The sequence below is a fragment of the Sorghum bicolor genome, chromosome 5, assembly GCF_000003195.3.
Source record: "Sorghum bicolor cultivar BTx623 chromosome 5, Sorghum_bicolor_NCBIv3, whole genome shotgun sequence".
Taxonomy (NCBI): domain Eukaryota; kingdom Viridiplantae; phylum Streptophyta; class Magnoliopsida; order Poales; family Poaceae; genus Sorghum; species Sorghum bicolor.
Window position 1 is genome coordinate 3,332,760 of NC_012874.2, and position 54,895 is coordinate 3,387,654.

The 54,895-nt window shown below is 42.3% G+C and overlaps 4 protein-coding genes and 1 pseudogene across 4 annotated transcripts; 2 read left to right on the plus strand and 3 right to left on the minus strand.

Moving 5' to 3' along the window:
• Positions 2,624-8,066, minus strand: LOC8070628 (IQ domain-containing protein IQM3). The gene is made up of 9 exons (XM_002450230.2): positions 7,798-8,066; positions 5,889-6,003; positions 5,695-5,760; positions 5,323-5,411; positions 5,071-5,158; positions 4,204-4,350; positions 3,983-4,075; positions 3,408-3,509; positions 2,624-3,317 (listed from the first exon to the last, which is right to left on the minus strand). The coding sequence occupies exons 1-9, from the start codon at positions 7,995-7,997 to the stop codon at positions 2,853-2,855; spliced, it is 1,365 nt and encodes a 454-aa protein (XP_002450275.1). The 5' UTR covers positions 7,998-8,066; the 3' UTR covers positions 2,624-2,852.
• Positions 17,100-19,918, plus strand: LOC8058536 (annotated as a pseudogene).
• On the minus strand, positions 20,824-25,275 carry LOC8070629 (IQ domain-containing protein IQM3). The gene is made up of 9 exons (XM_002450231.2): positions 24,808-25,275; positions 24,338-24,452; positions 24,136-24,201; positions 23,748-23,836; positions 23,438-23,525; positions 22,749-22,892; positions 22,539-22,631; positions 21,735-21,836; positions 20,824-21,642 (listed from the first exon to the last, which is right to left on the minus strand). Exons 1-9 carry the CDS (start codon positions 24,972-24,974, stop codon positions 21,139-21,141), a joined length of 1,368 nt encoding a protein of 455 aa, XP_002450276.1. The 5' UTR covers positions 24,975-25,275; the 3' UTR covers positions 20,824-21,138.
• Positions 33,201-34,602, plus strand: LOC110435732. The gene is made up of 2 exons (XM_021461698.1): positions 33,201-33,553; positions 33,638-34,602. The coding sequence occupies exons 1-2, from the start codon at positions 33,298-33,300 to the stop codon at positions 34,441-34,443; spliced, it is 1,062 nt and encodes a 353-aa protein (XP_021317373.1). The 5' UTR covers positions 33,201-33,297; the 3' UTR covers positions 34,444-34,602.
• Positions 45,974-47,711, minus strand: LOC8058537 (cytochrome P450 94C1). The gene has a single exon (XM_002450232.2). The coding sequence runs from the start codon at positions 47,640-47,642 to the stop codon at positions 46,113-46,115; it is 1,530 nt and encodes a 509-aa protein (XP_002450277.1). The 5' UTR covers positions 47,643-47,711; the 3' UTR covers positions 45,974-46,112.

Consider the following 54,895-nt stretch of genomic DNA (forward strand, 5'->3'; position numbering starts at 1 on the left):
CGTGATGCCTTACATACTGGACATGCATCCAAATTCTCGTATTCCTCCCCACGGTAGAGGATGCAGTCATTAGGACATGCGTGTATCTTCTGGATTTCTAATCCCAAAGGGCAGACAACCTGTTTTGCTTCATATGTAGTGGTGGGCAATTGGTTGCCTTTCGGAAGCATCTTTTTTATGATCTTCAATAACTGCCCAAATGCCTTGTCAGATGTACCATTCTTTGCCTTCCATTGTAGCAATTCTAGTGTGGTACCCAGCTTTTTTTGCCCCTCTTCAGCGGTGGGATATAGCGATTTCCTGTGGTCCTCTAGCATGCGCTCGAACTTGGCTTTCTCTTTATCACTTTCACATTCTCTTTGTGCATCACGGATGGCATCACCAAAAGCATCATCGCCCCGATCATCTTCTGCCGCCACCTCTTCTTCATTATCTCCCCCATTGCAACATCATTGAAGCCACCGTACTGAGCAATAATATTGGCATGGTCCAATTCTTCTTCTTCTTCTTATTCACCTTCATCCATTATAATCCCGCTTTCTCCATGTTTGGTACAACAAATATAGTTTGGTAAGAAACCAGATTTTAATAAGTGTGAATGAAGAGTTCTTGAGTTAGAATATTCCGTCAAATTCTTGCACACGGCACATGGACAGCACATGAAACCGTCCCTCTTATTTGACTCGGCCACACTTAAGAAATAGTGCACGCCATTAATGAACTCTTCGGAGCGCCGATCGGCATTATACATCCAATTACGTGTTACCATCTGCATTAAAGATAACATATATATTATGAAAACCATGCACACATATAGTTTCTCATCTTATTGCACAACATGTCTAAGATACATAGTTGATTAATTTAGGAAAGCTTGGCTACAACAAATACAATCGCAACTAGCATTAAAAAAACAAAACTAAAATGCACTTAAGCAACATAATTAGTTCGCGTCCGATCCCAACTATAATAGATAGATCATTCGCTTGATCAACATCATTGAACTCCTTTCGTCGGCTCACTGCCTCACCACCTTCAGCCTCAACCACCTGTGCAAAAGATTTCTTAATGTGTTCAATGTATTCTTCCTCCCAGTACCAACCTGTACATCCGCCGGTACCGTCCCACTGAAATTAAAAGAGAGAATCAAAAGTTTAATTAATATCATTTAAAAAAATATGCACATATATAAGCAAATGTCTGGAAATAACTCACATTACGATCTGGACACTTGTAGAATATACGACCCTTGTTTACTCCCTCTTTCGACACTTTGTACTCCATCAAAATCTTCTGCCCACACTTGCCACAAGTAATGAGAGGGAGTTCCGGACGGTATCGCTTTTGAACCCGTTGAGAGACTGAAGACCCGGTCACGGTTGCCATCTACTATCCATACTCAATTTTTAAATAATTATAAATTCCACATTTACTAGTAAACATGTATGATACAATGAATATTATATGTAGTAATAAAAATAAATCAAGTGATATTAACAAACCAATTAATTTGAACTATCCTACTTTATATGATCATAAAAATATACTATAATTCATTCTTGCAAAATACATTAAAACTAGGTCAACCATGAAATATGATATATATATGGATACTAATTCATGTGAATGATTCAAAATAACAAAGTGGATTTGAGCTAAAAATGATGGGAACATCACAAGCCAAAAACAACATGAAAAAGACAAGAAAGGCTGAAGTTAGTCACCTCCAAGCACAAAGAGACGATGACGGAGTCGAAGAAGATCAACGATGAGCGTTGGAGATGAAGAACAAATGAAGAACAAGCAAGAAGAAGCTCCAAGAACAACAATGGTGCTCTCGGTTTCAAATGGACAGAGGGGAGGAGGGAGCCGGCCTATAAACCGGACCTTTAGCACCGGTTCAGGGCAAAAACCGGTGCTAAAGGGTTACCTTTTAGCACCGGTTTGTAACACAAACCGGTGCTAAAGGGTTTGCCTCGGCCCGTGGCTCTGGCCGGTGCTAAAGGGGTCTTTAACCCCGGGCCGCAAAAAGGCTGAGGTTTTTGGCCATTTTGAGCATCGACCAATGCCTCATTCTGTAGTAGTGATGGGGCCGTGTCCCTCCACCCCACTCACACATGGTGATTTTTTAAAATATTTTATAAAATTTTCAATTCCACATCATAATTTTTTCACTCATTATAATGATAATATTGTGTTTTTTTATGAATACTAATACATATGCAAAACACATTAAAAACTATCGAGACATACGTACACTTATGTATGTTTTTATCACATTTACGAGATGCCATCATATTGTCCGCTCCCTTAATCAAAAGTCCTGGTTCCGCCACTAGTGCCGTGACCATTGGCCAGGCCATAAGGACAAGCATGATGAAGACAATGAGATTGGCGAAGGCAACGGTGGCAATGCCCATGAGCATGGACATAGCATGGTCCACAAGACTGTTAAGGATCTGTTTGTATACTTTGATCTAAAGTTTAGACCATTTTAGCTTACTTATGTGGTCTAAATTTTTTTAAGACTAGCTAAACTTTAGACATGACTTTGACGTTATGTTTGGAGCCTCAAGAGTTAAAGTGGTCTAAAATTTAGTAGCTAAACTTTGGCCATAGGATATAAACAGGGTCTAACACTATTTCTATAATGACTTAAATCAATAACTTGTGACATTAGGTGAACTTTTCAATATAGCAAATTCAAAGAAAGAACCAAGAAATCCTTCTAGTACACAACACAATCACAATACAGCTCTAAAGTTACATTTTCCAACATACGAACTGCATAGGTTTCTTATTGTCAGTAATGGTAGTTGATCCATGCAGTGCACATGTGATGAGATCGTCTTCTAGGCTTCTAACCTACTAGCCGGGTCATGACATTCTTGAGCTTGTGCAAGCAACGGCGTATGTGGTACTGTTGATGCCCCTGCTAACAGGTCTACCATTTCAAGTGCTTGTATTCTAAGCTCTGTTGGATAATCCTTCACACATCCAATTCTAGGACCAGCTCCAGTGCTCCATTTCAGGGACAACTTTAGGCCAAGTTGATAAGATTCAGACTCACTCTTGGATTTAATCCTCTCAAGAATTGCCTTCTGAGAGACATTAGTGTCTTTGGCGCTGTGTAGGCCACCTGATAAGTTTCTACAGTATGTCAGCTTTGCTTGTTCTGTTGGAGAATCCTTGCCTTCATCATCTTCCTTTGTGTCTACAGAGAGAACCACTTGCGAAGTATTGGTATCAACAACAACATTTTGTGTTTCATTAGGCATTGAATCGTCATGGTAGTCTCCTTTGGTGAATGGCCGCATCTGAATAACCAAAATCAGCTCCATATATATAATAAAACCATCTAGGCAGACATATATAGGTAAGTTAAAGTTATGGTTGTATTAGTGTACCTCAATTTCTTTGACATTAACTCCATTTTCTTCTAGAAATTTCATGAAATTGTTGAGATCCTCTATGCTTGGTTTGTAGTGACCACTATATGCGCAGATCGACTGATCAAGATAAGATAGTAAGAAAACTAGAATTGGACATGTAAACAAACACAAAATCAAGGAAAATATGAATTATGAAAAAAATATTATCATTTGCTCCTGGCCAAAAAGGAAATAGGGAAACAAAGTCGATGGTCTATTGTCCATTAGCTTGATAAGTAGAAAATCCAAAAGTATAGTAAGAAGTATACGACATACCTTATTGCTATTATAACTCCAGAAATCACATCATATATTATTTTTCAAAAGTCCACTAATCCTAGGTAAATATTGCATATAACCTAGAAAATGTATAAAATAGACATGAAATCAAGAAATAGCTAGGAAACAAATACTAGGATGGGAGAGAGGGGGTGGATAGCACTATGTTACATAAGAATATGGTACCAATAAAGTTTATTTGAACCAATAACTAATTATATCACAATAAAATACAAATTTTCATAGGGCATTATTGCACAAAACAATACTACCTTGATTACTCCGGCTTGTACAGTAAATTTCCCAGCCGCTATGGTGGCACCTCCTGCTAAAAAGCTAGAGTGCTGAAATACACCTTTCTCCTTCTGGATGAATAAATCAAGTTATAGAGATTAGTGGTGATCCAAATCATATGCTAAACCAAGTATGATTAATTAAAGACGGTTTCTTAGCAATGCGTGCATGGAAATCCTTGTGAAAGTAGACAAGCTACCTTGCCAGCATAAAGTCTTCTTGTTGTGCTCATGACAAAAATCCAATAAGCCCCTTTAGGACCATGGCTTGTATCAAGTGGTACTCCAGACTGCTTATGGGTAATCTTTCCCTCATTGATAATGTATTCATAGAGCTCACGTTCTTTCTACAAAACATTTACAAAATATATGAACTTACAACCACTTGCTAATAGGTTTACTATAAATAAAATGAAGACTCGGAATTCACTTTTCTAGTTCTTGGTGTTGTGTTGTTTTCCAACTCGAATGTTTTTATATATGTCATGATACGAAGTAGGCCAAGATATGCCCAGTGTTGTAGTGTAACAACAATCGAGACTTGATGCCTTCTAAATTGCAGTTTGTATTACAAGGTAACATAAAAGTAATAAAAATATTACAAGAAAACCCAACAAAAGTTTGTTGAGCATGAGTTTTTTTTAAAAAGGATCATTTATGTTTATACTAAAAGGACAATGGTATTTAACTACAAAATCTTATCTGAACTAAGGTCAAGGCTTGTGGGTGAACTTCATCAAGCCCTTATATAATACACCATCCGCCCCAAATTATAAAGCATTCCAAGAATCCTAGAGAGTCAAAGCATCTCAAGTTTGATCAAAATTATAGAAAGAATTACAAAGAGTTATGACATCAAATAGATATACTATGAAAATATAATTAACAAAAAATCTAATGATACTTAGTTAGTACTATAAATATTATTATTTTATCATATAAATTTAGTTAAACTTGTGATGCTTTGACTCTCTAAGATTCTTGGAACGACTTATAATTTGAGATGGAGGGAGTAATATATATCATGATTTTACATAGATATCCATCTATAGTAGAACATTTCTTACTGGACCAAGATATCTTATGCATTGCTTCTTCAGCAAAGTTCTTGGACACTCGGGAAGATCCACATCTTTTCCATCCCCGACATCAAGCCTACAAATAATTGCAACCTCGCTGAAACTTCCATGCAATAACATTAGCAATTGATATCTCCAAACATTTTTTTTCTGATGTATCTCGATTGTCATATATATGTTATATGAAAAGTGCATCAATTTGTTCCAAAAATGCAACATGCACATATTACAAGTTCTCACCAATAGAAGAAGGGCTGACCAGCTTGGCTTTGGCACCATAAATTATAGTAGAAGTGTAGGTTGTGCCCAGAGCGATGTCGCGAGTCAATCTACACAATAACAAATGTTATAGTGATATAATGCCACCATTAATTATAAAATATTACAAACAAAAAAAATTACAGATAGATAGAAAGAAATTTGTCTAAGAGCAATATGTGGGACTTCTAATGATTAGTGTTCACACTAAGTAAACTTTTCAAATCAAGTGATATTGGAAAGTGGCCTCTTTTTCACCCCACATGTAAGCACATTAGAAAATCTTAAGAATACTATTGAAGTAAAATGGATTTTGTGAATAAATACTACTGGGTTTGTACTAATTGTACTCACAGCCTCGATCCAGTGCTCAAAAGCCAACTTGAGAGCCTTGGCATCCCTAGAGAGACCGTGACCCACCTGTGTCAGCACATAAGTATGGTCAAAAGTCATTAATATAATAGCAATGTAGGAGAACTCCGGAACTAAAGCAGATATCCTAAAATGTATAATTAATCAAGATTTTCTGAGTTAGCAACAGAGACAACCTTCAATGCATTTTGGCTAATACGATTCCAATGTGAGGCAGCAGTCTTAGGCTTGGGTTCGTCGAAGAAGGAGATAGTGTTGTAGTTAAGTCGGGCAAAGTCCAGTGCTTTCCACCTTCATTAACCATCCAATCCATAAACCCCTCAATATCAAATTAAAAGTTATTTAAACACAAATAAAAATCAATTCAGTTTTCTTGGAACACCAGAATATTTCAGAAATGAGAATTTTTTTTCATGGAACAAATCATACATATGAGCACGAACCGGTCTACTTAAACGACTATACCGTGTTCTGTACTTATATGTATCTGATAGAAAAATTGTAGATTTATTTATATGTTAAAATATAAACATGATGATTTTTTATCTAACATGTTTTTTTCCATTCTGGCTTTACACCAAATTAACTTCATAACTAGATGCAAACTATTTATTTGATCACCTCTTATATAGGAGTCCAGACAATTTGCACAAGTGCTACACAGCCTTTTGGGAAGTGCAAGTTGATATCTAGAATCCGCATTATATTTTCTAAACAACATCTCGAGCAAAATATATGTAAAAAAGGTTAATATAATACACCTGGGCTTGCTGACGTCACCCTCCTAGACTCCTCTTCCCTCTCAATTCTGTTCTCACTCATCTCTTTATCTCTCGCAGGCTCACCCTGCTTCTCACAAATTTAGTCAATATTTCCACACTTTTGTTTTCCAAAAAAATGTTCTATGATAACCCCTCTGATGTCTGCTAGATCCTTTTGAAACATAAATTTTATAAAAAGAGGAAGAAATGTAAAGTCCTTTTTATATTTGTTTCGTACATTTTTTAATTTCTTATCAGTTTGATTTTTTTTTCATGACTGTGATATACTTGTCAAGATCTTAAATCTCCAGCTATATAATTGTCACTATATACGAATGTAACTATTTAAAGAAGGTCTACCTATATGTTCATATGTAAAATTGAGCCACTAGAAAATGGTGGGTCATAAGTGAGTCTAATATATGAGTGGGCTGTAAATATACGCATAGCCAGTAGAGAGTTGTGTATTGTTAGCTTTGCTCTAAGTATACAAGTATAGTAAGGGACTGTTAGTAGGTTAAATATTAAGGTGGAGAAGAGAGATGACGATAGAAAAGACATGTGTGTTGAAAATTTATATAGCCAGCTCATGCACAGGAATTAATAAACTTCAGTCACATATGACCTAACTACTATGTATATGAATAGGCTGATAAGCGATGCAATATAATCAACAAAAAGCTGTATTTATGTTGTCCCTGCTCCCTATGAGAAACTACGTACTACGTACATACGCAAATTATTTTTGAAAAGAAAGAAACTACGAATTATCAAATTTGCAAATGCTTCGGGTTCCTCTTCTCACTTTGTGTCCTCTTTTTAATCTTCATCTGGTATCTTCGATTCAATATTCGAAAAAGAAAAAAGAAAAATTTGAAAGAAAAATTAAGAGAAAATATAAAACATGCATGTGCTCTTAATTTATTTTTTAAGCAGATGCTATTATTAACATGATTAATGGTGATTGGTTAATAAATAAAAAGTATTTAATGTAAAACTAGTTTTTGTATTTTAAATACATTATTTGAGGACGAATTTGAAATGCTAGAGTACATTATATGACGGAGGGAGTATGACCTATTGCCCTACTAATTTTCCCGCAAATTTGCCACAGTTTTTTTTTTTTGTCTTCTCTCACAAAGACATCGCTCCAACGAGGACGACGTGCCTGTCCTGGTGGCATCGTACGTTGGAGTTTTGTAGCTAGTGACAGTACACAAAAGAACTCAAAGAAGGATTCAAAACCGTGCCAAAAATTTGCAATCGCGCCGAAACTCTCAGATAATGGGTGTTTGACTTGTTTCGTTGTTTGTTGTTACCATACCAGAGCTCCTCGACGACGACGGCGGAGTCGGCGAGCCTCCGCCTGGTCCGGTAGCTGCGGTACACCTTCTGCAGCTTGGTCGCCGCGCCGCCACTCATCGCGCCGCTCCCCGCCGCCGCCGGGGCCGGCGGGCACCTCGGAGGATCCGCAGCATCGTCCGAGCCGGCCGGACGACGCAGAGCCGCCGGCGCCGCCTCCATTTCCCGACGACTTCGTTCGTTCTCTGAAGAACGAAGGAACGAGCAGCGCAAGAAGTTTTGGTTTGGTTGCCGAGGTCCGAGACAGACGATATTATATATGATGGTAGTGGAGCATCACATTCTTCCCACTCGTTTTGGTGCTTTTGTGCTAGCTAGCAGCTCAGGTCAGGTCAGGTCCACGCTGGGAGCATAGCATAGGTGCTGGTGCCGGCCGGTCGCTCTCCATGCCGGATCGGAGCTCCGGTGGACAGCGTCGTTTGGCCTGCGAATCACTCAAACGCAGAGGCACGCGTGAGAGCTTAGCATCGTGTTTCTATGTGTTAGCGACCCACTGAGATCGCAACCATAAGTTTCCCTTCGCCAAGGACCAACGAGGCCGGCGTTCTAGGGTTTAGTCTGTTACAAAATGGATGATGATCATTTCTTTTCCACTTCCTCTCCTTATCTACTCACTAACCAGCACACAGCGATTACAAGCCCATTCTGGGCTGAGGGCACGTACGTTCCTTACGCGGGCCCTTGTGCTCTTCCTCTGTAGATGGGCTTCCTTGGGCTGGCTGAGGTGAGGGTCCGTGACATCCCCTCCCCCTTGGGAACCGGCTTGACCCCAAGCCGGAGCCTCCGGGAACTGCTGGCGAAGAGCTTCGGCATCTTCCCATGTCGCGAGTGAAGCATCCAGGCCGGACCACTTGATGAGGACTTGAGGTACCGCCCCGTCGTTCCGCGGGTGTAGGCGGCGTTGGAGCACTGCTTCGGGAACTTGAAGGTTGTCGTCGACGTCCGGCAGGGCCGCAGATACCGGAGTGGAGGACGGCGGAGCAGGCTTGAGCAGCGACACATGGAACACGGGGTGGATGCTCGCCGATGGAGGGAGTTCGAGCTTGTAGGTGACGGAGCCGATCTTGTCGACGATCTTGTACGGCCCGAAGTAGCGGAAGGAGAGCTTCTGGTGAGCTCGAGGCGCCAAGGACGTCTGGACGTACGGCTGCAGCTTGAGGAAGACGTAGTCGCCAACGTTGAATGAACGCTCCGAGCGGCGCTTGTCCGCCTGACGCTTCATCCTTTGCTGGGCGCGGTTGAGGTGTTGGCGCACCGCGTCCAGCATGGTGGCCCTTTCGGCCATCATGGCATCCACATCGACATAAGCCGAAACAGAGGAAGCGGAGATACCGAAGTGGCGAGGAGGGTGTCCGTAGAGTACCTCGAACGGTGAACGCTGCAGGGCGGAGTGGAAGCTGGTGTTGTACCAAAACTCGGCAAGCGGCACCCACTTCACCCATTGACGTGGGCAAGAGTGGACGAAGCAGCGCAGGTACGTCTCCAAGCATTGGTTGACGCGCTCCGTTTGACCGTCCGACTGAGGGTGGTACGCAGAGCTCATGGACAGAGTGGTCTGCGCCAAACGGAACAGCTCACGCCAAAACAGGCTTGTAAACACACGATCGCGGTCGCTCACGATGTGTGTCGGCAGACCATGAAGACGGTAGACGTTGTCGAGGAAAGCCTGAGCAACCTGCGGAGCGGTAAAAGGGTGTAACAGAGGTATGAAGTGAGCAAATTTTGAAAAACGATCCACCACGACGAGGAGGCAATTGGCTGCGCCGGAGCGAGGAAGACCCTCAATGAAATCCATGGACACCATTTCCCAAGATTCAGTCGGTACAGGGAGCGGAGCGAGCAGGCTAGGGTAGCGAGCACGGTCGGGCTTCGCCTGAGCACAGACTGAACAACTGGAGACAAACTGTTTGACATCACGCTTCATGCCTCGCCAAGCAAATAGCCTCTTCATCTTGCTGAATGTGACTGGAAAACCAGAATGACCGCCGACGGCGCTAGCGTGAAGAGCAGACATGAGCCGCTGCTGCAGAGGTTGGTTAGAGCCAATCCAGATCCTGTCCCGCAGTCTGAGAAACCCATCACGAAGAGTATATGGTGGACGGGCCTCTGGGTTGATTGCAAGGTCACTGAGCAGCTGAAGCGAGAACGGATCAGACGAGTAGCCGGACATGACATCGGACAGCCAAGTTGGGGAGGACGACGAAATTGCCTGAAGGTGCAGGGGGGCGTAGGGTGCCTGGACAAGGCATCGGCTGCCAAGTTGGAAGTACCAGGTTTGTAGACAATCTTGTATTGCAGACAGGCCAGTTTTGTGTAAAGTTTGAGCTGCCAAGGTGTGTGCAGACGTTGCTCAGTAAGGTGAACCAGGCTGCGATGATCCGTGTATATCACAAATTCGCCATGCTGCAAATAGGAGCGCCACTGCTCAATTGCGACTAACACAGCCAAGTATTCCTTGTCATATGTGGAAAGGCCACGGGTACGAGGACCGAGAGCTTTACTGACAAAGGCCAAAGGATGTCCATCTTGTAGCAATACTGCGCCCACACCCAAGTCGCTTGCATCAGTTTGCAACTGGAAGGGCTTGGAGAAATCGGGTAAGGCCAGAACCGGCGCAGACACCAGAGCATTCTGTAAGGTCTTGAAGGAGGTTGTGTGGTCTGCTGTCCACACAAACAGAGTTCCCTTCTTGAGAAGGTCAGTGAGCGGCCGCGCGATGATGGCAAAGTGACGGACGAACTTCCGATAATATCCCGCCAAGCCGAGGAAGCTGCGGAGTTGTTTGGCATCTTGGGGCAGCGGCCAATCCCGGACAGACTGAATCTTGGAAGGGTCGGTTGCGACCCCTGCTGCACTGACAACATGTCCCAAATACGATATCTGCTGTTGTGCAAAGCGGCATTTGGAGAGCTTGACTTGCCACTTGTCCTGAGCTAGGAGAGTCAGCACCTGGCGCAAGTGGACCAGATGTTCAGCAAATGTTTTGCTATAAATCAGAATGTCGTCGAAAAAGACGAGAGCACAGCGACGCAGGAGAGAGTACAGAGTGGAGTTCATAGCACCCTGAAAAGTGTTTGGAGCACCCGTGAGGCCAAAGGACATAACCGTGAACTCAAACTAACCCCAATGTGTTTGAAAAGCCGTCTTGTGCTCCTCCCCTAGAGCTAGGCGGATTTGATTGAAGCCTGCCCGCAAATCAAGGACCGAGAACCACTGAGCTTGAGAGAGTTCGTCCAAGAGTTCATCCACAATTGGGATAGGAAACTTGCTCTTAACAGTTAGGGCATTGAGCATCCTGTAATCCACGCAAAAGCGCCAAGAGTGATCCTTCTTGCGAACCAAGAGAACAGGGGAGGAGAACGCGCTAGTGCTGGGCTGAATGAGTCCTGATTGCAGCATTTCAGAGACTTGGCGTTCAATCTCATCCTTGAGCGCTGGGGCATAGCGATAGGGCCTGACAGATACCGGCTGGGCCCCAGGAATTAGGGGAATCTTGTGGTCACATGCACGCCGAGGTGGAAGGTCAGACCGTTCTGCAAAAACTTCAGCAAATTCATCCAGGAGGGACTGTACTGCAGGGTCAACTGGAGGCTTTTGAAAGTCCAGAGCATCACTGGCAATGTTGAAGATTTGCACTACCGAGCAGGAATCACAATCAGGATCTGAAAGCTGAGGCAAGCCTTGAAGAATGACCTGGGTAGTACCCTGTTGGAACATGAGCCACTTCTGTTGCCAGTGAACCTTCATAGGTGAAAAGGCCATCAATCAATCCATGCCTACAATCATATCGAAGGCGCCCAGGTCAAGCACCTTGAGCGTCGAGTGGAAAGTATGACCCTGCACAGACCATTCAGCAGAGGGTATTTCCTGGGAACACTGCACGGTACCACCATCAGCTACTTGCACCGAAACAGGTGTTAACAAAGGTTGAACTCCTGGTAACTTGGCTGCCACAGATGAACTGACAAAAGAATTGCTGCTGCCAGAATCAAGCAAAATAAGCACAGAATGACCGCCAATGGACCCCTTGAAAACCAAGGACCGAGGGAGACCCTGAGGGGACAGTGCTGCTGATGATAACAACATGAATGCCTGGGGCGATGGCTCAGGAGGAGATTCTGTACTGTCCGAATCCCAGTCCGAGAATTCGTCCTGAAACAAATTCCATACCTCCTGAAGAGCATGTAGTTGGATGTTGGGGGCACACCGGTGTCCGGGTTGCCAACGCTCCGCGCAGCGAACGCAGAGACCGCGGGCCTTGCAGTAGGAGCGAAGTGTTTGAAGACGATCATCCAGATGTCCTGAGCGTGGAGGAGGACGACGCTCCTCCTGGGTCCGCTTGTCGTCAGCCGGGGCAGGGGCAGCAGTACGAGGGGGCTGCGACGGCGAAGCAGCATGCCCCCCTTTGTACGCTGCGGGCTTGGAGAAGGTGCCCGGATCAGACTTGCGAACCTCCTTCCGACAGCCCGGCTCGACGGCTTCTTCCTGCAAAAGCGCCAAAGTGCAAGCAGCATCGAGAGTAGCTGGACGTTGAACAAGAACAATAGCCCGGATATCCTCGCGGAGACCATCAATGAAACGAGTAGTATGGGTGAGGTGATCTGGGATATCATTGTAGGCCGAGAGTTGTTCAACTAGGTCGACAAATCGATCGACATAGTCTTGGACAGAAGAGGTTTGTTTGATGTGGAATAACTGGCGAATGAGGAGTTCATGCTGATCACGGCAAAAACGCTCGCGAATCAGGCGACAGAAGGAGGGCCAATCAATTCCCGTGACTTGGCGCTCAACAGACTGCAACCAGCGACGGGCGGCACCGGTAAATTGCATTGTGGAGCACTTCACCCACATTGACGGGTCGACAGAATAGAGATCGAAGTAGTTGTGCGCACAGGTCATCCAGTATTGGGGATCGTCGCCATCGAACTTGGGGAAATGCATTTTAGGTAGGTGGCCGAGATTTTGGTGGTGGGAAGGGTGGTGGTCGGAAGGTCTGGTGGGCGCACGGACATAAGCAGAGGAATCGGGCGGGGGGTCGGGATTGGGAGGAGGATACATACCATTGGCCGGGTTCGGAACCATGGTCGTGACCGAGCCATGGAGCCGTTCCCGTGGAATCGATTCGACGCGGTGCCCATGGTGCCAGTCGACCGTGAATCCGCCAGAGAGTTGCGCGGCGGCGGCCGACTCGTGACGAAGCCCCGGCTGAGGACGCGGAGGCCAAGTCACCATGGATCTGGATCGGTGGAGGTCGTGGCGGATGTCGTCGACGTAGCCGTCGATCTCGGTGCGCCAGGCCTGGAGCTCGCCGACGGACTGCTCCACCGCCTCGACGCGGTCGTCGCGCTCGTCGCGGATCTCATTGAGGCGGATGAGCTCGAGGTCGAACATGCGCTGCTCGAGGTCGGAGACGCGCGCGTCGAAGTGGGAGCCCCAGTTGTCGGCGACGATGGCGGCGGTGAACTGGGCGGAGGCGAAGTTCTCGAGCGACAGAAGGCGGGCGTCGACAGACCCCTCGCGCTCCTGGAGGGACGCCGATGCGTCGTCGATGCGCTTCTCCAAGCGCTCCCAACGCTCGGCGGAGCGTTTGTCGAAGGAGTCGAACCGCTTGAGCATTTCGTCGAGCGCCTTGGAGACGACAGGATCCATGGCGCCGCGGGCACGCTGCAGACGCGTGAAGTGGTGGTGGGGCGGCGGCGCGGACTCCAGAGCGCGCCGGCGCCTGGATCGGAGTCTCTGATACCAGATATGTTAGCGACCCACTGAGATCGCAACCATAAGTTTCCCTTCGCCAAGGACCAACGAGGCCGGCGTTCTAGGGTTTAGTCTGTTACAAAATGGATGATGATAATTCCTTTTCCACTTCCTCTCCTTATCTACTCACTAACCAGCACACAGCGATTACAAGCCCATTCTAGGCCGAGGGCACGTACGTTCCTTACGCGGGCCCTTGTGCTCTTCCTCTGTAGATGGGCTTCCTTGGGCTGGCTGAGGTGAGGGGCCGTGACACTATGTCCTCAACCCTAACCCTAATAACCTGACCTCGTGAAGTTGTGCAGGCTCTCAAGGACGGGCATCATTTAGTTCTCAGAAATTTTGCAAATTTTTTCGAGATTTTCCGTCACATCAAATCTTACGACACATGCATAGATCATTAAATATAGGTAAAAAAATAACTAATTATACATTTTGTTTGTAATTTGCAAGACGAATCTTATAAGCCTAGTTAGTCTATGATTATATAATAATTGTCAAATACAAACCGAAAATATTACACTAGCCATTTTGCAAAGTTTTCTAGCCCAAGGCTCCGCCAAGACTGGGTACGTATCACGATGGAGAGAAAAACAGAATCCGATCCATGGATATATACTGGTCTCAAAGTGACCAACTTTTATAAGAGATAGAATTTGTACCATTATCCAAAAGAAAAACGACAGTGACACAAATCTAAAGTGTGGCACGCGCCACGTGTTAGAGACAATGTTGTTAAAATTCTTCACTAAATATAAATGATTGTCGATTTGTCGTACTGATTAGCTTGCCGTAGTGGCGAATGCAGCTCAAGAAATAACCTAGGGTGGACTTATGCTATAAAATTTTGGCAAACCAATGGCAATATAAGCCAATAAATTCCTTAAGTTACTTTGGCAACATAATAATTTAACCAATATTGAAGTTTTCAGCATATATTTTCTACATCAAAATTAGAGAAGTTTGTTCCTTAAATTAAGAGAAGACATGCATACTAATACTAATACTTATAGTTCTAAACTGACTTCAACAAATTATTTGATGATTCATCCTTAATCAAATTTTAAACAATTAACTATGTGAAAATGGTAAAGAAAAAATAAAGATACCTGCAGCCCGACGTAGGTTTTTAGGTTCCGCAAGTTTGTGAATTAGCGAGAGAGACGACAGGAAAGTCAGAAGTCGAGAATAGCAAGAAACGTGAGAAATGCCGATCGTATTCTTATTGCGCTTTGTGGGTTGTGGTTTTCTATATAGGCTGAACCACATATGATGGTCCAATACGTCTAGGTTGTCTTCAACCTGCATCGAATACTCCAAAAGCCTTTTCTTTTTTTGTACTAAAGTTTAAAATTTCTATGGGGTGTCAGATCAGCCCAATAGAACCTAGGGCGGCCGCCCTAGTTCGCTCTAGTGGTGGATCCGCCTATGCCTTGCCGTCTCGTTCTTTAGTTTTGCTTTTGATTTTTTTTTCAGTCTGAGACTAAGACTATAACTGTAATAAATGTTGGTTGTGTGAATAACTCGTGAAAAATACCTGAATAAAGTTTATTTTTATAAAATTTAATTCATTTCATCCTTTTGATTCAACCTCAACCTTAATCAAAGCCAAACAAGGAAAAAATATGCATGTAAAAGGGCTTGTAGCCTAGTAGTTATAAGAGGTTTAGTAGCATTTCGGTCTTAGGTCGACTCTCCATAAGATCAAATTTAAATAGACCTGCTTGTGTGTAAGAGTCGTGGCTCCTAGTTTAAAAAATTCCTGTCGTCGACAAAAGCTGGGTTCAGGAATTTTCTTGCCTAGCATGGTTGAAATCTTCTACTTTATTAACTACAATGCTCCGAGGGAGGTCATGACAATAATACTTTCAGAAGCTACAATAGCTTCAGGAGAGAGGCAAAAAAACTACATTAGCTCCAAGAGAAAGAAGATAGGGACCATGGAAATTGCTAGAAAAAAGTGAAGAAAACACAGAGTTGTAGGAACAAAAAAAAATTCTTATATTAGATGGATAGTAGCTTAGACTTTTCTATTCATATTTAGACCTACTACTACCGCAGCTATCACGGTTGCCCAATTTTGCTCTTGAACTATAAAACCAATTTTTTTTAAAACCCCTCAACTTTTAAAACCATTTATTTTTCTACCTTGGGTGGTTTTGATTATGGTTTCGCTAATGTGGCCCCACATGAGAGAGGGTAAATTAGACTAAGTTGAAAGTTTGGGAAGGTAAATAAGACTAGAAATATTGTTTTGAAAAAATATCCAAAAAGTCACATTTTTCCAAAAATGTATACAAATATTTTTACATGAAAATATAATACAATTAAGAATCCTAAAATCTAGTTTAATCTTAGAAAATTTATTTTATCTCAAAAAAAGTATGTAACTAGTTTTAGTTTTTTTTACTGAAATCATGCTCTATCTTAGGCCGCCTAGCTAGAAATTGTTTGGATCTTGATGGACTCATTTGCTTCTTATTTGTTAGTAAAAACTGTAGTTATTCTATTATAATTAGTCAATGTTGATTGTCTGGACTATGATAGAAGCCAATGGATATCTTGTCGCGCATATGGATGTATGCACCCTTTGTTGAATATATTTATTTATGTTTTATAACATATTAAATTTACTTAAGTTCTAATACAAATGAATTATGGAGCATATCATGTCACAGGGTGTCCACTAACGCTTCTACGTAGTCTGGACGACCAATATGACTAACTATAATACTCCCTTCATCCCAAATTATAAAAGTTATTCCAAGAATCTTGGAGAGTCAAACTTTTCTAAGTTTGACCAAATTTATATGATAAAATAATTATTATTATGATACCAACTAAGTATCATTAGATTCTTTTTAAATTATATTTTCATAATATACTCACTTTACATTACAAATCTTAGTATTTTTCTCTATAAATTTGGTCAAACATGAAAATGCTTTGACTCTCCAAGATTCTTGGAATGACTTACAATTTGGGATGGAGGGAGTAGATAACAAGAGTTCCAGTAGCAAATAAGCACCAACATGAGCCCATCCAAGACCCAGTCAATATCAAGTTAGGCACCATGAGGAAGATCATGGTTTTATGAGAGAGAGAGAGAAAAAAAATCTAAATTAGTTTAATAACTTTTCAACATAAAACAATTTTCCTAAGATTAAATAAGATTTGAGAAACTTTTAATTACATTATTTTCTATATAAAACTATTTTGATAGATTTTTATAAAATATTTTTATAAAATTTTAGATATTTTTAAAAATATTTCTAGTCCGGTTTACCTGGAACTTTTGAGTTATTCTGAGTTAGTCCCCACTGACGTGATCCAATATAACCAAAACCACTATAAAAATCATTAAAGTGAAAAAGGTTTCAAAGTTAGAGATGGAAAAACTAGTTTTTTTGTTCAAAACAAAAAAGTAATTAGAGAGGAAATCGGACGACCGCCAATAGTTGACGAGTCTAAATTATACCTTTTCGTAAATTTATATTAAAAATGAAACCACATGGCCGACCTTATCCATGCGTGGCCCATCCCATCTGCGCTCCGTGCCTCGTCGGCCCCGGCCTGTTCGCGACCTGCGTCTCCCTCCTTGCGGCCGCTCCCAACAAATCCACAGAGACCATGGCTGGCGGAACTGGAGCCCCGCCCGACCAGCGCAAGCGCAAGGCTCCGGCCCCCGCCGCAGGCGCCGAGGACGAGGAGGAGGTGGAGGCGGAGGTGGAGGAGCTGGAGAGCGAGGTAGCCGATCTGGACCGCCGGACCCTCGAGCACCTCCGCCGCACCGCCACGCGCCTCTCCGACGCTGCCTTCTCCCGCCTCGCCGCGCTCCGCCCTCCCGCACGCCTCGGTACGCCCCCCCACCCTCTTCCTGCCAGCCAAGCTACCGTGCTGTGCTAGGGTTTGAGTTGAGACTGCTCCGCGGGTGGAGATTAATTTTGGACTAGAAAACACGGGCTAATTTTGTGTAGGATACTGGCTAATATGAAAATGCTAGATGTGTATGTTTATATCCTCAGTAGTGCTTGAATTGGTGTATAATGGTGTAAACTCATTTGGAATATATACAGCACCAGTGGTTCAAGTTTGCAGTGTACAACTGAAGCAACAATATAGGAGGCCCAAATTAAAAATGTAAATATTGTATAGAAGTGTCTTAAATTGTCTATCAATAAGATAAAAATGTCAAGCATTGTTTATTGATAATGAGAAACAAACCGCAGAAAGCTTCTTTTTTTTTTAAGATTTGTATTGCTTATTTACAGACAGTGGGCTTGTGTATGGTCTGTCTATTTGATGGATAATTTGTGATTATTATGTGATATGATATATATAACAAAAGGTCTTAACCAGAAGTAGTAGTTGTAATTACTTAGAAAGTGAGAATAAAAAAAATGAATTCTCTAAATAAAGAGGTACACGTGATCTGCATATTTGTTGCTAAAAAAACGTGATCTGCATAATTTAATTAGCAAGTTCTATGCTATTTGCACAAAGGCCTTGGCACAAATAAACAAACTGATCTAGATTAGAATTGAGTCCGAGTTATTGTTTATAATGCGTAAATGTATGAAGATATATGGCACTTGCATTGCAAGGATATGAAGCTGGGTTGGGCATAAGTCTCTGATATAGTCATATGTTCCCAAAATAGCTATCAAAGCATGAAATTGGTGCAAAGCAGGCACAGTGAAATCAGCTGTGCAAGGAATAGTTTGTGGCTTTGTGAACAGAGGATATCAAAATATAAATTGGTGATACCAGAAGTGACACTGCAGTTTAATATTACTTCCCTTATCTCTTTCCACCAGAAGAATGACATATAATAACTTAAGATTAAATGTTCCCATGATGCGATTACCGATTATCATAAATGGGTGCTTAGAATAGTATTCAGAATCAGTAAAACTCATGCAAGGACAAGGGACCTACTAATACATGGGCAACATTCTGTATCTGTTTTTTTTAGAAATGTCAACATATGTGCACAACGTTTTCTTATAAATCAATCTCTCTTAAACCAGCTATATAATTTTTTCATATGAAAATTACTTCACTCATAGTCAGACTGTACAAGCAAATATCAGCAATTGAATGGTGAAATACATACAAGGCTATGAGTTGTAGTTCTATACACTACTGCTAATATTTATAGCTAGCCTTTTTCTCTTTCTTCTCAACGTATTTGTCCCCTAGTCTTCAAAAACTACAGGTGTTTACATTGAAAGGTACAGGACACAGCATGAAAACATGCAACAGTAACATAGATGGCCGAAACCTGTTCGGTGTTCACCTTTCGCTTGGGCTTCAGTACGCGGCCTACTAGGCCCAGCCATGGTCCAGTCGTTCACTTGTCTGCAGAAGCATCACTACTCATCATTTTCCTCCGTTGTCACAAAAACAGAAGTCAGTCATGGCCAGGTATAGAGTAGAGAGGGTAGAGGCATAGAGGCATGATGCTGGGGTGGGGTGCTCACTGGCAGGGAGCTCTGGTGGTCAAGCTCGCCATACTGATACTGGTGGATCCGCCCCTGATCTGCGTCGTATAAATTACTCCCATTCCATTCTCCATGAAATATATGTTTTGATATTGCGCTTATAAACATGTAGATGTTACTATATTTTTCAAAAAACATCGTCTGAAGTTAGAGAAGTTTGACAAAGCCAAGGTGAACTATAATTTGGGAAGGGGGGGGGGGGGGGGTCTCAAATGATTATATTATCTTAATGTACCAAGTTATGGTTACACAGTTCAAACACCTATCAAAATTTATAAATGTCTAATCATTTACATTTGCTGCTGCTTGTTTGCCACAATTCGCTTGTATTGCTCAGTTAATTTCAGAAAATTTAGAACTCCAACATTTGTGGAGACAACTGATGTTTCCTGAGCTCAGCATGCTTTGATTTACTATGTTATAGTTTTTGTTTATTACATTAATAATTGCTAATATGTCCATGGATTTTGCAGAAGTTCCAGCTGTCTCGGAAACATCAGTTGCTGAAGATGACCAAGAGCTTGAGAAAGTGAAGATCCTCAAATCCAAGATCAAAGCTAATATTGACGATTTGCCCAAGGTACTTGAGAAAATAAATGAAACCATTGCTCGGTGTGAGAAGTTTTGTTGATATGCATCCAGTGTTTCGAAGAAACTGTAGAGATTGACACGTCTAAAGCAGATTGTGTGCTTGTTCATGGCTAGTTTGCATCCTGACTTTTTACTGAATTATATGTCTAGAGCAGATTGTGTAATGTTTGTAATCTATAGTAGTAACTCATTTCATCATGAAGACAGCAAGAACCTTTCTCCCCTTCCATATCTCACGCTCCTTCGCCTCCATCGTCTACCCTGGCTTTACCCTTCACGTGTGTGCTTTTTGTCCTGAAACGGTATTCTCTTTAGGAGCGGTACGTGTACGTCGAAATACGGAGCACGAAGAGAAAAAGAAGATATGATTTCTAGGCCTGTCTGCAATGATGGGCACCAGGAAGTTGAAGACTGGTGCCGTTTGTCGACGATGGAGGGGCATACTGTGATCAGAGATGGTTGCTCTTGGTGGATTAGTGCTGGACGAAGGACCGTGAAACCCGTTGCTCTTGGTGGATAGTGCTGGACGAAGGACCGTGAAACCCCTACTAGTTGCTAATAATTTAGGGAGTAATTAGTTTTTGTATTCCTAACCCCATGTAGCAGTCTGCTGCACGGGGGGCGCCACTCGCGCATTATGTTGTGAACTCTGTCTCCTCCTTATTTATATAATGCCGGGTAACCGAATCTTAAAAAAAAAGCAATGATGGGCTTCAGCACAAAAGCTCTCCACTCTGCAGCTAGCTGTCTTTGTTCGTTTAGCATAAAGTACTGTTCGCTGATTTATTGTGAGAAAAAAAACACTATTGAACGACCAACAGAAAAAACACTGCTAAATGACTGACAGATTCGGTTGATAAGCTTAACGAACAGACAAATGTAAAACAGAAAGACAGAAAGTACTGTTTGCTGATAAGCCATTACATTACAGAATATAAAACACACCCGGTTCGTTTGGCTGATAAGCTATGGCTTCGTTTGACTGATAAGCTATGGTAGAAAATGCTGTTTAGAATTCTCGATGGCCAGCAGAGTGCTGCTGAGCTGAGTCTGATGGCTAGCAGACTACTGCGTCTGATGATGGCCGACTACTGCTGCTCCGAGTCTGATGGGCAGCAGACTACTGCTGAGCTGAGGACTGACACATGTAATGCTGTGTTCATTATTCCATTTACAAAGGATACAATATAAGCAAATTCCTTAACCACGGTAATGAAACATACTATCACATCTGCTTCAAAGCTATTCATATCTGAAATGTGCGCCTATTTCATTTGGAGAACATTGCACTGTGCTTCTCTGAATGGAACCACAGAACAGCGGAGAAGCAGCATGGACAAACCAGGCATGTGATCTTTGCAGTGCCGAAAAATGACATTCCAGAATAACAGTAACAACAGCTGAAAAGCATGGTTTCGTGCTATTTGCGTGGCATAATAAGCTACTCTAAATTCCTAACTTGGCTGCGGCACGGAGGCCTGAATTGGTGCGAGCGGTGATGTTGGCGACGTGACTTTAGTGGGGGACAAAGGAGGCAGTCTCCTTGACGCCGACGGAGTCGATGCTCTTGGCGACAGATCCACCATCTCCAGAGCCTGCATCCGGAGCTCCATTGGGTAGTCCTTGACACATCCAATTCTTGGACCAGCTCCAGTGCTCCATTTAAGGGACAACCTGTGCCCAAGCTGATAGGACTTGGACTCGCTCTTGGATTTCATCCTCTCGAGAATCGCCTTCTGGGGGACTTCAGTGGCTCTGGGGCTTTGCAGACCGCCTGATAAGGTCCTTTGGTAGGTTGGCCTGGCTTGTTCTTCAGGAGCGTTGTCTCCATTGCTTTCTGTGGTGTTTAGAGGGGGAACCACTTGTGGAAGATCTGTCTCCATGATAGCTGAAGTAAACTTCTGTGAGTCATTAGGCACTGGATCTTCATTGTAGTCTTCTTTGGTGGATGAGCGCACCTGTGACCGAAAACAAAGCTCACTAAATGAAACCATATACCATTTGGTGGCATGAGCATATTTTCGACTGTTAATGGTTAAAGATAATGTACCTCAACTTCTTTGAGGTCGACTCCATTCTCTTCAAGGAAGTTCATGAAATTGTTGAGGTTCTCTTCACTAGGTTTGTAGTGACCGCTGTACGCCCAGATGGACTTAATCCAGAACAAATAGAAAAATTTAGCCAAATGCACACTAACACGACATAATCAAAGTAACAAAATGAGATTATTATATGCTGCATAGCTCAAAAGTAGAAGCATGAGTCCACATTAACTTGCAGTGGTTGAATCAAGATAAGTAGATATCTGATGTGCCTAGACAGAAGCAGAATCAGAAAGTACAGTTTCCAATATGCTCTGAAAAAGGTTGTGCAAAGATATTCTATGTGTTAGAATGTATATGTCCTGTGTGTGTGCGTATATGGTAGGCCTGAGCCTGGTATAGCCGGCCGGCCCTGTAGTTGGTTAGAGAGATATGAGATCTCTGTTGGTTCTGTTTCTATAAACCACGAGATCTCCTCTCCCCTATATATATGTACTAAGGTCTCTCCAATCAATTCAATCTATCATTCCCCGCAATCTTCATTGCTTTCACTATGCATGGATATCAATGTTCTGGTTTATATTTTATATTTGTCCTTTAGAAACGGATGGCCAAAAACAGTTAATCATGGTAGCCCATGGAACAGAAAAGAATGGTTTGGAGGATCGCGCAGAGTGAATGAATCAACCCATAGACACAAAATAAAACTTTTTGACAAAATGTAAGAAGAGCACAAGCAGGAATACCAAGAAAGTAAAATACTGCCATATAAAACAAACATTCCAATAGGCAGTGGTTGCTAAAAAGAATACCTTGATTACTCCATTTTCTGCAGTAAATCTCCCAGCAGCTATAGTTGCACCTCCTGCCAAAAAGCTGGAGTGCTGGAATACGCCTCTCTGTTTCTGATGGATATATAGAAATAGGTTTAGCAGAAGTAAAGTAACAAAATGCAAAAAAGATATAATATTGTTTCAGCGCAGTGGAAAGTCATTGTAAGACAGTAAGAGTAGACAAATTACCTTGCCAGCATAAAGTTTTTTTGCTGTACTCATAACAAATATCCATTTAGTCCCCTTAGGACCACTTGTATCAAGTGCTTCTCCAGACTGTTTATGGATAACTTTTCCCTCGTTAATGATGTATTCATAGTGCTCACGCTCTTGCTGCAAAACAATGGACAAATATCGTTTTATTAGTCATCCAAAGAGTTTGGTAAAACTTAAAACAAACCCCCATTTTCCTGTTAACTATGTTTAACGTTGCAAAAAAACAATTTTAGTTTTATTAGTCATCCAGATTCATAAAAAAAATGAAATATAATGTGAATAATAGCTGGCCAGGGTGCGACTGGATTCCATTCATATTCCAGATGTAACAATAATGCAGACTTGAGGCTACATCAAATGCACTTCATATATAAATAAATACAAACTTGGGATTTGATAAAACATACATGTTTTATCTGATAAAATAAATAAATACAAACTTGGGGAAAATGTTTTTATTATTAGAAAAGATAGTGATAAAATCAACAAAAGGTGCGTTCAAAAAATAAAATGAACAAAAGAAAGTTTTATGACACCGACATGAGGTTGTGTGGATGAAGTGAGTCAGGCCATCTTACTGCTCTTCACAGAAAAGTTTCAGCAAGGATATATGTCACTGACTCTAAATAAAGATAGGCAGCTGTTGGTGGAACATATCTTACCGGACCAAGATATCGAATGCATTGCTTCTTCAGCAAAGCTCTTGGACATTCAGGAAGGTCTAGATCCTTTCCCTCTCCAACATCAAGCCTATATATGCACAAAACCAACTAAATTGTCATGCCATCAAACTGACAACTGAAATTCCAGCTATGAAGAGACATTCCTATGGTAGCTGAAATTTCTGGTACGATTAGACATTTGAATATGTACATCTCTTTTCCATCTGTTGTGCCAGTTGTGCTATTTTGTTCAAACAACAGAATTTGCCAATGCGATTACGTCTTCTGGAAGTTGCAGTGAGGTTCTTACCAATAGAAGAATGGCTGGCCTGCTTGGCTTTTGCACCATTCATCGTAGTAGAAGTGCAGGTTGTGCCCATATCTATGCCGCGGGTCGATCTACACACAGAACAAATGAATAAGCTACAAAGGCTCCATTGCAATTTAGCTTCGCAAACAACTGACTATCACTGTATAAAGAAACGGACATAACTTTTATGAGCTGAACAGGTGGGCATTTTTATGAACCATGTTCACACATGACTACAGTCCAAGTCAAATGATAATGGAAAGTAGCCTCTTTTCACACACACACACACACACACACACACACACACATAGGAACACCACCAAATCCAAAGCAATTGTACTAAACTAAAAGGCAGTACTAGTGGATTATAGTACGGTTATGTACTCACCGCTTCGATCCAGTGCTGGAAAGCCAGCTTGAGGGCCTTGCCGTCTCTGGATAAACCCTGACCCACCTGTTGCAATTGCAATGCAAGCCAGTGACTGACATGAGCAACAGAGGACTGAAGAAGTCTGAAGCAAATTGGTTTCTGGTGAACACGAGGGGCTTTTTCTCTGGAACTGGTAGTGGTAGCAGTTGGGAGTTGGGACCTTGGACGCGTTGAGGCTGACGCGGTTCCAGCGCGAGGCGGCGGTCTCCGGCTTGGGCTCGTCGAAGAAGGAGACGGTGCTGTGCTCCAGGCGCGCGTAGTCCAACGCCTGCCACCTTCATTCATCATCCCAATCACAAATCCTACCTATCAGTCTCAATCAAAACTCTACCTCATCAGGAAAAACAGAAAACTTTTTCGTAACCATCAAGAGGAACCAAATTCAGTCATTTTTTTTCACTGGGAGGGAGACACCAAAATTTCCGCAAACCAAAGGAGAGCCCTTTCGATGGAACGGAACGCAACACACGATCCAGCAAGAACCAGGGGAAAAGCCAATCCAAGAAGACCATTGGGGGGGCCGCATGCCGCCGCTCTTGTTCAGCACCAAATCGAACCGAACGGAACAGAGGGGAAAGAACCACACCACCAGAGCCCAGAGGCATGGGCATCCGAAAGAAGGTGCCATACCAGAGCTCCTCGACGACGACGGCGGAGTCGGCGAGCTTCCGGCGGGTCCGGTAGCTGCGGTACACCTTCTGCAGCTTGGTGGCCGCGCCATTCTCGCCGGGGCCCTCCACCGGCGGCGACGGAGGAGGCTCCAGCTTATCCGGCCTCGCCGCCTCCACCACCTCCATTCCTCTGAGATTGGGGAGCGAGCGAGGGGTCCGACGCGCTAAACTTGGACCGAGCCGGCAATCAGTTCGTCCGCGGAGGCGGAGGGCGAGAATGGCTCTGCGCCCGGCACTCGTGCAGTGTGTCAAGTATGAAGGACGAGGAGGAGGGGCAGGTGGGGAGTTTAATCCGTGGATTAACACCGGGGGAATAATTAAAGGCGATTAATCGAGAACAGGGGAGCAGGGCAGGGATCGGGGTATCGCATTCGCGGGAGGAACGGGAACCGGCCCGCGGATACGACGACGACGACGAGTCGTTGGCGCTACCTACCGGTTCTTGGCTCCTGCTCCGTGGCAGGGGGTGGCGCCATAACTGCGCGTGGCTGGCCCACTTGTTATCCATCGTGTGTGGCTAGTCCACTTGTCACCGTAATTTCTATATGTAATATTTATAGAAATTAAATTAATAGATATAGAAATTATACGTAGTTTTTTATTAGGATTGCTAACTAGCGCATGAGCAAAGGGACTGATGTTACTGTACCAGAGGTCTGTTATGATTCTTAGCCTGAAGTTTATTAGATATCTGAAATTTACGATTAAGGGTCTATTTGATTAGGTTCTAATTCTTGCCTAATCAAAATTATGACAAACAAAAATCGTCATTTTAGAGACCAAGCTGTTTTCAACTTAGACCTCTAAACTTTAGCCAGTAAACATTAAATTCTGGAGCTGTTTTGATCTTGAGCTAAAGTCTATTTCTAATTCAATTAAAAGACATATCTCTTTTGTTCCACGCCTCAGTGCAGGATAGAAGTAAAATGAGGGGTACAAATGTCTTTTGGCAAGGGAGAACCAAACTTCAAACCACTTCGCTCATATATTTAGCTCAAATGGATTTTTAGGGGGTGGGCTAGTGGCTAAAGTTTAGAGAAGGAGATCAGGCAGGACCTATATATATTACTATTATCTCTAAGGTCACATTAGAAGTAATAATATTAGGCCATTTTTTGGAGCTCTGATCGTCTTGCACTCCTCCGTATAATATATACTCCTTCTATCCTAAAATAAGTGATGTTTTAGTTGGTCCTAAGTTAAACTATTTTAAGTTTGACCAAATTTATACAGAAAAGTAGTAATATTTTTATTCCGAATAAATATTATTAAATTTACCATGAAATATATTTTTGTCTATTCTACCTATTTGGTGTCATAAATATTGATGTTCTTTCCTAAAATTTAAACAAACTTAAAATGGTTTGACTTAGGATAAATCCAAATCATTTATTTTGGGAGAGAGGGAGAGTAGTAGTATGCTATTTCTCATCTCAAAATAAATTGAAACCATATAAAACCTTTTTTTTTGCTTCACAGGTTATAGCTTTATAGCTTTTGTAAACAGAGTTCAAAGGTGTTTCACCTTAAAAGGCCCGTCCTGATGTCCTATTTACCACTTCAACAGGAAGGATTGGACAGCCCCCCAAATTCATCAAGCCATCCGAGCCTTCATGACCCAAAATGAACAAAAACCCCCCAGACTTCGTCTCAGTTTGTTCAAAATCTAGGTAATCAACTTTCAATTTTGCAGGCTCACCTCCAACAGCCAACAATGCACTCCTGCCCCTACCCAGCAAGCCTCCAAGGCTCAAGATGTTATGTTGATGCCATAGTAACCTCTGATGATCAGAACATAAACACTAACATTGCAGGTCTAGGCATCTTTATCCTAAATTTTTAGGTTCAGCCGCTTCAAGCCATCTATGTCAAAGCACAACTTCAGCGTTCCCACTCCGTTCTTATGGGTGAAGCTGCAGCCCTAGCTCTTGGAGCATCGTTTGTCCAGGCTCTTCAGATTCCATATTGCAATTTTCTTTCAGATTCCCAGCAACTGGTGCATTTCCTTCATCAGGAGAATCGACAGAACCCGCCCCAGTGGAGAATCAAACCGTTTACACAGGTTTTCACCAATACTGCGGCCACAATACAAACTTAGCTCTTCAAGATCAACAGAAATCAAAATACAACAGCTGATACTTTAGCAAAACAGGCCCAAAGCTCCATGCTTACATTTCAAAACTGTGATTGTACCAGGCCTCTATGTGGCCCCATTTGTACTTTGTTTCAGGCTCTACTTCAAGTAGACCTCAACTCTGTATCCATCTTAGCAGCTTCCTGCTGCGGGTAATAAATTTTATTGCAATTGTCAAAAAAAAAAAGAATCCCATGAGGCTATGATATAAAACTTTAGCTCTTGATAACTAATTTTGCTACTGTTTTCATCCTAAAGCAGTGAGCATGAGCTTGTTGGAGCTGTTCTGACGGTGAGGGAAGACTGACCGATCGAGTGAGCTGAGGGACAACAAGGGGAGAGCACTGGTGGTGGTGGCACGCGCTTGGCCTGCGTTGTGCGGCTCGCTCGCTCCTTTTACTGGTGGCCTGGCCGGAGCGACACGTCTGACCGGCGACCGACGGGACGTGCGTGGTGCGCCGTGCCGGGCGGGCCACCCACGCGGGGCACCGGCCGGTCGCTCTCCGGCCGCGCGCCGGATCGGGACGGCCGGAATGAGGGCTCTGCTGGTCGCCGTCGTGGATTCGTGGCCGCACACGTGCACGACATAGGCCGGGACATGCCGCAGCAACTTGTGTGAACTGAATCAGTGTCCTCGCCATTCCATTTCCATTGATTCGGTCTGCATGTTGCTACATACTCGTTTGATTCGTTTTCGTTTCTTGAGAAATAATTTTAATTAAATATATATAAAAAATACTAATATTATAATATAAAATTAGTATATTTAAATTTAATTTTTTAATAAATTTATTTAAAAATATAAGTATTGTATATATTTTTTATAAATCAAGTTAAAGTTGTTCGCAAAACGTAACGACCAAAATTTAGGACTGAGAGAGTATTGCAGCATGGTAATGTCTCATGTGTGTCCATCAGCACCTCGATCGCGTCCAGCAGTGTACCGTGTAGTAGGTGTGCTAGGATAGCCAGTAGCCAGTGCACCGTGGCCGCCAAATAAATTTTACTGCTTTATTCTCCTATAATTCAGATATTATTATCTTTGACCTTTTTTTCCTAAAAAAATATTATAGTTTCACAGCATTCGAATTATAGATCATGAAAGTATTTCTTATAGCTAGTGAATCCAAAAACATATGCACCATGTTATGAACTTATCTATTATTTTTAAAATTGATGGTTAACAATACAAATATTTGATTTAGAGTAAAGCTAATACGGCATGTAAATAAAAACGGAAAGAATAATACTTCCTACGTCTCAACATGAACACACTTGTAGGATTTTTGCAAAAAAAAAAGAAAAGATATCTGCTACAACAAGGTGGCCGGACCATACAGGCCTTGTTTAATTCCCACCAAAAATCAAAAAGTTTTCAAGATTCTCCGTCACATCGAATCTTGCGGCACATGCATTAAGCATTAAATATAGACGAAAATAAAAACTAATTACACAATTAGTTTGTAAATCACGAGACAAATCTTTTGATCTTAGTTAGTCCATGATTGAACAATATTTACACAGACAAACGAAAGTGCTGTAGTAGCAAAATCCAAAGACATTTCACATCTAAACAAGGCCTTAGAAGTGCACTCTTTTTTAGAACATATATACTACTTCCTGTGCTGTGATTTTAATTGTACATAATTTAACTTTACAAGGAGCTAGGTGGACCATACTCTACATAGATAAGCCCTGACTGAAATTAAACGAGACATAAACACCGCACCAACTCCATGTACGGGGAAATGTTTTATTACCATGTCCTCCTCTGTCCTCTCCTAATCACCACCACCAATCAGCAGGAGAGGAGACCGCGTGTCTGCTGACGATTCAGAGTGACGTCCACGGACTGAAACATCGACGTGGGACACTGCTATGCAATGCAGGCCGTCGTTTTCGGTGCAAAAACACTCACACACGAATTTGCCTGATAATGTAATTGACTCTTTTCTACTACCGTGACAGCCCCACACCACACAAATACTAGCTTGACAGGCCCCGACAAAAGCAACAAATATAGTCCTTCTGTTTCGAATTATAAGTTATAATAACTTTTTTAGAGATTTAAACATTTAAAGTTTAACTAAAATTATAGAATTTTTTATAAAAGAATCTAATATAAAATTGATATATTATGAAAATATAATTAATGAAGAATCTAATAGTGCTTCGGTATTATAAATGTTATTGTATTATACAAATTCGATATGCTTTGACTATAAAAAAATAGAATAACTCATAATTTAAGATAGATGGAGTAGGTTAAACTAGCTTGACAGCTATGTAGTACCTTAACTACTGTCGTGACCAAGTGTCGCTCATAGCTTTTGATTTTTGTATGGATTTATACATTAACTTCTTTTGACCAAGTACCTAGGTAGATGCACACCGTATTTTTTTTAAAGGAGAGCACCGGAAATAAGAAAACAACAAACACCACTCTAAAACAACAAACATAACTCATAATTTAAGATAGAAGAAGTCTTTTTAAGTGTTCTTTTTTCATATTTACTCCCATCCAAAAATAGTTTGCAATCGATATGTTTTATGGAACATGTTTGGCCACGTTTTCAATTCATGGTGGCCCTGGCCTGGCCCAGGGTTTGACTCTTGCTAGCTGCCCTGTCGTCGGAGTCTCCTCACCTGCTCCCCAGATAACAGGTCCATCAGTCCAAGCTGTGAGCTGGATACCCCCTTAAAATAAACATTACTGTACTACTATAGAACCCAATTGGGTGTCAGTGGCAGCTCGCGCCTTCGTCGCGGGCTCGCGGCACCGAAACATCTCGGCTTCTTCTTCTTCTTCTTTGGAACGCAAAAAGCCAAGACCTGGCTCTACGCTGGAACGGTGTTGGTCTTGATCAGGCTTGGTTTAGTTCCTATTTTTTTTTCATGAATATAGATTAAAAAAGTAATTAATTATATAGTTTATCTGTAATTTACGAGATGAATCTTTTTAAATCTAGTTAGTTTATGATTAGACAATAATTGTCAAATACAAACGAAAGTGCTACATTATCAAAACCAAAAAAAATTTCCAACTAAACAAGGTCTTAGTTTCTACCTAAAAGATTTTCATTCTATCCAATTAAATATTTAAACACATCCATGAAACATTAAATTATACAGTTTGTATATATTTTACGAAATAACCTTTTTAAGTCTAATAATTCTATAATTTGTTTTAGTTATACATATGCAATAATATTTTTTTCCTTTTCATGAACTGGACGAGACATAACTTACAGGGTCCAGCTGTTGAGATGGACGTACATACGTCCGTCGCAGCAGCATGATTAATTTGAATCCCTCATGCAATCAACATTAGTCCACTTCCATTTTTTTATTGCGACATGGAATTCATCCATATTATGGTCACGTCATGACACAACCCACTCACGTATCATATGATATGCTGGAATACATAACTTATGCTGACAATTGCATACTCATTCCATTCTAAATTATAAAAAATATTTTAGTTTTTCTATATATTGGTTTTAGTGTATATTTAGACATACACTATACCTAAATGCATAAAAAAAGTTATAAACCTAGAAAAATCAGAATATCTTATAGTTTGAAATAAAGAAGTTTTTTTTTAATTATTGACGTACGTCTTAACTTATGCAGACCAAATTAAGGGCTTGCTTCGCATTGTAAAGCCATTTTTTTAAAAAAAAGATGAAAAACATCTTCATTAGCAACTTTCTAGATGAAGCTCAGCTATTTTGAAAAAATTATTTGACACATCAGTTTCACCAATAACTTTATACATGAATGAGAGAGAAATGAGGGAGAGAGTTAGATAAGCTATTTTTTTTAGATTCATCTCAACTCACAACAGCTCATGAAGCTATTATGAGCCGTGGCAAACAGGCCCTTAATCATATTGTTAACCGATAATTAGAATTAGAAATTAGTATTGACACATTGATGTATATTATGTCTCTTGCGGACTATTGTCTTTGGGGGCAATGTAAAGCACCAGGAGCTCAAGTTTCTATACTTAAAGTTCATTGATAGTCAGGTCAGCAACTTCAAATACACGTAGTTTTGGTAGGGGCCATGGAGCCATCTGCAACTTCAAATACACGTATATTTTGGTTTATTTGGATTGGCTTTTGAACTAATGTAGCATCCCTGTACGTAAGCCAACAAAAGCTCTTCTGAGATAGCAAAATCTCAAGCCAAACAGCATGGAAACGACTAAGGCTCCGTTCGTTTACTACGGAACGGATCATTCCATGCCTGGAATGGTTCCGACGTTATAGCAATTTATGAAGAAAACCATTATTCAGCTAGGAATGATTCCCAAATAACGAGGCCTAAAATGTTTATGGACGGCTGGGACTCCTGGAGTAGTAGAATCAAACGTGAATGTACATTTTCCTTATTTTTGAGGAAATATAACAATAATATGTGTCAAGGAGAGGATAATAAGATTTTACTATATGCAATACCACTCTATCTCCCTTCATCTTTTCCTCAAATGAAGGCATGGACTTTAATTCGTCCTCAATCCAGATGAATAGATATAGGACAATAATGAGACTGCTAAGCATACGTGTCAGCGTACGTAATCAGAAACAGACGACACCTAGCATCTAAGGAGCGTAAATGGTGTTAATTTGCTTCATTGAGTAGGCTCTGGCTGTCAAGCACATGTGACACACATCTCTTCTTGAAGGAATTGGCAAATGTATGCCGCCGTCCTGTTTACGTGGTTAGAGCAGCTCCAAGATTTTCTCTATACCATCCTTCCTTATCGGATGAAAAAAAAGATAAAAAGAGTGATTTTTATTCAAATGACTCTTCAAAAGATGATTTAGGGAATGAATTTAAGATAAGAAAGACATTTGGAGATGCTCTTACTAGTAGAAAAGCTCAGCTTAGATGATTTGAAGATTGCCAAATCAAGTGTTTTTTTAAAAACTTATCTCGCACCAAATAACGTAAACAAATGAACTTTAGTATCTAATTAAGCATAGCCCTAGCAGCCTGACCCTGAAAACCTGCAACAACAACAACGAACGAATCAAAAAGGTTCAGAGAAAGCATCTGGCACAATAAATTGAAACAAAGAAAAATGAAATATACAATAAATTGAAACAAAGAAAAATGAAAATAAACAAGCAGGCTAGAGAAAAGGAAACGAAGAAAGAAAGGAGAATGCCCAGAAGGAAAATAAAGGCCTCGGAAAAGATTGAAGCCGTTAGGTAGGAGATAAGGCCTAAGAAATAAAGCACTGTAGTGGGGAATAAAAAGCAGCCCACAATGCTTAAAACTTTGTAGCCCAAACTGAGCACTAATCTTTTGTACATCTAGCGGCCCAAAATTCACCTGAAAAGATATAACAATTAGCCTGTTGTTTGTTTAGAAATTTGGTTTATTTGGATTGGCTTTTGAATTTGAACTAATGTAGCCCATGCACGTGAGCCAACATCCTCGAGTAGTAGATCGAATCAAACGTGAATGTACTACGTTTTCCTTATTTTCGAATCAAGGTACGATTTGATGTGTCAAGACGAGGATAAGATTCCACTATGCAACACCACTCCATCTCCGGCCCTTCATCTTTTCCTCAAATGAAAGCATGGACTTTAATTCGTCCTCAATCCAGATGAATGAATATATAGGACAATAATGAGACTGCTAAGTGTACGTGTCAGCGTACGTAATGAGCAACAGGAGACACGTCTAGCATCTAAGCAGCGTAATTAGGGTTAATTTTGCTTCACTGAGTATGCTGTCAAGCACAGCATGTGTCTAGCGCCGATGTCTCTTGAAGGAATAGGCATATGTACGCTGCGCCGTCCTGTGCGTGTATTAGTATTACTACTGGTATAGAAAAGCTCAGCTTAGACGCTTGAATTTATAAATGCTTTTGCATTCTTTCAAATCAAGTGTTTTTTAAACTTATCTTATTAAACACCAAATAATTAACGTACACTAACGAAATTTAGCATCTAATAGTCCTAGCAGCCTGACCCTGAAAATCTGCAACGAAGGAATAATTAATGAAAATGGTTCAGAGAACTTGAAAGATCCTATACAACATAAATTAAATGTAATCGTCTGGCGGTCTAATTGAGTTCGATATACGCATGAACCTATGCCACGCAAAGCCACATTTCAGGCGGTATCAAGATATATAGCTAGGCTGCATCTTCAAATGTACTCCTACTCCTACACCACGAAGCTCGATCATCAGCCGCCTATAAATTACCATCTCATCTCAGTGCATCTTCACACAGCATCTCGCCGTCACCGGAAAAGCCGCCGCAAACAGCTAGCGCACAGTCGTCGTCCATGCAAATGGCCAGGCTGGGAGCACTGCTTCCGCTGCTGGCCATGGCGGCCGTCCTCCTGCTCGCCGTCGCGGCCACCACCGCGCCTTCCGACAGGCCACCCAAGGCGCAGGGTCCCAAGCCGAAGCCGAAGCCCATGAAGGTGAAGTGCCACCACCGTAAGCTCTACCCTTACTGCACCGCCAAGCCCATGGAGTGCCCCGCCGCCTGTTCCCAGTCATGCTACGCCGACTGCAGCTCCTGCAAACCCGTCTGCGGTGAGCACCGTCGCTTCGTCTTTGTTGATGCTCATGTCTCTGATGAGTCTCTAACAAACTGGGGTATCGATCGATCGCATGCAGTGTGCAGCGTGCCGGGGGCGTGCGGCGACCCGCGCTTCATCGGCGGCGACGGCAACGCCTTCTACTTCCACGGCCGGCGAGACGCCGACTTCTGCGTGGTCTCCGACCGCGACCTCCACATCAACGCCCACTTCATCGGCAAGCGCGGCGCGGACGGCATGTCGCGGGACTTCACGTGGATCCAGGCCATCGCCGTGCTCTTCGACGGCGGCCACCACCAGCTCTACGTCGGCGCCAGGAAGACCGCCGCCGGCGCGTGGGACGACGACGTCGACCGCATGGAGCTCACCCTGGACGGCGAGCCCGTGAACCTCCCAGAGGGAGCCGACGCCACGTGGACCTCCGCCACCGTGCCGGCGCTGTCCATCACCCGCACCAGGGCCGCCAACGGCGTGCTCGTCGCGCTCGCCGGCAGGTTCAGCATCAGGGCCAACGCCGTGCCCATCACCGACGAGGAGTCGAGGGTGCACCGGTACGGCGTCACGGCCGACGACTGCCTCGCGCACCTCGACCTGGCCTTCAAGTTCGACGCGCTCACCGGCGACGTGCACGGCGTGGTCGGACAGACGTACCGCCCCGACTACGTGAACGGGTTCGATGTCAAGGCGTCCATGCCCACCATGGGAGGGGAGGGCAACTTCACCACGTCCAGCCTCTTCGCCGCCGACTGCGCCGTGGCGCGTTTTGCGCCTGGCGGTGGTCGTCCCGGTGACGACGATGGCGTCGCTATGGTGTCAGAGGCAGAGCTCGCTGGCATCACCTGTGCCAGTGGCATGAGCGGCCAAGGCGTGGTGTGCAAGAAGTAACGAAAGGCAAGGTGTGCTTCTATACTTATTTGTACGCCGAAGAAAGAACCAGAGTTGGGTAAACTATATATATGATGATGATGTCGGAGTTGTTTAAGCAATAATCAATGTAATCCTATGACATTCACACAGTAATAAAGTGTGGCCATTATTGGTTGATGTATTCATATATATATATATATATAGACCAACTATATTTGTGGCAAGTTTTTCCTTGCACCCTTGTTAAATGTTTTATTTTTCAGATATAAATGTTCTATTGTAATACCCGATTTTAAGGACAAAACCAGATATACACCATATGTGAGTGTTTGAAGCCAAATCTCACATATAGCTACAAATAAGGGGTAATATCAAAAGACAATGCATAAATATATAACGTACTTAGTATAAAGGAGATAACCTTTGATAGCAAACAGCGGATAGACAACTCCACACTTCGGGTATTAACTCCACTCTACAGGATCCAACTGACTGGTTGATCACAAGCCTAAACTTCTCCTGAGGTTTGGGGGAAATAGCAAGAGTGAGTCCATGTCGAACTCCACAAGTATAGCAACTAGATTGTATATATCCCACAATCTCATGATCAATGTGACATAAATAATGTAGAGCATTAAATAATAAATAATGAACATATATAACACACAAGAATCATCACCCTTAATGTAGATGTCCCCAAGGTCGCTCCTGACCGTGAGCTCGGCTAGTATACTAGTTTTTAACCCTCTGCAGAGGTTGCACATCTTTACCCATGAGTCATGATTTACCCTTTCGCCCGAGGTGATCAGCCTCTTAACCCACTTCCAAGGAAGGTCGGCAGGGATCACTATGAAGCCTTTCAAAAGTTCGTCTAACATGTTAGGGCCGCAAGGTTTCCTTTGCGCGCAGATATAGAGCCCCCCTTCCGATGGCACAATGACTCGCAGCCTATACACATACAGACAGAGGCCACACTATACCCAAAACGGTTCAGCCCCTCCGCCCTTTCGGGTAACCTCTAACAAGCTAGAAAAGGTCTTCATACTGAGCTAAAGCCAGAGCCATTATAGCCCTCATGGTTGCACTGTTGTCCCGGGTGATCACGTACAGATAAATCATCAAGTTGCTAAAAAGTCATTTTTATCGTTTATTACTTAACATTAATCTAGTCACAGGATCATGGTCACAGAAATAAAATCCAAATGCTATACTTGCCTTTATCCAATTGCTCTTGCTTATCCTTTTGATTTTAGTGGTCTTACTTGTCCAGGGCTCTGACCTTGATCACCAAAAACTGCTTTCCGACTAAACTCGATCATCGATCATCAACACGCAGACAATCGGAGACAACATACACGAAGCAAACAAGGCTACAATTAGAACAGTACACCAACACTAGCAAAACAATATGAAAAATTTATAAAAGTTTTCTACGCATCACTACGATCACACAGACGTGAAAAGCACTCTAATTTGATCCACGGTCATGAAAATGCAAGAAACATCGAGGTCGAAGCTACGGTGTAAAAAGAACGACTAACAGGAGATCTATATTATAAAATAAATAATTACGAGCTCGATTTATTTTAGTTGAGCAAAACCATGTGAAGGTTATTAACTCAAGTTAGTCACGTCATACTTTCATTTTAGAAAATCAAGTTAACTAATCATATTTCATTTAGAAATATATATGTAGCATTTTAGATTAATTAAACTTAATTTGTTAGAAGAAATTAAATATGTGAGAACATCTGTTTAAATTGCAAATAACTCGAGTTGAATATAATCAAATTATAATTTTTAAACACATTAGTGATAGTAATTAAATCATTTTAATATTTGCATATATAATATCGAAGTGTAACTACTATGTTATTTTTATTTTTAGATTGTAAAATGAATCATACTCATAATAATTAATAATTAATTATGTATAGAGACATGTGATAAATTAACACTACTACATACGAAACTAATGAACGGAGCTACAAAGACAAACAGTAAAAGACTTCTTAAGCGGAATTAACTATAGTCTTTGGGAATTAACAAGAAAATCAAAGGATTAAAAAGAGAGGAGCAGATATGTACCATCTTGAACAACACTGGTACTCCTCTTGAGCGCATCTAGCAAAGTCTGCTATTTTTTTTTCCCACCAAGAGAAGTGAAACTATTGGATCAGAACACCAACTCGGCAGCAGCCTGATGGCATGCAGCAGCAGCCCGTGTGTGCGACAAAAATTCATCATGATCCTCTGGCTAGGAACGGTAACGCACAGCAGCAACAGGAGGATGGATTTTTCCTCGTCCTGAACTGCAGCGGCAGCGCACGCACTCACGACTTTTGATGGTGATGATGGAGGATTTTGGCGATGAACGAAGCCGGCGGCGCTGGACATTAATTAGGGCTAAAGATAGATGAGGCACCGGGAGAGAAATAAGTCGTGGGTCACTTATATACGCAAGAGAGAGTCACAATTATGCTGAGGTACGGTGTCCATATATTTTTAGAAGTAGGATAGCAAAACAAAGACAGGACAGGCAAGTATGCAAGGGAACCGGAGAGATATACTCAGGTTCCACGATGGCTCATGCCGGCGACACTGGCCAATTTGGACGGTGTGCTGATGAAGGAAACAGATGATATAGCTCACACATGGACTAGGTCTATGCCAAAGTGGGGCCATGTGATGGATTGGGATATGATTGACTAGCTTAGTCTCAAGGATTTGGAAGAGATACAATCGACCAAAAAAAAATCATATTTTTAAAACTTTGTTCACTCTCAACACACAAATGTGCAACAAGCAAAAATCATACTATGCATCAGCATGTATGTACAATAATGTTGCTAAGCCTTATGATAACTTTTATTTTAAAGAAAAATATTATTCTTGCTATATTTTCATGAGCACAAAAACAACAAATTAAATTATTTTAGCTCTATTTTCAAAGAAGCAAAATTTAGGGTGTTACATCTATAAATGACATTAACATAGTGGAGTAGGCAAGTAGCATAAATATTTGGAAGAGTGCTACTTCATATTCATAAACAATACATATTTGTAAATCTTCTTAATAGTTGTGTTTACATTGACAAGTTCAACCCCAACCATATGATTAATAACCATCAATCCAGAATTCTAAATTAATGAGTTATAGAAAAAAGGCAGTGCCAAAAAACGATTATTCATATACAGTACATATTTGTAAATCTCCTTAATAGTTGTGTTTACATTGCCAAGTTGCCCATATGATTAAGAACCATCAATCCAGAACTGTAAATTAATGAGTTATAGAAAAAAGGCAGTACGATTAGGAGACAACATATTTAAGGGATTTGCTAAATTCAGGTGCATGAATTTTAGTTTCCTTTCACTGCAATTTTTTATTCTGAGAACAAAAAAACCCATTAGACAAAATCACAAACATGATAAAATCTGATATGTTTTAGCATAATGACATTTTAACAATTTATAATTAATTCTGTAGTCGAATAAGGACAGAAAAAATAAATATGTTATGATACAAAGACAAATAACATATCACAAAAGTGACAATTTACTTGTACTAATTGGTAACCCTGTTTGGTTCCCTTGCTAAATTTTAGCGAGCTAAATTTTAGTCACTTTAGTAGCTAAAGTTCCAAACACATTAACTAAAAAGAGCTAAAATAATTTAGTTCTATTAATCACTCAAGAGTAGCTAAAATAGTTTTAGCTAGCTAAAATAGTAAGGGGAACCAAACAGGCCCTAAGAATATTGCCTAAAATTGTGTTAAAATTCAGGCACCTGAAATATACGAGAGGTGTTTATTTAATTTATAGAGGTGGTTAAAAAGTGTTATGATCTCCCAAAATGCCTAGTGTTTTCAGAGTCGGATGGTTTGTTTATCGATCACAGGCATGAGGCATTTCTGTGAAAGGATTTTCGAACATGCATCTTAAAAAGACTGCCTTTGAAAATTGTCATTAACTGAAAATGAGGCCCAACCCAACATAAGTAGCCCGTATTAGCTGTATTTCCTCACACAAGTAGCCCAACGCATGGAAAGTCCAGTTGGACTTGGCCCAAGAAGGTATATATATATAGACGGCTGTAAAATTCTACTGGTACAAAAGAACATGTTTACTTTCTTGCAGGCGTTATACTCTGTTCTCAATATATATCCACAAAAGAGAATTTCTGTTCTAATTAAACTTGCTTGTCAATGTAATTGGAAACTCTTATCTTGGACTGAAATTACTTCAAATTATTCATTCCAAGTATATTTTCCACTTTGACATGTTTTTTAATGCAAACTTGATAATACTGTAAGTTTTTGGTTCCTAATTAGTTGTGACGAGTAGTTTCATCTCCTAATTGTAAATGTTAATTAAAAGAAATCGAGACCGGCAGACAATGCAAGATATATATGATGTGTTTGGTTACTTGGCTTCTTTCTAACCTAGTTCAGCGAGCCAATATAGAGTTGTTTGGTTGTCTACACTATCTAAACCTGGTTTGCATCTGGTTGTGTTTGGTTGGTTGGTTTGGCTGGGGTAGACTCACCTCCTCTTTACATGAGTAACTTCACTATCTTTTGTGGCAATTCATCGAGCACACGATGAGCGTCACTCCGGCGTGAACCAGAGCATGGGACGAGCCTAGTCCTGGTCGAGGGAGAGGGAGGGGAGGGGAGGGGAGGGGAGTGGGGGCTCGCCGGCGAGCAGCTAGGAGGAGGTGGGGGCTCGCCATCTTCATCTTGTACCTCGAGAGAGGTGGAGGTGGCGACACGACGGAGGCCGCGATGGCGGCCAGCAGCGCGCTGAAGCAGCTCACGCTCCCGGACCTTCGCCGCGACTGGACCTCTGCTGCTCCCGGCCAGCTGTGCGCTCCGGCGAGCCGCGACGACGACGAGCTGGATCCCCTCGCCCTCGCGCGGGGGATCTCGACCCGCTCCGCCGCCAGGCTCGCGCGCTCCGGTGAGCCGCGACGCGGATCCCGACCCGCTCTGCCGCCAGGCTCGCGCGCTCCGGCGAGCGCGACGCCGCTAGGCTCGCGCTGGATCTCGACCTTGCGCGCTCCGGCGAGCTGCGACGCCGATGAGCTGGATCCCGACCCGCTCCGCCGCCAGGCTCGCCGGCGTATCCCGCCACTTCCGCCACGAGGTCTCCCGGCTCCTCGAACGCGTTGACTCGCTCACCTTCCACGAGCTCCACTTCCCGGACCCTCTGCGGATTACCCCGCCGCTCCTCATCCGCCGCCCTCGCCCTCGCCCCGCACCGGTGCTGCTACCCCAAATCCAGGCGCAGCACGGCACCCTGGAGAGCTTGCTGCGTCGAGGCGTCACATCGGTCGAGGGCACCGGGAGGTCACTCGAACGAGTACAAGCGCTTGCCAGAGCCTGGCTCGGTTGGGAAGCCCAATTTGGGCTTTCAAAGCTGGCCAGACTATCTCTGTACGGCTGGCCCAAGTTGGCCATGCCCCAAGCCTTCTTCAACCAACCAAACACTTATTTTTTGTCCCAAATGACCTCTGGCCACATGTGGAATGCAACCAAACACACCCATAGTGGACTAAGTCACCATTTATGCTCTAGCTAGATGCTTGACTAATTGCTCGTAAGTTAAATTTCTCTATTTTCTAAATTTATAGAAAAATGTTCGATAATCTGTAATATTAAAAAATTAATCATGAAGTATGTACTGATATTGCATTTATTTAGTATTCGATGCACAATTTTTAAATTTAAAGAAATTTGAATTAGGAAAAAAATTACAACACACTATATTCTAATGAAACAAAGGAATTAAGTAACTTATACCTAGTCTGGCTAAATAATTAGAGATAAAAATACATTCCTCTTATCTTGTACTCCCTCTATTACGAAATCACGTTGTTCTAATTTTATCCGAAATCAAATTTCAAATTTGTCTGTCACCTAGTACATTTTAGGAGAGAGAGAGAGAGAGAGAGTAAACTAACACCATGACAACAGAATGACCAGTGTTATAGTGCCCTTAATTTAGTAAGAAAGGCGTATCAAATCTGTCCAACTTGGTCTAAACAACATAACGCAAGGGAATTGCGTGTCAGTCCAGCGCATATAAAAGATCGCAACACATGTTCCAATTCCAACGACTTAGGCAGCTGCTATCTTGTAATTTTAATTGTCTGGTTCAGAAGAAGGTCCAATTAAAAAGTCTACAGAAAAAGTGAGGAAAAAGAGATGCAACAACTTTCTTCTTAGGTCCTATTTGGCGTAGCTTCTCTAGCAGAGTTGTTTGGAGCTCACTAAAACCTATAGAGATGGATGTAGGATGGAGCTAAAAATAGTAGTTTCTCCTAGCCCTTTTTTCTAGATCTACTATAAAAAGTCATTTTTACCAATTTTTTAAAAAACAATTTCAGCTCCATCAATCAAATTGTCCGTGAAGCCGGAAAAAAACCCTACTCCACCAATAAAGCGTAGAGCTGTACGAAACGGCGGGCCTTAATATAAGGTTTATAATTCTATACTCTAACTTTGCCATTTAGAGTACCTCGTCTGGCACTGATGTATATTGTCGGTTGTCACCTTGGCCCTGTTTAGATTAGAGACGAAAAATTTTTGGGTGTCACATCGGATATGTCGGAAGGATGTCGGGAGGAGTTTTTAGAAACTAATAAAAAAACAAATTACATAGGTCGTCTGAAAATTGCAAGACAAATCTATTAAGCATAATTAATCTGTCATTAGCACATGTTGGTTACTGTAGCACTTAAGGCTAATCATAGACTTACTAGGCTTAAAAGATTCGTCTCGCGATTTTCAACCAAACTGTGTAATTAGTTTATTTTTTTTATCTATATTTAATGTTCCATGCATGTGTCTAAAGATTCGATGGGATGAATAGAAATTTTTTGGGTGGGAAACTAAACAGGGCTTACATTCCTGACTGTAGCATGTTGTTAACTGACTCTGCAATTCATCTGTGCAGCAAGCTACATGAAAAGAAAATATTATTGTGGCTAGGATGGCCTTGCTGGCTTGCTGCAGTCCCTGCAGATATACAAATCTGACGCCAGCAAGAAGAAAATTCAAGAAAGTGGTCCTGGATGCTTTGCTGCTGGAGCACTCCGACGGCATGCATTAGTTTTTGTTCTTGTGCTTGGCATATATATATATATATACGCAGGAGAAAAGGAAGGAATTCATAGTGCCGCAACATGCTCATTTGGACGGCAGTTTGCTCATAGTCAGAGAATTATTAGTGATATACTCCACTTTGCAGTCAGCACACGTGTGGATAAACAAATGGTACGGTAGTACTAAGGCCTTGTTTAGTTCCCAAAAAATTTTGCAAAATTTTTCAGATTCTCCGTCACATCGAATCTTTAGATGCATGCATGGAGTATTAAATATAGACGAAAATAAAAACTAATTGCATAATTTGGTCGGAATTGACGAAACGAATCTTTTGAGTCTAGTTAGTCCATGATTGAATAATATTTGTCAAATACAAACGAAAGTGCTACAGTGCCTGTTTTGCAAAATTTTTTGGAACTAAACAAGGCCTAAACACACAACGCTAAAGGTGATAAAGCAGTTTTTTAGTTCATTTTTTAAGAAAGAAAAGGACAAAGCATATTTTGCAGGTCACGTCTGTTAACAGCACCCATGCATTCTATTCTTACTGACCCAGCTTGCTTCAACTTCTTAACCATTCAAACTTTTACAAGATTGCTACATTGCCTCAGAGAGTTGTGGACAAGTAGCCAACATGCCAAAACCACATATCCTCCAACTTCATCATTGAAGGATATACTCCATCCATCCTATAATATAGTGTATTCTATAATTTTTAGGACAGATTAAGAGAGAATACAAAAGACGTATGTGCTCTCACTTTGTTTCCAAATAAGATGCTATCATCAATAAGATTAGTGGTGATTGGTTGACAAATGGAAAATTTTAAATGCAAAACTGGTTTCTGGCTTTTGGAATGCCTTATATTAGAGGATAAATTTTGAATGATAGAATGTGCTATATTATTACAGGGATGGAGGGATCATGAGCCACCATCTGTCTTTTCCCTCAAATTGTAAGAAGGTTCAGCAACTAACCAATGTAATCCTGTAGAAACTACACATGCCATAGCCATGTGTATGGCTTGCATTGGACACCTTTCCTAACAACTGGTAGCTTTCTTGCCATTGCTGGCAATATGACGGTGATTTCACTTCGCACGTTGCAATTGCAGATGAAGCTGTCTGAGTCGGCACCGACTAGGATCTGGCATGCTAATATATATTTTTTTCATGGACACGGTGCATCAGTTGAGTTTCCCAACTCCCATCAGCGACTAATTGCGTCGGAAGCAAGTACGCAATCAATAATTGATGAGGTATATCAGGTTTGTCTAGATAATTAATTGGCCGTCAGTGACGTGGATGACAGTGAGCTGGCTGTTAAACTATGAAACCGGCCACTGTATTTCAATTTTCAAGCCGTATTGTCTGGAATATGAGATGGAGAAGTGCTGGGAAGATTCCAAGAAAAAAGATATGTATCTCTTCCAAAACTAATTCAGAGAAAAAAAGGACACCTGGAGAAAAACTGCGCACGAGAAAGGGAGACTTTCTAGAGGATAGCATATTGCCTAGGTCATCTTGGGAACTCAAGAGTCAATTTTTGCAGCACGTTTAAGGTCTTTTCTTTTTATTTGCTTATTATCCAGTAGAGTAACAACCGTGTTCTTCTTATTGTAATGAAACAAAGGAATTATGTAATTAATACCTAGTCTGACTAAATAAGTAGTGATAAAATGTAAATTTAATCTTCTTATCTTGTGCTCCCTCTATTCCAAAATGCAGGTTGTTTTAGTTTTATCTTAAATCAAATTTCAAACTTTTGTCTGTCACCTACATTCTAAGAATGGAAAGAGGAATTAACAGCCTAACAATAGACCCACCAGTGTTATAGTGGCCTTAATCCAGGAAGAAATTAAAGGCATATGCATATCAAATCTGTCCAACTTGGTCTAGACAACATGACGCAAGGAAATCGGTGTCCAAGTTAACACGTATTCCAAGAACATAAAAAAAACACATGTTTCAATTCCACTGACTTGTACAGTGGGCAGAAGGACATTCATAATTTTGATTGTTTGTTTAGTATTGCCGGAAGTTAAACGAGGCAGCTGCTATCTTGTAAGTTGTAATTGTATGGTTCAGAGGAAGATCTAAAGAAGTCTATTGGCCCACAGGAAAAGAGATCGAGAGAAAAAAGTTGCTGGCTTGATGCAAATTATATAGTACTCCCTCCATTCCAAATTATAAGACATTTTGGCTTTTCTAGATATGTTACTTTTACTATGTATCTAGACATATAGTGTACATAGTGTATACCAAAAGCCATTGTATTCAGAAAACCCAAAACATCTTCTAATTTGGAATGAGAGAGTGCTTTGCAGTCAGCATACGTGTGGATAAGAAAATGGTAGTTCTACATGCTAATGGCAACAAGGCACATTTTGCTGCTCACGTCTGAAAACAACGTCCATTCAATTCGGTTAGGATAACAGGAGGCATGTGGGAGTGAGAGACACTGCAGGAACACGCGATGGATAGGATTAGGAAGATCCAGCTTGCTTCAACTTTGTAACCACACAAACATTTACAAGATGGCTACATTGCCTTAGAGTTGTGGACAAGTAGCCAACATGCCATGCCGAAACCACATATCCTCCAACTTCATCAGTGAAGGATGCATGAGCTACCATCTCGTCTTTTTCCTCAAATGACTGGACACAAATGGTAAGAAGGTTCAGCAACTAACCATCGTAATCCTATAGAAATTACACATGCCATGGCCATGTGTGTCGCTTTCATTGGACACCTTTTGTAACAACTGGTTGTTTTCTTGCGGATTTTGGTCTATGATGGTGATTTTATTGCGCACGTTGCAGATGAAGCTGTCAACTTGCTCTGAAAAAAAAATAAAAGAAAAGAAGATGACCCTGTCCACTTGGCACCGACTAGGATGACCTGGTATGCTAATATTTTTTTTTTCATGGACATGATGCATCAGTTGAGTTTCCCAAATCCCATCAGTGACTAATTGTGTCGGAAGCAAGTACGCAGTCAATAATTGGGGCGTCATATTTATTCAGATGTTTGGTTGTCAATGACGCAGATGACAATGAGTTAGCTGTTAAACTATGAACAAAAGGACAGGGTGCGACTGTACTTCAAGCCGTATTGTCTGATTTTTTTTTTAGGTAAGGGCCTTGTTTAGTTCCAAAATTTTTTACAAAATAGGAATAGTAGCACTTTCGTTTGTATTTTGTATTTGATAAATATTGTTTGATCATGGACTAACTAGACTCAGAAGATTTGTCTCGCAAATTACATGTAAACTGTATAATTAGTTATTTATTTTATCTATATTTAGTGTTTTATGCATGTACCGCAAGATTTGATGTGATTGAGAATCTGAGAAATTCTACAAAATATTTTGGGAACTAAACAAGGCCAATGTATTGTCTGAAACATGAGTTGGAGAAGTGCTGGGAAGATTCAAAGAAAAATGATAAGCATCTCTTCCAAAAACAATTCAAAGAAAAAAGGACACCGGGAGAAAAACTGGGCAAGAAAAAGGGGAGACTTTCTAGAGGATAGCATGATGCCTATCTCATCTTGGGAAGTTGGTGTCAATTTTTGCAGCACGTTTAAGGCTTATGCTTCTGCTTATCCAGAAGAGCAACACTGAATTCTTATTCTAGCGTACGAGTACCGCAACTATTCTTCAATCCGACGATGGCAAAGAGAAGATGTATGAGTCCACTTTCACATCGGCTAAAAGTTCATCAGCAATTCAGCATCTCAGCATTCCTTAGGGCGAAGAAAAGATATTTCCTTTGGATTGATTCATGGCTACAAAGCATTGTTGTGATCCTGCTTATCTTTTTTTCCTCCTTCTTGCTGGACCTGTTTTGTTTGTTTTAATAAAGTCAGTAGGGAAGCTTCCTCGACCTCCTGTTTGGCTCAAGATTCAGCATCTCACTCAGCAGCATCACATTCACCAGTGTGTGCAAACACAAACTGCAGAGTGGATCCTACGTTGAAGATTTAGGCATTGAAATTAGCAGAGGGACCATCCTGTTACTGTTTATGTACAGTTTCCTTCGTTACACAACTCATCCTGTTGGGCCAGTTCTAGCTCTTCCATTGATTTCTCACCAGGAATTCAGGACGGCCTGAAACTCTGAATCTGATGGAAACTACTTGGCAAGTTGGAAAGTGACTAAAAATCCCTGCATGAAGCTGATGCTGGCTTCTTTCGAAATATGGAGAGAAAAAAAGGCAGAGGTTCAAAAAGAAAAAAAAAACGAACTGGATCGCAGAACGGTATATGCAGTGCAAGGTTCACATGCAAGATTGTGAAGATGACTGAAAACAACTGGTAGCTAACACGCCAGTGCGCTCATCAAACTGTGGTTATAACAGTGTAGATTTCACAGTCTGCTCTCTGTTGCAGCATCAGAAACGTAACCAAGCGCACATGCATCAAATAGACCATGGTCATGGATGGAACTTCTGAATGAAGCTTTTGATTCAACTTGCTATTTCATTCCCTCTTGCAATTAGTCTATGCACAGTACACTGTTCCCTAAACAACTCTATCTAGTCTCTCTCTCTCTCTCTCTCTCTCTCTCTCTCTTTTTTAACGAACAACTCTCCTGATCCTCACTGGAAGGCCGCCGCTGATGGACGCGGTGAGCCCCGACACGAACTTGGGCGCGCAGGCGGCGTTGCCACCGTCCCCGACGACCTCGACGTCGAACGCTCTCACCACGGCCACCGCGACCGCCTTCATCTCGGTGACGGCGAGCTCCTTGCCGAGGCAGACGCGGAGGCCCGCCTGGAACACGGGGTACCTGTACAGGCTCTCGGGCACGAACGTCCCGCCGGGTCCGGTGAGCCACCGGTCGGGGCGGAACGCGCCGTGGTCGGCGCCCCAGATGCGCGGCATCCGGCCCATGGCGTAGGGGTGGTACGTCACGCGCGTGCCGCCGGCGACGTAGGTGCCGTCGGGGAGCACGTCGGAGCCCGCGCTGAACTTGGAGTCGAACTGCACCGGCGGGAACAGCCGCATGTTCTCGTACAGCACCGCGTGCGTGTAGTGCAGGCGCTTGAGGTGCTCGTACGTGAGCGCCGCGGTGGACTCGTCGCCGCCGGCGGCCTCCGCGCGCATGGCGGACGCCACGGCCGGGTTCTTGGACAGGAGCATGAAGAGCGTGGTGAGCGCGGAGGACACGGTGTCGCGCCCGGCCAGGAGGAAGCTGACCACGATGTCGCGGAGGTACTTGTCGTCGACGTCGTGGCGCGCGTCGCCGGACGAGGCCATGAACCGGGACAGGAGGTCGTGGCTGCCGGCGACGCCTAACTTCCGGCGTTCCCGGATCATGGCGGCCGAGAGCTCGTCGACGAGCTTGATGGCCTCCCTGAGCTCCCTCTCGGACCCGACGTTGAGCAGGCGCTTGGCTTTCCACAGCAGCGGCGACGCGGCGGCGCCGCGCATGGCGCAGAGGCGCGTGGCGGTGTCGAAGGCGTCGGCGAGCTTGGACACGGGCATCTCCAGGTCGAGGCACCCCGGGTCGAGGCCGAAGGAGATCTTGCAGATGGTGTCGAACGCGAAGCGACGGAACACGTCCTGCAGGTCGACGACCGCGCCAGCGTCGGCGGCGGAGGCGAGGACCGGGACGAGGCGGGACTCCACCTCCTGCGCGACGATCCCGAACGCGTAGGACCGGACGGCGACGCTGCCGAGCTCGAGGCTGGCCATCTTGCGCTGGTGGAGCCAGGCGTGGCCGTCGACGTTGAAGATGCCGCCGCCGAGGAGGTCCCCGAGCACCGCCGCGAAGGCTTTCCCCTTGGGGAAGTTGTCGAAGTTGGTCCGGAGCATGTACTCGACGTTGGCCGGGTTGGCGGTGACGGTGCAGCCGAGGACGTGGACGTGGACGGTGCCGGTGGGGGAGTCCCGGAGCAGGTGCGCGTACCAGTCGCCGAGGTTGGTGAAGTCCCGCGCCCACGAACCCGTCAGGTACGCCCGGCAAACGTGGCAGCTGCACCAGGGCCACCGCCGGAGGAGCGTCAGCACGACGCCCAGCGCCGCCACGCAGAGCGCGGCGGCGAACAGGGCTGCGCCCAAGCACTGCGCCGCCCATGGCAGCGACGAGTCGGCTGCTTCCATGGCGGGCGCTTCTGCTCGTGGAAGAAGAGGGAGAAGGTGGGGAAATGTGTGCGGGGGTGGTTTGTGATGTGCGGCAGAAGACTGAGGCGGCTTGCCTGTATATATAACGTGGGCAGACCGGGAATATACGCACATGGGGCACGTGCGTTTTTGGATTAAGCAACGTTGGGATTGACTTTTTTGCCTTTTTTTATTTTGCGCGCTGTCATAGCTCAGGTCTTCCTCGTTGTGCTAACAGTTGATGGCAGGTGGGCCCACATGGTCGGAGAGAAAGGCGAGAAGCATGCATGCCCATTGCCTGCCCCCCAAGAGTGAAAGGTTATTTTTTTTTAACCTAAAAGAAAAGAAAAATGCTTCATTGGACTACGGTGCAATCAGTCCCTCCTGTCACAAGGAATGGAATTTTAGCAGTGTGTCATGTTTTTAGTACTTTAAGTTTAACCAATTATATAGACCAATATTTATGATATAAATAAATATCATTAGATTAATTAGAAATTAATTATAGAGTCATAAATGTACACTAATATTAGGTCAATATATTTTAAAATTGATAGAGTCACCATAGAAGACTATGTCTTTGAATCTGATGTCTCGAGTGATGTGTGTAACTGGAATAATTTTGTTTCCTTATGTAAGGCGTGTTTTCACTTCATCACTTAAATAAAAGGGTAAATATTACAACTTTTGACTAAAAGTTACTATATACTTCTTCTCCTGAAATGTAAGAGATCCATAGTTCAAAGTTTATGCCAAAATAGTATAGGTATTTTGGATTTTGAACCCTCTCTCGCTTCTATCTTTTTGGTGAGATTCCTTTTAAACTCAGCATCATCAACCAAATCAACCAACCAGTAATTAAGGAAAATAATAACTGAACTACTCCCTTCATCCTAATTAGTGAGGGGGTATGTGGTCTTTTAGCAGGTTCCTTACTTTATTGAAAAATCACTTATTATATTTTAGGACAAAGGGAGTAATTATTTAGTGTACTGAAATGACTAATAGATTATTTTTTAACGAGAATTTTAAGATGTTGCTTGATTTTTATATATTATTATATAAATTGGTAATATACTCCCTCTATCCCTTATTAACTGTCATTCTTGCTTCCTGAGAAGTCAAATGTACTCAACTTTGACCAAATATATATAAAAATATTCTAATATTTATGGTATATAATTAGTACCATTAGATAGATTATTGAATTTATTTTTATAATAAATTTATTTAAGATATAAATATTGCTAATATTTTCTATAGATCTAGTCAAACTTAAAGAAGTTTGACCAACACGCAAATCATAGTGACAAATAAATAAGGGCAGAGGGAGTATATTGTAATAAATCAAAAGGTCAACCCCAACTTTGAAGAGTCCCTTCTATTAAAAGGTTTGAGAGGAAGTCATTGAGCATGACCACCAGGAGTGATTTTCTTTTTAAAAAGGAATAATGCTTCACGTTCTACTCTGAACACGATACTGAGCAAATCTGTGTATTTCTTCAGATGTTGCCTCCAAGGCCATACCTATAAAGTTTTAAAAACGAAGATCAAAGATAGGGTTGGTTGGAGCCTCCAAGACCATGTCTTTAAAGTTTATTTTTTTCCACAATGCGTACATGCATAATCGTCGCTAGCACGTTATCTCTGTGATCGTCTTTGAAACATTGAACCCATATATTTTAAAATTGACAAAGTATCATATATGCGTCAAGGCCATGTCTTTAGAAACTTATATCTAGAAAAAGGAAGTGAGGGTAACACTGAAACATTTTTCTCTTTTATTGTAAGCCGTTTTTCATTTTGAAAGGTCAAAGTTTACAACTTTTAACTGAAAGCTAGTCATATATTGATTTGGTGTAAAAAAAGTTGCATTAATACATTCATCTTCAATATAGCAATTGGCACTAAAGGTTAAAAAAATCACTTTTGAAGACTTTCCTCTACTATAATACTCCTTACATTGTGAGGGTTAAAATATATTGGGTTTGGACCATCTTAAGGATTGAAAATATTAATTTGAACTGCGTGTGAGTCATGAATCCGGCAGTGGGACAAAGTCAAGTATTCTAACCACTGATCTTACATGTTTATATTTTCTTCTTGACTCTAAAAAATAGTGAAATGACATCATTTAGAGTCTGAACATTTTGAATTTGAATTTTAGAATACTTCCTCCATTCCAAATTATAAGAAGTTCTAGCTTTTTCTAGATACAAAGCTTTGGTTATGCACTTAATATATATATATATATATATTAGATGCATAATGAAAACAATATATTTAGAAAATCCGAAACGTCTTATAGTTTGAGATCGAGGGAGTACAAACTTTTGAGTTGGACTTACAAAATGCCCATGCGACATTGGAGTTGGCACTAACCAGGAGTACCTGTGACTTTGAGATCCCCGATGTTGTTGAACCTGGCCGCTGGTAAATCAGCCATGCATTTAATTTTACACTGAAATGGTCAAGCAAGAACACCTCTGAACAATTGAGATTGATGCTGACCTGAGAGGTCAAAATTAGGAATAGGTGTGGCCTTCTATGTTTTTTTAAATAAAATAAACGTATAAAATGGTTAAAAAATTAATAAGCTAGCTAGTTAGGTTTCTTGTTGTGGAACATGTTCACTTATATCCGCCCTACGTGGAGCCCGACTAGTGAGGACGCAAGGTTGAAGATGCCACTGCCTCGGGTCCTCGCCACGTTGGCGTGCCGACTGTTCTGTTTCTTGCCGCCTCTGGCCAGTGGCCCCTCCCTCTCTCCTCGCCTCTCGCCTGGCACCTTCTACGCATAGTGCGGACCTCCATGGCTTGCCACTTCGCCCACTCCGGGAGGAGCCCTACCACACAGTAGGAAAGGTTCTCCACTAAAAATCCTCCTATTACAATTTACTCTTCTCCCGGTTAGATTTTCTTTATTACATTAATTGTTTATCAAAATAAAAATACAAAGTACCCAAAAATACTAGTCGTACTTTCCAACCACCGAAACAAGACTGTAGTACTTTTTCATAGAATTAATTAAAATTAAAAATATTTGACTTCTAGAATGCCATCATTATTATTTTTTGAACCGAGAGAGCAGTAACCAAGTCGGCATGCATGCTGGCGAAGAACTAATATTTTTTCTGGACGGAGAAAACATTGGTCTGTGACAGTTGGATTCCATCCATATGGTTGTATTAGTGGATTTTTTTAATGATCTATAGCCTGTGCGAGCGAGCGCAGATCAGTTCCTCTCTGCATTGGATTGGACCAAGTGGCGCATCAGTACCAAGCCATGCAATAGCCAACTCACGCACGTACATGTACGCATATCTGATTCCTGATCTGCATGCATGCTTCCTCACCCATTCTTTTTTTCTAAAACAATGTCTAGTATATACCTTTTTCTATATAAAAAAAAAAATTGAAGTACCATGCACATGCATGTGACATTATTTAATTTGCATGATACAGTACATCAACTACGAGTAGGCCTTATCCTCTCCTCCGATCCTCCAGCACCTCATCATATCCGGTACGTGGTGGACAGTGTGGAGTAGTGACTAGCTAGTGAGTGGACAGTGTATATATGCTAGCTAGGTGTGCAATCGCGTCGCTGCGAGCTGCTCCGATATGATCTCGCCGTGCGTGCACTCGTCTCGATGATCTCGAACAAGCGAAAAGCTAGTCCTCCGATCCGGCCAGCCGATCGATCTCTCACTCTCGCTGCTTTAGCTCAAGCTAGCTAGTGGCGGATAGTTCTTGGTCGATCTGTCCGGCCGCCAACAATTGCAAGCAGTTCCCCAATCCGATTCCAAGGTGCGCATGCCTCCACATCGCGTGAAAGTACAACCGCCACAGCACGGCCGGGCTGATGTGCGATCTCGATTCGTTCTATGACATCGACAGGCGCCTGCAGCAGCAGATCCATGCACCAGTTCCAGTATCCATCCATCATGGCGGCCGGTGGTCTCGCGCCGCCCACGTCGCCGCCGGCAGCTGGGGCGCGCGGCAGCTCTGCAGTTGGATCGATCGCGTCTCCATCTGACATGTGGCCGAGCGTTGCCGGCAGCAGGACATGCAGTGCCGGATCGATCACATAGTCACATCATCGACTGCCGGGGACCGGCCGGGGTGGTAGCTAGTGGTTGCCTGGTTGTTGTTCTTGGCGCTGTTCCATCGCCACGACATGCGCTAGCTTGCAGTAATCCCCAGCATGTAGTATGTTTCCTAGCTCCTAGCTTGGCCCACACTCCAACAGATGCTCATCATCATCCTCAACTAATTCCATTAATTTACAGGAGACACGTAAAGAAATTGAAACAAAAGTGACGCTAATTAAAACGGACTCACAGTAATAACGGAATTGGTTAAAAAGATTTTCTACATACAATTGCTCAATAGACCAACCCTTTTTTTTAGTAAGCTACTCATCTAGCAGATTTTCAATCCCTTCTCCGGCCCATATATATAGGCTTTGTTTACTTTCAAAAAATTTTGTAAAACAGGAATAACAGTACTTTCGTTTGTATTAGACAAATATTGTTCAATAATGAGGCTCAAAAGATCCGTCTCGCAAATTACAGATAAACTGTGTAATTAGTTATTTCTTTTATATATATTTAGTGCTCTATGCATATGTCGCAAGATTCGATGATGTGATGGGGAATGTGAAAAATTTTGTAAAATATTTTAGGAACTAAACAAGGCCATAACTAGCTATAGAAGATCTCTGAAAAGTAGTTTGGATATATAAGAGCGTTTTTTTTTGCGACGATATATAAGAGCGTTGTGGTGGAACATATTACTCAAAACTCATCCATTATATCCATTCTTACACGCGATGTCTACATATGTCATGGTCAATCTATATTTTTCTTCTTCTTTCCTATACACCCACACTTCGCCACGGCTTCAAACAGATGTGCAGCAACACAAGGCGTGTGTGGCCGTAGGTGCACACAATGCAATGACCTATGACGTGGGCAATTGTGGCATGGGACCCATGTATAGGAGAGGTCATGATGTCTCCTTTCTTGGGGAAGGATGTACATTTTGAGATATCTCAAAAAAAAAAATAGGGAAAAGAGATCCTATAGGATATCTCTTGGAACAATCCAATCTCATATATTATGATATTTAGGGAAAAGGAAGGAGATGAGAGATCTAGTGGAGATGCTCATGCGAAAATAATAAGGCATCTTCATCGTAGTCTTAGTTTGGTTTTGGTAATTGAGTGAACAACCTTAGGTGGACTAATGTGTTTTATGTGAGATGAATATGTATTTAGTCCACAAGTACACGAAGTTGAGCAAGATAAAGTCAGGTTTGTGCATGATGCAAGTGCTTAACTAGTGAAGGTTGAAGGAGTTCATTGAGTATGAGACATGGCACACTATCATGTGGCAAGGTGGAAAAGATCAAGAGGCAAGGCTTGGCTACGTAGGACCAGGTTGCAAGTGTGAAGGGAAAGCTAGAGGCTCAAGTGCGATGGACCCATCGAGGTCGTGAAGCGCGAGTGCATGATGCAAGTGCTTAACTAGTGAAGGTTGAAGGAGTTCATTGAGTATGAGACATGACACAGTGTCATGTGGCAAGGTGGAAAAGATCAAGAGGCAAGGCTTGGCTACGTAGGACCAGGTTGCAAGTGTGAAGGGAAAGCTAGAGGCTCAAGTGCGATGGACCCATCGAGGTCGTGAAGCGCGAGTGCATGATGCAAGTGCTTAACTAGTGAAGGTTGAAGGAGTTCATTGAGTATGAGACATGACACAGTGTCATGTGGCAAGGTGGAAAAGATCAAGAGGCAAGGCTTGGCTACGTAGGACCAGGTTGCAAGTGTGAAGGGAAAGCTAGAGGCTCAAGTGCGATGGACCCATGGAGGCAGTGAAGTGCGAGTATAGGGCTTGGCACCCAATGGACCGAGGTAACAGTGAAGAGAAAATGAGGCTGCGATCGATAAACCCATAAAGTCATGTGAAGTTATGAAGTAGATCATATCATTCATGGAAGATCAAGCCAAGTGTTTATTTGTGTTGGTAGTCAAGTGGTTTGATGGAGCATGATGAAGGAGCTACATGCTACGGGCAAAGGTCAAGGTAGTGTGGTTGACTACACTAGATGGATGACCATTGTTTTTCATCATTTGATGAAGATGGGGGTAGGATGCTTGTGTGGCAAAAATGACATCGAGAAGGAAATAGAATACACAAGGCAAAGGCCAGTATATTTGTAGGGTATTTCATTTCACCGACCTAAACTTGAATAGAGAAGTGCTTGATGGGGCTCATAATATATGGTTGTATTATTAAGATGGGCCTTTTGTGAGCTAACCATAATATCAAGAGGGGCCTTTTAATGGTTTTATATACCGCTGATATAGGTCCCATATCTTTTATCTATTTGATAGAGGAATAGGAACTTTTAAAAAATTTACTTCATCCATCACAAAAGAAACCTATTTAATAAACACGTGCGTGTTGCAGTCCACTAGTTTGACTAAATTTATATAAAAAGGTTATGAATACTTATGAATCAAATAATGATGAATCTAATGACATTAGTTGGTGTTATAAACATCAATATCTTTGTATAAATTTATTTAGTCAGACTCAAAACAATTTGATTTGGTATTATAGTAAGCTATTTCTTTTTTCAGGGAGGAAGAGAGATTAGGTAGACACCTGCCTTTCTGATCTTTTAAACGGATGGAATAGACAGAGGAGGATGGGCACTGGAAACCGTTTTGGCCTACTCCTACTCCTACTCCTAGTCGGCGTGGCGGCTGGTGCACTGCACCCGTTTTGTGTGCGGGTGCCCGCCGGTGGCCTTGTGAGCGCGACCATGCGAAAATGACTCGTGTGGTGAGCTGGTGCACAGCGCAGAAGCGCATGGCGCCATGCCGCCCGCGGTCCTCCATATATATCTTGGTGGTCTGGTCCACGCAAAAAGGCTCTGTCGACTTGGGCAATTTATGTATAATATAAATAATTGTTATTACGCACATGGTCAAGTTACAAGTACTTGTGACAAAAAAAAGTTGAAAACGACGTGCACGGCCGGCAACAACATATAGCCATCACCATCACATCAGCATCTATATCATCAGCGCCTTCGTTAGGCCCTGTCAAATGTTGGACAGATGTATAGAATACTAAATATGTATAATATTTACAAAACCAAAAACACAACTAAAAAATAATTTACGAGACTATTTTTTTTGAGACTAATTAGTTTATGATTGGACACAAATTATCAAATAAAATG

Bases quoted from the DNA above. Each gene is read 5' to 3' on its own strand.
- LOC8070628 (XM_002450230.2), bottom strand. From the start codon at position 7,997: ATGGAGGCGGCGCCGGCGGCTCTGCGTCGTCCGGCCGGCTCGGACGAT. The intron at 5,412-5,694 runs GTGAGTACAATT...GTTATTGTGTAG, and splicing joins TTGAGCACTGGATCGAGGCT to ATTGACTCGCGACATCGCTC. The intron at 3,510-3,982 runs GTAGTATTGTTT...TATCTTGATCAG, and splicing joins TACAAGCCGGAGTAATCAAG to TCGATCTGCGCATATAGTGG.
- LOC8058537 (XM_002450232.2), bottom strand. From the start codon at position 47,642: ATGGAAGCAGCCGACTCGTCGCTGCCATGGGCGGCGCAGTGCTTGGGC.
- LOC110435732 (XM_021461698.1), top strand. From the start codon at position 33,298: ATGCAAATGGCCAGGCTGGGAGCACTGCTTCCGCTGCTGGCCATGGCG. The intron at 33,554-33,637 runs GTGAGCACCGTC...GATCGCATGCAG, and splicing joins CTCCTGCAAACCCGTCTGCG to TGTGCAGCGTGCCGGGGGCG.
- LOC8070629 (XM_002450231.2), bottom strand. From the start codon at position 24,974: ATGGAGGTGGTGGAGGCGGCGAGGCCGGATAAGCTGGAGCCTCCTCCG. The intron at 22,632-22,748 runs GTAATTTGTCTA...TATATCCATCAG, and splicing joins AAAAACTTTATGCTGGCAAG to AAACAGAGAGGCGTATTCCA. The intron at 21,837-22,538 runs GTATTCTTTTTA...TTCTGGATTAAG, and splicing joins CAGAAAATGGAGTAATCAAG to TCCATCTGGGCGTACAGCGG.